The sequence below is a fragment of the Arachis hypogaea genome, chromosome 2, assembly GCF_003086295.3.
Source record: "Arachis hypogaea cultivar Tifrunner chromosome 2, arahy.Tifrunner.gnm2.J5K5, whole genome shotgun sequence".
NCBI lineage: Eukaryota > Viridiplantae > Streptophyta > Magnoliopsida > Fabales > Fabaceae > Arachis > Arachis hypogaea.
In genome coordinates this window covers 12,811,005-12,883,093 of record NC_092037.1, presented here as the reverse complement: position 1 = coordinate 12,883,093, position 72,089 = coordinate 12,811,005, and the positions used below count along the sequence as shown (strand labels likewise).

General features: G+C 31.2%; 4 protein-coding genes across 14 annotated transcripts in view; 1 reads left to right on the top strand and 3 right to left on the bottom strand.

Moving 5' to 3' along the window:
* The first annotated feature begins 19,899 nt into the window (after positions 1-19,899).
* On the top strand, positions 19,900-20,793 carry LOC112721831 (uncharacterized). Its single transcript, XM_025772860.1, has one exon. The coding sequence runs from the start codon at positions 19,900-19,902 to the stop codon at positions 20,791-20,793; it is 894 nt and encodes a 297-aa protein (XP_025628645.1).
* A 19,068-nt stretch (positions 20,794-39,861) lies between these two features.
* On the bottom strand, positions 39,862-40,991 carry LOC112721823 (uncharacterized). Its single transcript, XM_025772851.1, has 3 exons — positions 40,442-40,991; positions 40,221-40,261; positions 39,862-40,134 (listed from the first exon to the last, which is right to left on the bottom strand). The coding sequence occupies exons 1-3, from the start codon at positions 40,989-40,991 to the stop codon at positions 39,862-39,864; spliced, it is 864 nt and encodes a 287-aa protein (XP_025628636.1).
* A 9,501-nt stretch (positions 40,992-50,492) lies between these two features.
* LOC112721813 (myosin-9) lies at positions 50,493-56,929 on the bottom strand. Its single transcript, XM_029289870.2, has 22 exons — positions 56,809-56,929; positions 56,557-56,700; positions 56,331-56,476; positions 56,095-56,251; positions 55,529-55,587; positions 55,153-55,312; positions 54,905-55,054; positions 54,659-54,798; positions 54,428-54,574; positions 54,199-54,300; positions 54,024-54,081; positions 53,836-53,937; positions 53,454-53,491; positions 53,133-53,259; positions 52,879-53,049; positions 52,652-52,783; positions 52,423-52,532; positions 52,235-52,295; positions 51,768-51,945; positions 50,817-51,031; positions 50,574-50,678; positions 50,493-50,498 (listed from the first exon to the last, which is right to left on the bottom strand). Exons 2-22 carry the CDS (start codon positions 56,632-56,634, stop codon positions 50,493-50,495), a joined length of 2,442 nt encoding a protein of 813 aa, XP_029145703.1. The 5' UTR covers positions 56,635-56,700; positions 56,809-56,929.
* Positions 56,930-71,411: 14,482 nt separating this feature from the next.
* LOC112737928 (putative pentatricopeptide repeat-containing protein At5g52630) overlaps positions 71,412-72,089 on the bottom strand; it is a 6,985-nt gene continuing 6,307 nt past the window's right edge. For all 11 annotated transcript variants that reach the window (XR_011871497.1, XR_011871500.1, XR_011871498.1 and 8 more), the window contains one exon: positions 71,412-72,089. This exon is cut by the window's right edge and continues 85 nt beyond it. The gene's annotated coding sequence lies outside the window, so the exon portion shown is untranslated.

Genomic DNA, 72,089 nt, shown 5'->3' with positions numbered 1-72,089 from the left:
ATGAATCTTCACCTCTCACTATGAATCGTCACCCCTCACCTGCTAAATGTATATCTTTGAAGACATGAAAGACCAATTGCTCATTATGCACTCTAAGCACTAATTCACCTTTTTCCACATCAATCAGAGCTCTTCCAGTGGCTACGAATGGCCTTCCTAGAATTATAGAGGCGTTCTCATCCTCCCCCGTGTCAAGAATCACAAAATCTACTGGGAGGAAGAACTTACCCACTTTGACCAAGATATTCTCCACTAATTCGTATGCAGACTTTATAGATTTGTCTGCCATCTGTAATGCTATCCTTGTGAGTTGTGCCTCTTGGATTTGCAGCTTCTTCATCACAGACAAAGGCATTAAATTGATGCTTGCTCCCATATCACATAACGTTTTCTCAAAGGTTGTGCTCCCAATGGTGCATAGAATTTGAAAGCTCCCTTGATCCGGCATCTTCCTTGGCAAGTTATTCTGAATGATGGCACTACATTCCTTAGTCAGGACTACTGTCTCATCTCTCTTTAAAGGCTTCTTCTTTGACAACAACTCCTTCATAAATTTGACATAGCAAGGCATTTGCTCCAAAACCTCAGCAAAAGGAATATTGATTTGCAACTTTCTAAAGACTTCCAAGAACTTTGAAAACTACTTGTCCTTGGTCTCCTTTTGAAGTCTCTGAGGATATGGCATTTTAGGCTTGTACTCATGAGTCTTTGGCAATGTAGGATAAGTGTCAAGAGAGTCTAGGAACGGGTTGTCCGCACGCTTTGGAGGGACATGCTCTACTTCTTCCTTCTTCTCCTCTGGAGCTTCTTTTTCAACTGGCTCGTCATTAACTTGTGCTTCCGTACTTGCCACTTGTCCACTTATCAAGGTGATATTCTTGCATTCCTCTCTTGGATTTAGAGTTGTGTTACCAAGAAGGCTATTAGTGGTCCTCTGATCAATTTCATTAACTTTTGTGGCTAATTGACCCATCTAAATCTCCAAGTTCTTGATTGATGCTCTGATTTCCTATCTAAAACTTGCCAATATTACTTCCAAATTATTGTTCTGCTGGGGCTGAGAAGTTGCTTACTGAGATGACTGAAACTGGTGGTTATTAAAATTATTCTATTGAAAATCACATTGAGAATTATTATTAAAATTTTGTGGCCTCTGAGGTTGCTCTCTCCACCCAAAATTTGGGTGATTTCTCCACCCCTGATTGTAGATCTTAGAATAAGGATCATTATTGGGATTTCTAAGAGCACTCCCCATGTAATTGACCTGTTCAGAAGAAGATTAATCATAATCATAATTTTCATTTTGCATAAAATTACCTGTCATGTCATAAGGGACCTTTGATGTGCATTCTGAGTGTTGACAGCTGAAACTTGCATTCCACTCAATTATTGAGTAATTAGATTTATTTGCTGAGACAACAACTTGTTCTGAGCAAGAAGGGCATCAAGAGCTTCCACTTCCAAAACACATTTCCTCTGAGGAGCTTCAAAGTTAACAGGATTCCTGTTAGATGAATATAAATATTGATTGCTAGCAACCAATTCAATAAGCTCAATAGTCTCCTCCGGTGTCTTCTTCATGTGCAATGAACCACCTGCAAAATTATCCAAACACATCTTGGACATTTCACCCAAGCCTTCATAAAAGATATCCAACTGAGTCCATTTAGAGAACATGTCTGGAGGGCATTGCCTAGTTAGCAGTTTGTACCTCTCCCAAGCTTCATAGAGGGTCTCACCATCCTTCTATCTAAAGGTCTGAACCTCCACCCTAAGCTTAGTCAGCTTCTTTGGTGGGAAAAATTTAGTAAAAAACCTAGTAACAACCTTGTCCTAAGTATCCAAACTCTCCTTGGGTTGAGAATCTAGCCACAGCTTTGCTCTATCCCTCAGAGCAAATGGGAAGAGCATGAGTTTGTACACCTCAGAGTTCGCTCTATTTGTCTTCACAGTATCACAAATCTGTAGAAAATTAGAAATAAATTGATTTGGGTCTTCTTGGGGAAGGCTATGATACTGACAGTTTTGTTGCACTAGAGTGACCAGTTGTGGCTTCAACTCAAAGTTGTTTGCAGCTATAGGAGGCACCACAACGCTTTTTCCATAAAAATCTGCAGTAGGAGCAGTGTAAGAGCCAAGCACTCTCCTAAGTTGCTCATTCCCATTCGGATTTGCCATATTGGCATTAGCAGCATTATTATGATCCATAGTGAACTCTGCAGTCTTATAAAGTCTTGTTTGTTGCAAACGCCACCTAAAAGTCCTTTCAGGTTCAGGATCAAAATCTAACAGAGGTTCCTTGTCCCTATTTCTGCTCATAAACAGACAAAAAATAAGAAAAGATGGAACTCTCTACGTCAGAGTGCAGAGAATCCCAGTGAGGTAACCTGTGTAAAGAGATAAAATAAAAATACTAATTAAATAAAATAAAAAGAAAATTCAAAAATGATAACTGAAATTAGACAAAAAAATTTTGAAAATTAACAGGGAAAATAAACACGAAAGTTAAAATAAAATTAACTAGGTAACACCAAACTTAATTTCAGAAATTAAGGAAAAATATTAGTGCTATTATTTTTTTCGAAAATACTAAAGCAAGATTTAAAAAGAAAATTAAAACTAAAACGCCTAATCTAAGCAATCAAACAACTAATAGTTGTTAATCATTATCAAACCACGACAATGGTGCCAAAAACTTCGTGCGGAATTTAAAACCCACAAACTAACCGTCAAGTGCACCGGGTCATATCAATTAATATCTCAGGTGAGTGAGGGTCGATCCCACGAGGATTGATGCATCAAGAAACAATGATTAAGTGGTTTACTTAGTTAGACAAGCAGAAAAGAGTATTTTGAGAATCAATTGAATCAAACAATAATTTCAGATTATCAAAAAGCAAGCAATAAATTGATGTAAATAATATGAGAGAAACAGTTAAGTCTTCAAAGTTATCTATTTTTCGGATTGACTTTTCTTACTAACTATTTTAATCATGCAAGATTTAATTAATGGCAAACTATATGTGACTAAACCCTAATTCCTTAGACCTTTTTAGTCTCCTCTAAAATTCATCAACCGCCAATTCCTTGGTCACTTAATTCCAATTAGAGGGTGAAGTTCAATTCTAGTTTATATGCCACAAAAATCCTAATTACCCAAATATAAGAGGATTATATGTCACTTATCCCGTTAAGTCCAGATAATTAGAAATTTAGGAGAATATATTTTCAAGTTGTTGTTCAAGTAAAGAGCTTTTTCAAGTTATACAAGAACTCAATTAGAACCAAGGTCATACTTTCGTTCTACCCAAATTCATAAAATAAAGAACGAAAACAATTCTTGAATTATAAATCAGTACATGAAATAAAATAGAAAATTAATAGTATCAATCCATACAATAGACAGAGCTCCTAACCTTAACAGTGGAGGTTTAGTCGCTCATGGTTCAAAGAGAAAAACTAGGGTTCGTAAAAACTGTAAATTGCGGAATGAGGTCGAAGAAAGGAGAGATTCTAATCCTAATAAATATAAAATATATTTCATAAAACTAAATAATATCTTTTCCTAATTTTAATAATAAAAGTTAAATAAAAAATTAATTTAATTAATCCGTGTAGGGCTTGAGGAGTGTGGGGACCATTGGACTCATTAAGGTCCACGCTGAACTTGGAAATTCTCAAGTTCAGCGTGGATGGGGCAGTGTATTTTGTTGGAGATCCTCAAGTTCAGCATGGAGGAGGCCGAATCAAATGGAAGAAAAGGGTATACTATTATATATCGTTGGAAAGCTCTAAAAGTTAGCTTTATAATGTCGCTAGAATCACATCAATTGGACCTTTGTAGCTCAAGTTATTTTTGTTTGAGTGCAAGGAGGTCGGGGTTGACAGCATCATTCGCTTTTTCCTTTTCTGCTACAAAATTCTGTCAAATCCATCCGAATGCTATCTAAAATAAATAGAAATTGCACACAACTCAAAGTAGCATTCATAGTGGCTAAAATATATTATATCTTGATTAAACTTAGCAATTCAAGTGCAAATTTACTAGGAAAAGACAGAGAAGATGCTCATGCATCACCTACCACACAAAGCTTTACGCTTAAGTTGTAAAATAGAGGTGGTGTGGTATTATAACCTCTAAAATAAAATATCTATACGTATAGTAGTCGAAAGATTGTAGTATGCTAGGGGCCTTGAAGAATAGGTAAAATAAAATCGTAAAATTAAAAGCGCAACGCTCAGGATAAAAGGATTATTTGCACACGAAGAAAACTAAGGTTCATAAACATATTTATACAGAAACAATATTAGAGGGTCAAAAGTACAAAATAACAAGCTCCTAACTCAGGCTGCGAAGCTAAGGCTGGCCAGAAAATATTTACATACATATATATATCAAACCCATAACCCATAGTACATACATAAAACCCTAGTTCTTCGCACACCTATAAGAGGTACAAAAGTAAAATAAGTTGTTGGGAGAATCCTATCCATATAGTCATATACAAATAGTACACAAAATAAAGTCCCAAAGATCCACTTCACTGCAGAACTCTAGACGCCTAGCGAGGTGCCTCTCAACCTGCATTTGAAAAACATAAATATCCGCATGGAATGAGAACCGGGTGTTCTCGGCATGGTAATGGTACCACGTATATAAGATATAAGGTCTTAGAAAAGCCAGATGCAATCCTAGAACTCCGACACTCAAATTATAAAGCTTAAAGAACTAAAACAGAAACCATAAAGTAAGGTGGTTTTCTAAGGGTTTCTATCTCAACTAAAACTTAAACCTAACCTTCAATCCTCCTCCTCTCCTCAAATCCTCCAACACCAGAGAAACGCACAAACAACCAAGCAGGCAATAACAAACACATGTAGAATATAAGTACTACAGGTAGCATATATAACAATTAACATGGTAAGTTCACTTAGGCATTCCTAAATAATGCACAAACAAGCAATTCAAACAATATGCATATGATGCATGCCTGTCCTATGGCTGATGAGTCTCATCTTTCGGTTATCAAGCCAACCCGACAAGTCCGGCTGCTAAACCCTGGACTGTCCCTCGATGCGCATCCCTAAGAGTCTATGCATAGCTTTTTGTCATTCATATATATAAATTTTGCTCATTGGGGGATATCCTTCCCGGGAATTTATACGTGCCCGATCACCCTTACGTCGTATGGTCAACAGAGTATCGAGTCTCAACTTGGAACACGTGGTAGCAAGCCATAATACTTTACCCAGGGACACTCATATCTCAGATAACATAAGTGCATAAGCCTCATTTCATTCTTATTCATTCATAATCATTTCATAATCATTCATTATAGCCATAACATTACTTATATATCGTATATTTGCACCTTTACACATAATCCATCATAACCCATAGCAAGTGGGGCGAACCACACCCTTGCATTTATCCGAGGAGTCTCTATATACTAACCAAACTGGAGCAAGTGGTGCGAAACCACAATCCTTGCGTCCATCTAGGAGGTACATTCTCATATGCACAGGAGGAACAAAGGAGGGGATCCTAACCTCCCACCATCTCGCTAGGGGCGATTTTACAATACTGGGAGGAACAAGGAAGGGGATCCTCACCTTCCACCATCTCCTAGGGTCGCACTTTCAAGAAAGAGTGTTCAGATGCAATGTTTATTCCTTTCTTTAGCCAGTTTCATAATTTAAGTAGTATATATATATATATATATATATATATATATATATATATATATATATATATATATATATACTCCTCATACCTAATTTGTCACTTCTCAATCTTTCTTCATCTCTAAGTTATCACCTATTCTTAGCTTCATCTCATTACTAGGCATCCTCCTAAGATCTAGGGTTAAAAGAATGAAAATAGAAGTTTATAGGTTTGAAATTAAGCTTTAAAACACAAAATTTATATTTGCTGAAATAGGGGTCACGCGTATGCGTGGGAGTGCAATTTGCCCATTATGCATGTGCATTACCTCGTCCGCGTACGCATGCATTGCAGATTAGTCAAAAATGGTTAAGTCTGCAGAATTTCAATTTTACATACCTAACTTTCGACGCACATAACTTTCTCGTTTTAAAACATTTTTTGGCGTTGTAAGACCCAGAATTTTTTAGAAAAATCTTATTATGAGCTAAATTCAATTTATTTATTCATTAAATACTTTAATCTCAGAACTTATTTTATTAAAGATAATTAAAACAAATTTTGATAAATTGAGTTTAAACTATATTTTATAAAAATGTGATTTATATGCTTATTTTATAATTTAAATTAGAAATAATTAATTCAACTTAGCAATATGTTGATAAATAATGTTCTTAAATATTTTTAAAAGAGTATATTTGGTTTTAAAATTACTCTACCCTCCAATTTTATCAAAATATCTATTCATATCTATCCATATTCTTTTATAAAATTCTAATTTCTAATCCTAAATTCCAAAATCCCCAAATTCACTAGAAACCCTAATTTCCCTAATTCACAAACCCTAACCCCTTACCCCCTTTCTCCCAAAATGCATACACACCCACAGAGGAGAGGAGAGCTTCTGAAAGAGCTGAGAGGAAGAAGAGAGAGCTCAGAACTGGAGGGGAAGGAGCCACACTCTACGCCGTTCAGTTGCGCCGCCACCGCACCACCGTCGCGCCCAGGTCGCTGCCATCCTCACGTCATTGCTGCCACTGTTCGCAGAGAGGAGAGAAGTCGTGCGTTGAGAGCCATCGCGTCTTGCCGCTAGGGGTTCCATCGCAGCCAACCCATCGCGGGTGGCGTCGCCGCCGTCAGAAATAGAATCACGAAGAGGAGAGGAAGAATGATGTTAAGAGGAAACTGAGCTGCAAGCCGCTGACCGAGAAGAAGCTTTCTCTTCGTCACCGTGTTGGAGTCATCGCCGCCAATGCCGCGCACTGCCGTCAGCGCTGCCGTCGAAGGGAGCTCGCTGTCACAGTTAAATCACCATCGAGCTTGAAGGGAACCACTAATATTACCCGACATCAGCTTCTCCTGCGTTCCCAATTCCATTCTTGAAACTGTAACACTCTTGCTTGTGCTCTGCTTCCCAATTTTATTTCTCTAGATTTTTATTCTGAATAAAATAGTGTATGTTCCTGTTTAGTACTGCCATCGCTGCTGCCTAGGTTCCTGTGGTCCAAACCGCCATTGATGGAGAAGACGCCACTGGGGAGCAGAAACCTCTATTTTGCGCCAGTCACGACGAAGCCGCCACGGGTGTTGCTGTCTCGCTGCCACCGAAGGTCCATTGCCGCCGATCCATACCACTGTTGATGATGGTAAGCCAAATCGTTGTCCTTAATGCCAGAGAAGACCATCGGAGTTGCTGTTCTGGCTCTGCTCTATTATTTTATTTGATTCTATTCCATTTACAAACTTCTTTTGTCATTGCCATGCTTTTTAACGATTTAATTTAGTATGTTCCTTGTCCTGAATTTTCTAGAGTTGTGTTTGCTCTTGCTTCCTATTTGATTCGAATTCTTTGTCCTGTTGCAGCCATCATCGCTGTCTTAGGAAATTGAGACTGTTGCTATTCCGGTTAATGCTTCTGTTGCAGTTCGATTGATGTCGTTGCTGCTATCTTGAGTTCGTTATTAATGCATCATTGAGGTAGGGGTTTGTTTTAATAAGAAAATGCTTTAGGTTTTGAATACCTGACAAGTTGAGTAGATTAATGCAATTGGTTAAATTTCTGTGATAAGAATAATTTTCTATTGAGATTGATATGTTGTGTTTATTATTGAATTGGTTGATTCCTGAATTTCTGGTAAAATTGATTGAATGCGTTGATTTTGCATTTTTTATAGAAATTGATAATAAATGGTTTTGAATAACGGATTTGGAATTATTAAATTGAAAGGTTGGTTTTGGTTGTGTTGAGGATTGAAAAGAGGAGACTCGTGATGGGTGGCAAACTCCAATTTTTAGGGGAGGTGCTGCCAAAATTTTTGCAAGAATTTGGAGTTGATTTGGTTATGATTTCGAAAACGAATGCTTTAAAGGATTTCAAGGAGAATAGAATTTTTATGATTTAGTTGGTTTATGATTTTAACTTAATTGATTTTTAATAATATCGAAAAGAGATTTTTGTTAACTCGTCAAGACTTTAAAATAGTAATTTAAGTATAAATTCAAGGGTTCGGGAATAGGAAAGTGTGTTTAAGGTTTTTAATGAAATTGAATATAAGAGTTAAGAGGAAGAAGGTTATTTTAAGGAATATGATGAAAACTGTGTTGTATCGATTTAGAGATAAGTTTAGTGAATTATTTGGAGATTATATTTAAAATTGAGATATGATTTAGTGACAATTGGTTTTGGTTGAGGTCTGGTGATGATTTCGAGGTTGAGGAGGATAACAATTAAGTATGATTGAGGTATGGTGATAATTTTGGTTAACTATAGTGTTGTGGGATGATGATTGTGATTGATGACAATAGTTATGTTATTGATGACAAGATTTGTAATGAATGAGACATGATTAAGAATGATGCAGATGTCGATGAATGATGATTGAATTATTCATATGGCTTATTTATTTGAATTATCTGAGATACGAGTTTTCCTGGGTAAAGAGTTGTGGCTTGTTACCACGTGTTCTAGGTTGAGACTCAATACTCTGTTGACCCTGCGACATAAGGGTGACCGAGCACTTATAAATTATATATATATATATGAGAAAAAGCTATGCATAGACTCATGGGGATGCGCGTCGGAGGACAGTCCAATGGTTTAGCAAACCGGACTTGTCGAGTTGGCTTGATAACCGACAAATGAGACTCATCAACCATAGGACATGCATGCATCATTTGCATTTGTGTGTATTGTTTGGGTGTGAATCTTATTTGTGGGTTTGCCTAATTGAATAATTGCATATATCTGCTAATTGACCTAACTCTATTTGTACTCTCTAATTGTGTATGCCTTGCTTTGTCTTGTCTGTGTTTGGCAACTGAGAGGTCTCTCATGCTGGCGGTGGTGACGCTGAGGGTTGTACTTGATGTTGATGATGAGAAGTTTGTTGAAAGCTGAGTTTAACACTGAATCGTTGAGTTATATGCTGATAGACTGTGGTAATGGAAAGAGATAGGCTAAACGGAGTGTTAGATAAAAGCTTGAGAATGTATGTTGTAGTTATACCCGATTTCAGATTTGAATGGAGTAGGTCATCAGGTAGGAAGCCCTTTTGACGCGCTTGTGATCCTTTTCAATTTTAAACTATTCACCGTACTATTTGTGAACTAAAGAAGTTTTCTTACGGCTTTTCAAAGTAATACTTTTCATAAAGCATTTTTAAAAAGGTTATTTCAAGGATAAACTACTTTTAAAATGAAACTAATTCTATTTGCAAGTATTTCTTTATTTTGATAGTATTTCCGTCCCTACTGAGAATGTGTGGTTTGTTCTCACCCTAATATCTTCCACCCTTTCAGTGACACAGGTTCGAAGACTCAGTTTGAAGCTGCGGGCGATTATTGACTTTACTTAAGAGTTAAGTGACTTTCATAGAGTTCCCTCGCTTATTGCTTAAAATTCTTATTTTATACAGAGGGATAGGTGTTGTATCTGAGCTTTGTTTTGATTTACTTGTATAAGATTTATTATTATTAGTAATTATGTGATTATTATTACTTGGTGATGTGTGATATATGATTTTTAATGAGTTGAACCCAATTTTCTGGCATTTTATCCTAAGATCGAAATGCGATATTGAACTAAAGGCTCAATATTAAATGGTAAATAAGGAAAATAGGTTAGTAACGCCTTACTTTTGGTACGATCATGACGTACTGGAAGTTGGGTCGTTACAGCGTAAACTTCACGGACCCAATTTTTTTATGAAATAAGTTTGAAATAATTTGGGAGTTCGGAAGCCAAGTTATGGCTCACTAAAGTTTGACCAAAAATCAAATTTACACAAAAACTCTCGGCCTCTATTTTCAATAAAAAATCAAACTCAAACCTCAACATCCTATATGTATAATTAGCACTACAACACACCATAACACATCAACATAATACTACACCATTTTATCAATCTCCATACCTCACTTTCACAAAACTACCATACATAAACTTCACAATTATACCAATAACGTTCAACATACCATCATATATACACACTCATTATTACCAACTTATCAATCATCATCAAACCATCATTTATCATTCTATTTCCATCAAAATCAACAAACACCAACAAATGCTCAATGCACATCAACAAATATCATCAAAGGTACTAAACAATTAACATACTCATGCATTCATTCATATCTTATGATCATCTAGTCTAAGTTTTCACAAGACATTATATATTAAATACGAGAAACTAAAACCATACCTTATCCGATTTCCTCGTATAACCCAAGACAACCCACTTAGGCGAAATTGCAAGCCTTCAACACCAAAATTCCTCAACCAAGATCCAAACCAAGCTTCCAATTTACATATGTACACACCTATATATATATATATATATATATATATATATATATATATATATATATATATATATATATATATATATATATATATATATATATATATATATATATATACCCAAAATTCAATACCCAACATATTCAATCAAGGAATTATCTAGGGTTCTAGGCTTCTCACCTTACTCAAGTACTAATGAAGAAAGATTAAGCATTTTCCTCAAGCTAATTCGAACCTAAGCACTGAAATTTAACAATTTTCAACATCTTTACTCATAAATTTTGAAATTGAGAATGAGAAAAATGAGAAAGAAAACATAACTTTCTTACTTTACAATATACTAGCCTTTGTAGAGCTCGAAGCCGCGGTCGCGTGACCGCAAACGGTGCGGCGATCAGAGCTTAAAGCGAGAAGTTATGGAGGATTAAATCGGATTCAAGGGTTTGAGCTCTTCTCCCTTGCTCTCCCTCCCAAGAACGTGTTTCCTTGGTTTTGGGATGAAATGAGCTGAAGCTCTTTGAGTTAATGGAGTGTGGGTTGGGCCTTGGGCCCATTTTGGGGCCGGTTTGACTGGTCTGGCTTATTTGGCCTAATCTTGGACCAAATTTTTTAAAATTAATGTCAAAATTCTTGTTTTAATTAGCTCTATCTTATTAAACTATAAAATTATAATTCTTAATTTATTTTATTAAAATTTAATTTATTGACTAATTATTTGCTAATTTTACGGGGTTTACACCCATGAACTGTAGGGTCACTGTTTCCCTTTGTACCTATATTATGGTATCAAGCTTTGCGACAATTGCCAGTAGTCACGAACTGGTTTTATTCTTAACTACATCGACACATATGCACGAACAGTACACAAGAAAACCATATCTGAGATTAGTTCTTAGGTAATGTCGAGTTGTAGGGCGTATACTCACACATGAGCTCATGGCCTGCATAAAATAACTCATGTATCATACTTGTTTGTAGCATAATCTCTATGGTTTTATATTATGCTTGAATTCTCTACTATGTGCTATGTGACTTGTTTGTATTATGATTTGTGACTTGTCTATCATTTTCTGTTATTACTGATTGATTGATACGAGGCTAATCCTAAATAATAACATGAAAAAAAATTGAAAGAAAATATAAGAAACTACAAGGGCTAGAGAAAAAGAGGAATTAAGGTTGAATTAACTGAAAGAAATTAAAATGTCACAGAGTGAAAGTGTGCAACAATTACGTCTATGCTAAAGCTATACCCTAGAACTGATGAATTATTCCTTTTCTCGTTGATGATATTCTGCTGGGAATCGTAAGTTCTCACTCTCTTCCCTTCACATTTTCTACAGACGGAATGAACGACAATGCTCGTTAAAGAACTGATGGTGCTGACCTTTTTGTTACATCCCATACTTTGAAGAGTATTTTTATTTCAAGTCGCCTAATATGATACAAAGTTATGAAGAGTGTTTACATTTTTTTCTCTTTGTTAGTATTTTTATAAGGGTTAGATTTTTGTTGGTCTGGACTCCAAACAAGAAACTTTTTTAAATGGACCAAGACTCAGGGTGTCATGTGTAAATTAAATGAGTTTGTATATATATAGAGAGAGACTTTTTGTCTTATAATTTATTGTGCATGTTGATATCTTTGGTAAAGCGTCTTAAAAAAATTATCGCGATAATATATTTATGCTTTAACAATAATTCAGGCTCATATATTAATTAATAGTTATAATTTAAAGGAAATAAATTAGTAACGCTTAACTTCTAATATGATAATAATATACTGATGTGCTAGAAATGGAATCATTACACATAGCTACAGACTTATTCATTAAGATTTGAGAGCATTTGCCCCTCTTGAGTTTCTAAGGATAAAAAAATATGTATATACATAATATTTTTATTATATATTGTAATGTGTATTTGTCCTCATATTTAAGAAAATTTTATTTATGCATTAAAAATTTTTATATTATTAAATATTAATACAATAATAAAAAACAAACATACAAATAAAATAATAATAATTCTTGCCACACTAGCCAATTAATTAAGTACGCAAAACTAGGCGTAATTTTTCAAATATAAAAGATATTATTCAATAGTTCTCTTAAAATTGATATATATATATATATATATATATATATTATTTATTTATTTTTATTTTGTTTAATTTAGTTTTAGTGTTACATATAATGATTATTTTCGTTGAAAAAACCTCTACCCTTCATAAAATTTTTTATAGAGTATCAACTGCTCTACAATTAAATGACAAAAATTTATTGAAGAATTAATTTACAAAAAAAAAGACATTTGATTATTTAGACTTAAATATAAAAAAAATTGTGATTATTATTTGATTTAAATTTTTTTATTTTTTCACTATTATGTTTCTTTATCTTTCTCATAATTATATATGGAGATGAAGTTTTTTATGCATATTATATAAAAATAATCAATAAAATATAATCTGATAAACACGAAATATTTCACAAGGCACTATAGTATTAAACATATTGAACGCAACATTGTCAGAATATTGAAATAAGAAAAAATATTTTTTTAATTAATATGCTTTTTGATATGTTCATTAAATTTATTAGAATTTTATTAATATAATTAATTTTAGATACTAAATTTATTTATATTTAATTTTTTTATTATTTTTGTGTATTAATTTTGTTCCTACTAATAAAATTTTTTGGTTTTGTTACTAATTATACAGTTTACAGTATTTATTGTTGACTAGTTCTTAAAATGTGAATTTATAGTCCAATAATACAATAATGGACACCAAACCAGTGCAGGAATATAATTTGGTATGTAGTTAGTCTTTTGAATACCTAACTCTCTCCTAACTCATCAACTTTCTTAATCGAGCACTCCTTTTAATATCAAAGATTTAACAAATTCTTGTACATATTGTATTAAGGATCCCACATACAATATTTTTATGAAAGATCGAAAATATACATATACAAATAATTACGCACTATGTATAATATCAAAATATGTAAAAAAAAATGATAATAAATACTTACTTTAAATCCAGTATACCACAAGTTTTGCATTTGAACACTAACATGCTCTCATATAGGTCAACATTCTAATAAATATTTATTTTTAATGGTAGTTGTTACATAATGAACAGTAATATATAGATTAAACATATAAGTAGGTCAAATAATGAGTAATAACATGTATTTACAATAAAAGCAATAAAGACACGTAGTTAAAAACTAAAATGAGTGTTGTACTTACTCATTTTCAAAACACACTATTTTCAAGAGGAATTTGGATCCTCTAAAATTTGAATTTCATTTTAAAGAATAAAATGTGATTTTTTACCTTTGAATAGTTTCTCTTTCATATTTATTATTGGTCTCACCTATAAAATAATTTGAATTTCACCTTAGAGAGTAAAGTGTGATTTTTCATCATTTATTTCATAAGTGGGACTAAGAATAAATATGAAAGAAAAATTATTTAAGGATAAAAAATTACACTTTATTCTCTAAAATAAAATTCAAACTTTAGAAAATCCAAATCCTTTCAAGAGGCTTTCTCGAATAACAAGTTCACCTATTTCTTGATTAAGAGATTTACCTTCTTGATCATTTTTATCTAATGAATAAACATGATGTAAATTTTGTTCAAAAATAGGAACATTATCAAATGATCGAAGTTGGATAGGTAAATGCTATAGTAATTTAACTGGTGATGGTGATGAGCATGGAATAATTGCATCCTCTTGAAGTTTTGTGGTGGCCGTGAAAATGAGGCACGTAATACTAAAGGGTTTTTAGATACATGTGAAAAAACAGAAATTTGTGGTTTTGTAGGTTTGGTATGAAACAATGTTTTGTATGCACTAATTACGTTCTTTTTTTTAACAAGCACTAATCACATTTTTATGAATAGATTTTCTCACTTTAACTGACAAGTGCTTTTTAATTTTGTTAGAACCTAACAGTGCTAGGGAGCCAATGGTCTAAACGTACGATGTGTACAATGTGTACAATGGGCTAAATCTTTGGTTTATGAATAAAATGAACATCACCTATACTATCCAGAATAACCATCCAGATACAGGGATAATAAACATCTCACGTTATAAAAAGCTAATTTTGGGTTCACCAAGGTTCGAACTTTTGACCTTCTGGATTTGGAATTCTAATACCATTTTCTGAAACCACTCATCCCAAAAGCGTAACCTAACAAGATAACGCTAATGTTCATATCTCTAATACTTCCTAAACCTTCATTGTACACATTGTACGCTTAGGCCATTGGCTCCCTAGACTTTTTCTTTAAAATAACATAAGGATTCATAAGATTCGTAACATATTGCATTTAATTTCATTAACATATACATTAGGTGAAATATTTAAAATAAAAAAAAGTATGAAAAACAATGTCATGTATGAACAATGTGAATAATGGTTTAAATTTGGAGAGTAAATTATAATTAAAATTCAGATTTTTTTAATTAATTATCTAATTAAAAAATTTTAAAATTTAAAAAATTAAAATTTGAAGTTAAACCCATTTCCACAGTTACTCCTAATATCATCGTTTCTTCACAGTCTCTGGTATCTCCTCTCACCACCGCAGCCTCACTTGACCTGTGAAACGACGGCCCCGTTCGAAAGTTTCAACGCCGTCATTTTCTCCTACCAATGCCGCTGTGGTCTGCCGCACACATCTCTGCCACCTCAAATTGTCCCTCTTGATCCTCTGTATCTCGACGATCTCCGATCCCCTTCTTTCCGGCGCGTCTCCTCCGGCGCCGTTGCAACTCCCCAGTAGACCATGCACACGCCGTCCTGGGCTCCTCAACAACAACAACCTCCCTTTTTTCAGGCCTCGGCAGAACTACAGCCAGTGTCTTCAACAACAATGGAAATAATGGTAGCAATAATAGAGTTGGTTTCTCGATAGGAAATGACAATCAACTCCCTGAAGGAATGACATTGGAGAAGCTGATGTTTGGGACAATGACAATATTCGATGATGAATTAACCGAGGGGGAAGAGTTGGGATCAGGTTTAGTGGGGAAAGCACAGGGATTCTATGTGGCAAGTTCATTTGATGGTACCAGCCAGCTGGTAATGGCTTTCACTGCAAAGTTTGGGATGGTCATTTATTTGTATTCGTTCATCTCCGTCTATTTCAATTGTATAGTTATTTTATTATGTAAATGAATGATTATTTTAATTTTTATGTAAATGATTATTTTAATTGAATTGAATTTAGTTATATATAATTAAAATTTGTTGTTATTTTAATTGAATGATGTTCAACTTATTAATATGCAAATAATTATTTTTATTTTTAAATTAATGGTTATTTTTACTAGAAGTGAGTGAGTCAAACAGCAACGATGAAGTGAAATGATTATTGATGAAAGTAAAGACAACAGCCAGTTGAAAAAGAAAAAAGTATTAAAATAAAATACTTTCGTAAATTAGAGTTTGAAATAGTTATTTTTTTAAAATAATTAAATATTTTTTTTAATTTAGATAATTTATAGAGTATTTTTTATTTTTATATATATTGAGTTAAATCTGCAGCGTATTATTTACATTGTTTAAATTTTTTATTATCTCTCTAGTAGAATGGTTAAAATAATAACAATTTGAAATAGTATTTAACGGCCGAAATAATCAATTGGAATATAAAATAAACTACTACTGTGTTTTAGTACTAATATATGCACGAGCATTTTGAATCATTGATAGCAAGTTTTATAGATAGTTATGTATGGACACATATGATAAAACTACAACTCACACCTTAACTTAATTATGAGTGAGGTTTTATAAAAACTAACAGATTAACTCTTTTTTTTTAATAATATATATGTTAATATAATGATTTTTTGTTATTTATTCCAACCATGTCCTCATCCGAACCTTACATCACAATTTATGAAGTACGGATACTTTTTTGATTTATTGTGTATTCAGACATATTTTAGATACGACATACGTCTACATTCATCTAATATACGTATTTTCTGTGTCTAACCGTATCTTAATAAAAAGGTAAAAAAAAAAAATTTTCGAACACTTAAATACATCTAAATATCATTATGTGTCAGCGTGTTCAATCTTATTCTTAACCTGTATTATTAAAATAAATTTAGAAATAGTATATATTATTAATTATTAAAACAAAATATATTTTAAATACTTTATATAATTAAAAAATATTAAAAATAATTAAAAAGTTAATTTATATATTAATAAAATACTAAAATATTATTACAATTTATCTAAAAAATATTTTATATATATACCGTATCTCCGTATCTTATAAAAATTTTAAATTTGTATATCCACATATTTCGTGTCTATATAAATGTCTATACATTACAACACATACTCGAAATACATTTATACCGAAAGAAAGAAATTTTCAGAGAAATTTTGGTTCACCCATCCATGCACATCCATTTGATCCATGCGACTTATCACAAATATTTAAAAAAAAAAAGCATGTAAACACTTATTGTAGCGCATATGTTTCACTAAATAGCATGGCATACAAGTCAATCCTATGCTAATAAATTAGTCATAACACCAACAAAGTATTAATAAACCAAAAGTAAAGCTTAGATCATAAATTTGAAAAGCATCATACATAAAAATAAGTTTAGATAGGTTTATAAGTATCTCTTTTTCTCTTAACTTATAAAAAATTATAGTATTAATGTTTGGTATAATTTTTAAAATTAAATTATAACTTTTTAAAAAATTATTTAAATATTTATAAAAAAGTTTAAAAAAAATATATTTTTTTATAACAAAATTTTTTTATTATTTTTTAAAAATAAATACTTTTAAAATTAAAAAATTAAATATAAAATAATTTATTTATAAATTATTTTTAATATAAATATTTATTATTTAAATTTTATTTTCAAAAAAATAATTAAATTATTTATCCAAATTGAACCATAGTGCATATGTAAATAGCATAGCATACCCAAAAAGTTAATCATACGCTAATAATTAGTCATAACACCAACAAAGTATTAATAAATCAAAAGCAAAGTCTGGATCATAAACAGAAAAGCATCATATGTATAGTGCACATGTTTCACTAAATTGCATAGCATATCCAAAAAATAAATCTTTTGCTAATAAATTAGTCATAACACCAACAAAGTATTAAATGGGAAGCAAAATATTGACCATAAAAAAAGGTTCTGTAATAAAAAATAGCCAAAATAAAATTAGACTACTACATCATATGTAATTATACTCTGATATATATTAGTGTCTTATTTTTTAAAAGATATAACTTAGACTAAGAGCTTGTTTGGGTGAACTTTTAAAAAAAGATCTTTTCTTGAGTTATTTTTTTAAAAGATTTTATAAAAAAATAAAAGTAATTTTATGTTTGGATATCTCGTGGAAAAAGATCTTTTTATCTATCAATTATGTTTGGGTATAATAATATAAAAGTACTTTTTTGTTTATTTATTACATAAAAAACCTTTTTTTAAGGAAAAAAAATCTTTTAAAAAAAGATGTAAATTACATCTTCTCAAAAAATATCTTTTTTTTTATTTTTCTAGTGCTTTTACTTTTACTACTAGAAATTTGTCAAACACGCTAAAAAATAAAAAAAAATCTTTTTCATTTTTTTAACAAAATAATGGTACCCAAACAAACACTATCTGTAATTAATTATTATATTTAGTTGGTGCTAGGTAGTTAACAAAAATTGTCTTTGGGTGTAGTGTGATACGCACTCAGCCTCCTAATATCTTGTGATATGTACTCAGCTTTCTATATAAAAGTAGAATTTGCCTCTAGTATAACTTGAATTCTAAAATACAATGTACTATTTCTCTATTTTTTGTTACTGCTGCATAATTTTTTCATTACTTATAAGAATCCTTTAGTTTTAAGGAAGGTATTCGTTAATGTTATATTTTAAAAAGGAAATTATGACATACATCAAATATTGATAAAGAGTAATTTAAACCAAAGAAAATCAACAAAAATTGAAAATATAACTGGCCATAAAAATAAAGAACATAAATCTTGTAAATACTCATCTCATTCAGATAACTTAAAAATAGCATGACAATACAAAATTCATTATAACATTCTAAGTTTTTTTTTTTTATTAAAGATATGAGACTCGAACCCGCAACCTCTTAATTGAATATGAAGAGACTATGTCATTTGAGTTATTATTCATTGACACATTCTAAGTTTATCTTATTATGAAAGGAATATCTTTTTGTATAAAAAAAAAATAGGCAATATCTTTTTACAAATACTATATTTTTATCTATGATTATTTTTTGTTTTTGTAATCCTAAAACTATGATTGATGTATACCTGCAACCTTTAATTGACGAGCTAAAGTTACAATTTTTTTTTCCCTTCTTATTCTCTTTAACTCAATAAATTTCTCTCGTAGCAATAAAAATCCATTCCTTCTCTGTTCTGTTAATTTTCATCCTTCTATTTAATGCTTTCATTGACCATGGCAGTAACAGATAACACTCGCTTAATAGAATTAACATAGATCCTCTAGATGCTTTGCGTGATTGCTTCATACTTTTTCCCTTTATTCAAAATCCATCGTAGTTCATTTGATATCTTCACTCTTCAGAGGCAAAATATTATTTCAACGATTGAAACTACCATACCTAATTCTCATTATCAAGAATATGACTAAATTGGATGACCAATGAATATAATGAGTAACGACAAATAAAAGATTGAAATCTGAACTTATTAATTCGTAGAAGATATTTTAACAAAAAATAAGAGATTAAATATTTATTATTTTACTAATTACACAGTCATCGTTAATATATTAATTAGTAAAATATATTTATTTTTGCTTCTGAAACCATGATAAATTAGGTAACTATACTAATGAGATTTATTAGTTCTAATAATTTTTTTTCTGCTGTCTCCTTTGTATGTAAAGAGATAAAGTAAAACTAACCTAGCCTTTCTAACCATTATCTCACATAGAAGCACTTTTTTATTAGAATAATGTTTTATAAATTATAATTAATATAATTTATTATTTTTTATCAATATTTGGTGAATAAAAATTATTTTTATATTAAATTCTAAAAATGATTGTCGAATCGGCTTTTAAGAGTTTACATTAATTGTGATGTTCACGTGATTCAACTTGAATGAAGCAGTCAACCTACAGAACCGATCTTAATGGTATACTGCAACAGAATTCTTTTTTACGAAAAAGAAAGGGTAAAAAAATCTCAAGAAATCAGTTCAAAACAGAATAATACCAAGTCTTCACAACATTCTATTCTATGCGAATATTTCTTTCTTATTTAACCATAAACGGTAAACCCTCGACCAATTGACCCACACATGCATACACCGACCCAACAAGGTACATCTTGAATCAAAGCACATGATATCAAAATGAACAACACCGGGAAGGAAGGTACACCTATTGTAGATACCTACGTCACCCCTCTTGTTCTCTCCGGCATCGGCGTAATAGCCATGGTTCTTATTATTACAACCTTCTTCTTCATCTTCTGGTGGCAATACCTTAGGCTGCATCGGGATCAAACCATTAACAACACAGCTTCTGGAAGTCCTGTAAAGAATAATGGAGTCGATGAGGATATCCTCAAAAGGATCCCTCTTATTACCTACAACAAACGGTGGCAAATAGAACCTGAATGTTCTATTTGCCTCGGTGAGTTGAAGGACGGGGAGGTGCTAAGGTTGTTACCCGCTTGCAACCATGCTTTTCACGTTCCATGCATTGACGAATGGTTCAAGGAGCACACCAATTGTCCCAACTGTCGCTCGCTCATCACCTGCGAAGGTGATAAGCCAGCAGATGTATTATATTCTCAGGAGATTGACGACCACTGGATAAGGGTGGTCACGCATGGTTATGATGACGATCATAATAACAATAATAATAGAGACACCGACAATGGTGACGATGATGTTAGTAATTCTTCCAATTCAACAAACTCGAGATTAGAACGACTTAAACACCCTAGTTCCGTACCATTATGTGACATGAAGAACAAGCAATGTTCCTTTGGGAGGAAGTTGAAGAGGTCCTTCTCTATGGATCAATCATATCTATGCGTTGCTGTTACCATACAACAAAGAGATCATAGTGTTCATCATCAAGAACGAGAGGCTTCTGCCTCTTCTTCATCGAGTAATAGTAAAGGTATTATGATGATGAACCACTATAAATCAAGATCATTATCAATGAAGCATATCGATCAAATGTCTAGGGTGCTCGTAAGACCCCCCTCGCAATTTCGGAATGGTAGCTTTGGATGATTCAATAATTTCATTCTTCACTATTGAGATAAAATTAAACAAGTTCTAACAAACTTATCAATTATAACAGAGTAACGTAAACAAAACAAAAATCAAAACTCATAATATAATAATACAATAACCTGGTTAATTATAAGTACTGAGGATGAATGGACTCACTTTAGTCTTGTTTAATTTCAGTATGTTCTTTGCTTTGTTACTCTGTGGCTACATCAGTGTGATAGTTTGAGAGAACCTTAGGTTCAAATAATTATGCTGAGGACAATATTCTGTTTTGTAGGTTGTTCGTCTATGGTAAATAGACATTGCACTTTGTGGTAGTAGTAGTCTCTATCTATGAATTTGAAATCCAGCAATAATTTTCCTTTTCTTCAAAGACAAAAATTAGAATAGTGATGACATATCATCTTATTTAAAATATTAAATATGAAAAAATAGGTCTCTACAAAAAGATCTGAAATTTACCATGCTTGAAAAGAGTGCCAAAAAGTGAAAAAAATATAGTCATAGCTTCTGGCCATGCTTTTTTAGTGCTTTTGCAGGGGTAACATGTGCAACCTTGGCTGTTGCTCTATCGGCCCGTTTTATTGAGATATGATCACGCTTACTTTGTTGCCATCGTGTTACCTATTGCCATTGAAATATGTATAACTCTATAACTATGTTTCTAAGCGTGTTCTTGTGTGAATATACGGGCATAGACGTCACTCAGATAAAAACGCTTAAAACATCTTTTTTTAAAGATGTTCTCATGTTGTGTTTTAATTGGTTTATGTTTAATTTATTCGTATTTCTCATCACATATTATTAAATTCCTCAAATAATTTTCTTTCCAAAAACAATAAAAAATATTTAATTTGGACTAAAACCAAAAAAAGTAATAAATTAACTATTAAATTTTTTTAAAAGATTATTTACATAAAAAAATATATCACATTCATTAATATATATATATATATATATATATATATATATATATATATATATATATATATATAAAACAAACTCAAGCCTCTTAAAATTTTTATAAATAAAAAAATAATTAATTTATATTCGTACAATATATAAAATAATTATTATATTATTATTATATTATAGATTAAGATTCACTAATTTAAATTTTCTTTTTATTTTTAATATAAGCATTAGAAATAAATAAAATTCTTATAACTAAATATAGTGTAACAAAATATATATAATATTAATTAATTTTTAAAAAATTCTAAAACATATTTTCTTTCATTTTAATAAAATAACTATTTATTAAAATAGACAAATTAATTATTTTCTTCTCGTATATAGTTTTTTTAAGACATAAAAATAACTAATTAGGACATTGGTTAAGATAATTAAAGTTACTATTTCAATAAATTTTTAATTTAAAGAAAATTTCTAGTTAATTTTAGTATAAAAATTTTGAATTTGAAAACATTGATAAAAATTATGTTGAATTTTGATTTATTTGATTCTTATTTAAATTAATCACTGCATAAGTTAAATTTCTGTTTTGAAGTTATATTCGAGCTTTAATCTAATTTTTAAAGTTTCAATTTACTTAGTTTGATTTTTTAACCTAGGTATCCGTGACTCGTATTAGGGTTTTAAGTGTTTAGTTGAAAAAAAATAAGGTAAAAAAATTTCAATTGTCACATCAAATAGTCGCTAGAATGTATAATGTAGCAGTCGTTAGTCCATCTCAGCATGTCGTTAACGATTTTGTGAGACAGTGACAAAAATAAGATTAAGAACCAATGAGAGTCATAACTATTAAGTTGGGAGACTAAATTGAGTAAATCAAAATTTTTGAAATTAGATTGAAACATAGTTGTTAGAACTGAACCAGTGATCGAACCGGTCAAGCTACTAGTTCACTAGTTTATTGGTTCAACCGATAAATCACTGGTTAAACCAATAAAATCGGTCTCACGTAAATATAAAATATAAAATATTTAAAAACTTAAAATTAAAATTTGAAATACATATCTTCACTAACATTTTATGAAGAATCAAGTCTCAACTTCTAAAAATAACTAATATAAAAAAACCATAAAATTTTAATACTACAATAGTATTTTATTTTGACACAATAAAAAAATAATTAATTCACAAAGTCTATCATCTAACTATAATATCAGTAGATTTTAACACTAACATCAAAATAAATAACCTTAATCACAATACTAACAATAAAATAGATCAAGTAAATTAATAAATTTTTAGTGAAATTTATATTTATATTAATAATGGTATATAATTAAAATATAATTAAAAAGAAATTATAAATAAGGTTTATAATTTAAAAAATCAAAGACTCAATTAAAAAGATACGAAAAAAAGATGTTAAAATATTCTAACTCTTTAAAATAAAAATATTTGAAATTCAATTAAAAATTATTTAAAATTTAAACTCAATAAAAATTTATATTCAATGTGTTTTGTATTAAATATATTTAATAACCTATTATATCATATTGGTTGAAATTAGTTTTTATAATGTTAATTTTTTAATAACACTTTATTAGAAAAAAAAACCATCTTTTCAGAATTTTTTAAAAACTAATTAATATTATATATATTTTGTTACGTTACATCTTGTTATAAAAAATTTATTTATTTCTAATGCTTATATTAAAAATGAAAACAAAATTTAAATTAGTAAATTTTAATCTATAATATAATAATAATATAGTAATTATTTTATATATTATACGAATAAAAATTAATTATTTTTTATTTATAAAAATTTTAAGAGCTTGTTTTATATATATATATATATATATATATATATATATATATTTTGATGAATGTGATATATTTTTTCATGTAAATAATCTTTTAAAAAAATTTAATAGTTAATTTATTACCTTTTTGTTTTAGTCCAAATTAAATATTTTTTATTGTTTTTTGAAAGAAAATTTTTTGAGGAATTTAATAATATGTGATGAGGAACACCGAATAAATTATACAAAAATTAATTAAAACACAACATGAAAACATCTTTAAAAAAAGACATTTTAGACGTCTTTATCTAAATGGCCTCCTTTCTAAAATGTATCTAAATGTAAACTATGGTCATACTTTTTAAATTGTGTGCTTAGATGGGAACTTATTACCACAATTTTAAAGTTGTGACTATATCGTTATTAAATTAAAAAAAATCCTAATATATATATTTTTTCATGTACTCTAATGCGCTCAAAAAACCATAAAAATTTTGGATAATAACTGCATCAAAAATAAAAAATTATTGCATCTTTAAGACTCACTATAAAGGGTAAGGAATCACTTGTTACTTTTAAAACCATCTGAAAATTGTTCATTTAGCCGCCAATAAGATATTTGTTCAATATCTTTGGGCAATGGGTCTCCAGTGCACAGGTATACAGCTTCTTCCGTTATATGCTGAGAAACCAAATGCATTGATTGCAAATATTTAAAAGCAACAGAAACTGTCATATAGGATCCATTGACCTAATGGAAAAATAAAATAACTTCATGTTCTAATAATTGATAATACAATTCACAAGGATAAGAATTGCAATATGGTAGTTGTTCCAAGACTTATCTAGAATTAGAGAAATTTGAGTCTAAACGTGAGGTCCAAACACCTTTATGTGAAAGATCTGATGTTTTTTCTTGCAGGAATGAAGCCATCCGAGTTTCTTGTGAGGAGATGGGGGGTGATATCTGTAAGGGATTTCGATACTTAAGTTATCAAGGATTTTAGGCAGATTTTTAATATATTAGAGTGTCAGAATAATTTATAAGTGTAGACATAGTGTCAATAACCACCTTTTGAATAGTCTCACTTTTGGTAATGGATTGGTTACTCCCTTTTAATAGGAATGTTATTGAGATTTTCTTTCTATATGAATAGGAGATATTATAGGAGTTATGAAGATGGCCTAAAGAATGGGGGCTTGAATCTATGACCTCCTTTTTAAACTTCTTTTGCGTTTGCTTCTGACTAGAATAGGAACTTAGTTGCTGTTAAATCTGTCAAGTTGAGATTTCAAGAGACAATGTTATTTTGTCTCTTCATGATGCGATTAGGAACAAAGAAACTTTTAGCTTTTGGATAGCTGTGACTTCTGAGAAATAGACAGTGCAGGAGTCATTTTTATTTTGTCTCATATCGAAGTAAAATAGAAGAAGAATAGAGAAGAGAGAATCACACAGCCATGTATCTTGGTTCAACTATCATATGCAATGTGACCTACATCCAGTCTCCCCCACAACAGTGGTAAAATTTTCACTATCTTTCAAAATGATTACAAATACCAATTTTTCTAGGATTCAACCCAATCCTATCTGGGACAAACCCAACTTCTACCCAAACTAGATTTGACTAGGTTCAATCTCTAGACTTTCAACCACTAAGTGCTCACCTAATTTAGTAAGAAAATTCCCTCAGGATCATGTGTACAAAACAAAAAAAAATATACAAAAGAATTTGACATAATTTTCTGACTTTTTCTAATAACTCTCTTTGCCTTTTTCTCTCAATGGATTTTACTGATTCTTCACTTAATGCCTTTTTTCCATTGAAAAGAAACAAAGAAAGATGAACACTGAAGAATAGAAAATTTAATGTAAACTCATGAAGGAGAAGAAGGGATAGCTTGTAAGTTATGAAGATCCAAACTTGTATGCTCACTCCTTACTTCAATTCTTAGTCATTTATCCTTTTGATAGAGGAGTAAAGCTTCCAAAACTTGAACTTGGTTTGAATAATTTTGACGTTTTCTTCCTCAAATTTTGGCTCCAAATTTTATTCTTGACTCTTGATTTGTAGCAGAGTTTCATAAACTCAATTTTCTTCAAGTTTCGCATTCGTTGCATGTAGGAAGAAAGCATCTTCAACAAGCAATATAAAGCACAAAGAAGGAAATGATTTTCTAATTCACCTTCGAATTTGATCTTTGTTTTTGTGCCTAGCCTTTGACTTTCTTCTTCTTTTTCTTTTGTTTCTTGATTTTTGAAATCACTTTTTTTCTTTGATTTAAGCCCTAATCAGAGCTTTCTTTTCTTGCTCAATTTTAGAACTAATTCACATGGGTTAGAGAAGAGAGGAGAGTATGAGTTCGGTCACTTTACTTTGGTTCAGATGAGAATGAGTTGCTTATCTTCATCTTGGATAGTGATTTGCAACTTTTTCTTAGGCTATCAATGAATGGAATGAGCTAAATGCTTTTGGTCATGGGCCTGATCCATCATTGGGCCTTGCTTGTTGTTCTTTCATTTGAATTTGGCCTGCACACTAGCCAAACAAGTTATTCACACAACTTTGAGCTTTTGGTCCAATGTTATAATGTTTTATCATCATCAAATTATTGCTATTATTTCTTCAAACTCAACAAGTTATTTACTTATTTAGATAAGTAAGGCTAGGCTATTATTGCCGTTTCAACCTCTATGAGGTCGGGTAGGTGTCGATGTGGATAATATCTGTTGATTGGGATTTATTCATTTTGGACTTGGCTAAGTTATGGGACAAGGTATGAACAGTACCCCTACTTGAGACCGAGCTTCACTAGGTCAGACTCAAGCATTTCTAAGTCAATCTTTTTGAAGTGGCAGCTTCATATTGCTTTTTTGTAGGTATAATCTTTTATGTCTTGTTCAGTAGTTCTTAGCATGTCATCTAAAGTACCTTTCGACTTAACTTGGGTAGATGCTACTATTCTTTTTGTTGTTCCCATAGTTGACAACGAGTATGTAGAAAAATTTCGTTTATAGAATAGAGTTTGTAGAACCCAAGAGGATCAGGGGAAGTATATGCTACTAGTGGCTCCTGACCCTGAGGATAGAATTTGTTTTCCCCGATTTAATAACTTGGAAAGTCATTTTCTTTTCATGTATGACTGTTTGTTTACTAGGCTGGAGGTATCCCTTCCTTTTACTAATTTTGAAACATAGATTCGTCGTATCGGTAAAGTGGCTCCTTGATAGAGGCTAAATATCGGTTTAGAATTTTCACAAAAGAATCACGTTACAAGTATAGTTTTAAACCTACAAATGACCCTAATCAAATTTTAAAAGGTTGCATTGTCACAATACAAATCAAAATAACCAGGAGTAGAATCCCAGGTCTTTCTTTTTAGAAATTACAATCGAGTGCTCAATTATTGGCTATGGAAAAAATCAGGGGGTTTGGATTGCAATTAACAAGAATTTAAATGACAAAAAAAATTAGAGAATCAAGTAATAACTAAATATCAAAACAATTAAACTAAAACAATTAAGGAAATTAGCTAAGAATGATCTTGGCAAGGGTTGATGGTTAAGGATCAATATCCTTTCTACTAACCACGATATGATAATTATAAAGAGCAATCCCACTTCATCATCTCCAACATAGGAGGACAGTCAAATAGGCTTAATTAATCGTAATCCATAAATCCTAATCAACTTACTAATTGAATTAGCAAAAGATTAGCGTCAATGGAAATAAGATTAATTAAAATTTTCAAATTATCAATCAATTTGGACATTAGTGACTCAAGGTTATCCAAATTACCAACCCAAGCCAAAAATGCAAAAATTTACTCTAAAACTAAAAAAGGCATTTTATCAAACACTTAGAGGGTATATAAACAAAACATTATAAATTGCATAAATTATAAAAGCTATAACTACCAAACTCAAGAAAATAATGAAGATAACTCAAGTAGGAATCAATAACATGAAAAAACATCAAAATTGCATTAATAGAAAACCAAAATTCACAAGAATTCATGAAACTAAAATAGCATAAAACAAGAAACTAACAATAAAAGCTAAGTGAACTAAGAGAGTAGAATAAGAAAATATAAAGAAAATTAAACTAAAACAAGATTAAAATCTAAATCTAAAGAAAAATTAAACTAAGAAACCTTAAATTCTAGAGAGAAATTGGAGTTTTTATCTCTAGAATTGTCCTAAAACATAATGAAAACCTCTATTATGACTACTTGGTTCATTCTCCTTCAATCCTTGATTCAATAGAATCAGAAATGAGTTGGATTGAGTCCAAAAGGCTCTAGAAATTGCCCTTCACGTGTTTCTTTAATGAAGCACGTTTTTGGTGTCCCACGTACGCGAGATTTGGCTGCATAAGCGGACGGCTTAACTCAATCTTCACTATAGACATATATGCATATCATTTTGAAGTCTTGGATGTTAGCTTTCTAATGCCACTGAAACTGCCTCATTCGGAACTCTATAGCCTAAGTTATGATCACTTTAGTACGAAGAGGTTAGGATTGACAACTCTATAAATCCTTCACTTCTTCATGAATTCTCCACTTTTGCATGCTTTTTCTTCATCCTTCCAAGTCATCCTTGCCTTCTAAAACTTAAATCACTTAAACAAACACATCAATGCATCGAATGGAATAAAGATGAATTAAATTTGACAATTCAAAGACATAAAAAGCATGTTTTTCACAATCAAGCGCAATTAGGAGAAATTCCCAAAAGCGTACATTTTCCATGAATAAATGCAAGATAAGTTGATAAAATACACTATTTTCTAACCAAATATCATCGTAAAATATGGGTTTATCAACCTCCCCATACTTAAACAAAGGTATGTCCTCATGCTTTACATCAAGAAAGACATGAGAAAGGGGTATCGACACTTATTATATGCAATCTATCTAAATGCATTTTACCTACTCTATCCTATGTAAACTCACTTAGTTAAAAATAAATCAAAATCCAAGAGTATTGATAAGCAAGAAGGGAAAAAATAATAATGATAGTCAAATCAACTCCAAAATTGATTCAAGTTTTAAAAAGTTTGATGAACTTGCAAGATAAAGTTTCAAAAGCAAAGGGAACATAGAATTGAGCAATCGAATCCTCACCGGATGTGTATACGCTCTAGTCGCTCAACTGTATAGGGTTGATTCACTCAATTCTCTTTTAACCTTGATTTCTAAGCTTGTTTTTCTTCTAACAATCAACAATTATTCAATGCATGCATACAAATATCATGAGTACTTTTCAAGGATTGTAATGGGACTAGGGTAAAGGTCAGGATGTATAGTTTCACATAATTAGACAGTTTCACACCCAATCAAACCACCATGGCTAGTTTTCTAGCTTCTTGTGATCACAATAGGCTAATTTTTTAAGGGAGATCCATTCATGGCTTTGGAATTAAAGCTAGCCACTGTTGAGTGTTTTATACAAACTCTGCAGTTAGACATAAAACCATATGCAATTGCCTTAATTATTGTCCTTCATGGAGTAAATAACCCTTCTTATTTTGCTATTGGGTGTGCTTTCCATGGTTATACTTTGAAAAGGGAGCTGACCACTGATGCGTGAGCATCTTTCCAATCTTTTCCTAGTAAATTTGCATCTAATTTGTTGAGTTTAATAAAGAATTAATTATCTTTTAGCCAATATGGATGCTACTTTGAGTCTTTTGTAATTTTGTTTATTTTAGGTAGCATTCAGCTGGATTTGATGGAGTTTCTGCAGCACAAGAATCAAAAGAGATGGCAGTGAAGAGCGACACGTACGCGTGATTTGAAGAATCGCATAGCGACGCGTGCGCATGACCGACGCGTCCGCGTGACTTGCGAAAAAGACCATCGACGCGTATGCGTGACATGCGCCACGTGCAGAAAACGCAGAAAAACGCTGTGGGCGATTTCTGGGCTGCTTTTGACCCAGTTTTCAGCCCAGAAAGTATATATTAGAAGCTGCAGAGTGAAGAAATCAAGTGGTCCCCATCCATCAATTGAAGACTTGCTAATTGCTATAATTAATTCTGATTTAAATTCAAATTTGAATTTGAAAATAGGAAAAGATATTATCTTAATTTTAAATATTAGATTTTTAAATTAATTAGGATTAGTTATAAAAAGGAAAAACTTTTCTTCTTTAAGGGAGGCCATCAGATTGGAACTCTGTACATTTTACCAGAATCCTTATTTTCTTCTCTGAACCTTGAGCAACTAATCCTCCATTGTTAAGGTTAGGAGCTCTGTCTATTTGTATGGGTTGATTTTATTGCTTTTTCTATTTTAATTCATGTGTGGATTTATAATTTAAGAATTGTTTTCGCTCTTTATCTTATGAATTTGGGTGGAACGGAAGTATGACCCTCTTTCTATTTGAGTTCTTGTAAAACTTGGAAAAGCTCTTTACTTGAACAACAGCTTGAAAACATATTTTCCTAAATTTTAATTATTTGGATTTAACAGGATACATGACATATAATCCTCATATTTTTTGATAATTAGAATTTTTGTGGCATATAAACTGGAGTTTGAACTTCACCCTCTAATTGGAATTAATTGATCAAAGCATTGGCAGTCGATGAATTTTAGAGGAGACTAGAAAGGTCTAAAGAATTAGGGTCTAGTCACATATAGTTTGCCATAAATTAAATCCTACATGATTAACATAGTTAGTAAGATTAATCCGGAAAAATAGATAACCCTGAAGCCTTAACTGTTTCTCCAATATTTTATTTTCAATTTATTTACTTGCGTGCCTGCCTTCTGATATTTTCAAATTTAAACCTTTTGAATATCTCAAAACCCTTTTCTCCTTACCTAACTAAGCTAATCAATCAATCATTGTTGCTTGATCCATTAATCCTCATGGGATCGACCCTTACTCACGTAAGGTATTACTTGGTACGACCCGGTGTACTTGCCGATTAGTCTGTGGTTGTAAAAATACCGCACCAACCACTGGCTCTTTAGTTACAAATAGGCTGATAAGCCTGTATTCTAGATTTGATGAGATAGAAGTTGCGTTGTCATTGTTTACTGATATGAGTGAAAAATCACTGATCACTTGGATTTCTGTGATATCCGGCTGTGTGCAGGCCGAAAAATCAAGTGAGGCCATGCTGTTGTTTTGCAAAATGAACGCATGTCGACAAAAATTGGATGCAATTTTTTTTAAGTAAAAGAGCTCAACACAACAAGGTGGAGCAACAAAGTGCAAAAAACAAAGACCTCAACCCATAGTCATCTCCGGCACTATCATCAACAACCATTGGATTCAACACCATTCCACTCTGTGTAACGCATAAACAACATTTCAATAACATCCGCTACTCCTGCTTCTTGACTCCTAAAAAATCTGTTCTTCCTTTCTATCCATGTATTCCAGATAACTGAAAAAAAAAATTAGCCACCTTTTTCTTTCTTTCTTTCTTGTAGGAACTCCTAACCAACTCTCAAAATGCTATTTAATTGACCCTGAAAATTTTCATAATCTGTCATAGGCAATCAACCATGCACACCATACTTCCCAAGTAAACTCACAACCAATAAACAAGTGGTAAACAGTTTCAACGTCCTCTTTACATAACATACATATATTATCATGCAAATCAATAACGCCTAACCTACATAATCTCTCCTTAGTATTAACCCTACCAACTAATACAAACTAAGTAAATAACTCAACCCGTGGTGGTACTAAACTCCTCCAAATAGAACTAGTGAAATTGTAGCTAGTAATATCATCTGAGAGAGTCGCCCCCTTCTAAACTTGCACAAAGGAGTTAGTAGAATAAACGCATGATTTATCAAATTTTCATACAAGATGGTTGACAAACCCCATTTTGACGGTTTATCTTGTATTGATTTTTGGGGATTTTATCACCTTTTACCCACATTTATTCAATGAAATAGCATGGTTTTATAACTTCTCCCTTAATTGCGCTTAAGAGTGAAAACATGCTTTTTAGGACTTAAAATAGCTAAATCTAATTCTCTTTGATTCCATTAGATGCCTTGATATGTTTGTTAAGTGATTTAAGGTTTAGGAGGCAAAGATTGGATCAAGGGAATGAAGAAAGAAAGCATGAAAAGTTGGAGAACTCATGAAGAAATGAAAGAACCGGAAAGCTGTCAAGCCGACCTCTTCGCACTTAAACGACCATAACTTGAGCTATAGAGGTCCAAATGATGCGGTTCCAGTTGCGTTGAAAAGCTAACATCCGGGGCTTCGAAACGATATAAGATCTACCATAGTTGCTACACGTATGGTGGCGCGCACGCGCATAATACACGCACGCGCCGTTGGTGCACGTGGTTCACTTCATGCAAACTCGTGGCTAGCGAATTTACAAGCCTTGTGGGCCTAATCCAACTCATTTCTGATCCTATTTAAGCCAAGGATTGAAGAGGGATGGACAAGTTAGTTACCATTAGTCATAGTTTAGTTTTAGAACTAGTTTCTAGAGAGAGGAGTTCTCACTTCTCTCTAGAATTAGGATTAGGATTAGGTTTAGTTCTTAGATCTAGATTTAGATTCATCTTCTTCTACTTCTATCTTCTCAATTCCTTGTAGTTACATTCATTCTTCTCCTATTCTTTTGGTGTAATCTCTTTTATGTTGTTCTTATATTTTGTTGTAGATCTAGTATTGTTCCTTCTACTTTCTTTCAATTCAATTCAAGGTAATTCATAATAATTGTGTTTCTTTTGATTGTTGTTGTTAATTTCTTTCAATAATTGTTGTTAGATTCTCTTCTTGTTGTCAATTTGCTTTGCTTTTCTTTTATGCCTTCCAAGTGTTTGATGAAATGCTTGGTAGGATTTTAGTGTAGCTTTTGTTCCTCTTGACTTTAGTTGAGTAATTAGTGACTCTTGAGTTATCTAATCCTTTTGTTGATTGATAATTAGAAGTTGCTAATTGATTTGAATGCCTTTAAAGCTAGTCTTTCCTTTGGGAGTTGATTAGGACTTGAGGAATCAAATTGATTCATCCACTTGACTTTCCTCCATGGTTAGAGGTTGACTAAGTGGGAGCGATGGACAATTTGCCATCACAATTGAGGAGGATAACTAGGATAGGACTTCTAGTTCTCATATCTTGCCAAGAGCTTTGCTAGTTGTTAGTTTATTTTCTTTGTCATTTATATTTCTTGTCTAAAATCTTAAAAACCCCAAATATAACTCACAACCAATAACAAGACACTTTATTGTAAATCCTAGGGAGAACGACCCGAAGTTTAAATACTTCGGTTATTAATTTTAGGGGTTTGTACTTGTGACAAACAAATTTTTGTATGAAAGGATTATTGCTTGGTTTAGAAACTATACTTTACAACGAGATTTCATTAGTGAAATTCTAAACCGTCAAAAATCCGTTCGTCAATGGTCCTCTCTCTTAGTCGATAATTTGATTGATTCTAGAACTTCATGAAGTTGGTTAACAAGTTTTAACTCCCATTGGAATAGTTCTCTCCTCTATTGAAAATTCCATATCCACTCTAACTCATCCCAAAATCCACAATCTCTTATAACAGATCTGTTTTGGTTTGAGACTGAAAAAAGTCTTGAAAAGGAGTCTTTCAAAACACTAACTGGTAACCAATTATTCTTTCAGAACCGGATACTTCTACCATTCTCCACCTCCAAAGACAGTCCGCGAATCATTTTGTCTCTCACCTCCTGCTCCTTAATCTGTAACAGACACATATCCTTCCATGGATCTCCTCTTGTAGGTAGATTCTAATGAGAAATCAAAACACTAGGATTTAAGCTAATGCAAGAACACACAATCTTCTTCCATAATGGACAATCTTCCTTTGAGGACCGCCACCACCACTTGAATAGAAGAGTAGTATTCTGAAGCACTGCATCTCCCACTCCCAACCCTCCTAACCTTTTTGGAGCTTGCACTATATCCCACTTTACTAAGGGGATCCCATGCTTTCCATCCTCATTCCTCCACAAGAACTTTCTTTGCGGAGAGATTAACTTCTCTACCATTGCTCTTGGCATTTTGTGCAAGCTTAGATAGTATACTGGCAAACTATTAAGCACTGATTTAATAAGAACCAGCTTACTCACTTTATTGAAGGTTTTCGCTTTCCATAAACTTAGCTTCTCTTCCACTTTATCTATTATCTGCTTCCATATGTTGACAAGTCGCGAATTTACTCCCAGTGAAATTTCAAGATATTTAACCGGCAAAGATGCTTCCTTACACCCCAGCAAACTACACATCCTCTGCGTCTACTCTTGCTCACAATTAACTAAAATCAAGCTGGATTTATCAAAATTGATACTCAGTCTAGATATCACCTCAAAACAACGCAAAAATCTCTTGTAATTTCTGATAGTTTTCTCATCCTATGGAGAAAAAAGGATGGTGTCATCCTCAAACTGTAAGTAAGACAATTTAATATTGTCCCTTCCAACCAATAGTGGAGAAATCCTGTTATTCCTCACTGCCTCACCTACCATCCAATGAAGCACATCAACAACCAGAACAAAAAGAAATAGAGAAAAAGGATCACCTTGCCTTAAGCTAGTTTACTATTTAGGTGCTGCTAGCTCGGGAATCTTTGAATTGGTAAGAGATTGCATGGCTATATCTTTTGAAACGATGTGGAGTTGGAAGAGTTTGCAAGGAACTGCTTTGATAGATATATATACTAAGTGTGGAAGATTAGATTGCGTTGAAAAGGTATTTCATAGCATAAATGAACCATGTTTGGCAACATGAAACTCTATCATATCAAATTATAGTTATATGGACTCAAATATAACACAATCACTAACTTAGTTTCAACAAACCATCAAAAGTTTTTTTAAAAACACTCACTCTGCGAGATGGAAACACTACGAGAAGAAGAAGACATGGAGGTGCTAGCGAACGAGGGATGGCATGCCTGTCGCATGGAGAATGCATGTCCATCCCCAAGCATCTCGCGATCCACGAGCATCGCAGGGCACGAGTTGTTGACCGAGGACGCATGGTTGTCCATCGTCATCTCACAGTTGGCATGAATCCAGAGTTAGTTTCACGTAGAGTGTGAGAAGCACAATATCCTTACACGCGTTCATTCCATTTCTGTTCCACTCACATGCAAAGCTCCAACATTAATTCAATATAAAAATAATTTTTGGTGCTGCTAGTGGAATTCAACCTTGAAAAGTGTTTTTAACCTAAATGAGAGTAAATATGAAGAGAAATTAGGATTTAAAAAAAATTAAAGTGTTTTTGTAACTATAAAAAATATTTACTTAATTCAATCTTTTTTGTCAAGTCACTGAAAATTAAACATTCAATAATAATAATAATAATAATAATAATAATGATAATAATAATAATAATAATAAGTTTTTTTAAATAAAAATAGATTTTTTAAATTTTTTTATTATTTTTTCAATTGTAATCTTTTATTATTTAATATTTTTTTATAATTCTTTTAATCCTACTTAAAAGATATATATATATAGTTAGAGATCACATTTTACAAAATAATTATGAAAAATAAATCGAGAGAATAGGAATGAATTCACTCCCTTTCAAATACATACAACACAATTTATCATTACAAAAATAGTAGGCTCATTGTTAAAGGTATAAATATAGTATTTTAGCTCCTACATAACCTTCAAATTGCAAACATCTAATTTTGCTTCCAATAGCAACAGCTGCTCCAAAAATACGATTTGTCCCAAAAATTTTCTCCTCTTAACTTCTGCACTGACAGGCTATTAGGTTAAGCTGTTTATGTTACTATATGGTATGGTCACTGTGACTTTAATTCTTTAGCCATGACGATTTAATAGCAACAGAAAAAAACAAAACAACAAAAACAACAATAAAGTCTTGTCCCACTAGATGGGGTGGACTACATGAATCAAACGACGTCATTGGACTCTATCATGTATCATATCTATAGAGAGACCGTTTACATGTAGATCTCATTTAAGCACCTCATGGATGGTCTTTTTAGGTCTTTCTCTATCTTTCACCCCTTGTCCATCTTCCATCTCATCCACCCTCCTGACTGGGTGTTCTGTCGATCTTCTTCTCACATGTCCGAACCATATGAGCCACAATTCTACCATCTTTTCTACAATAATAGATGCTACTCCAACCGTCTCTCTTATATCTTCATTCCTTAGCCTATCTAATCGCATATGACCACTCATCCATCTCAACATCTTCATCTCTGCTATACTTAGCTTATGTTCGTGCTCCCTTTTAGCCGTCCAACACTCTGTACCATAAAGCATAATCGGTTTAATAGTAGTGCGATAGAATTTACTTTTAAATTTTAAAGGCATACATTTTGAGGAAAATTCCCTTTCCATTTTCATTTGTTGACTTCACAGAACGCATTAAGCGAAGAAAAAGAGATGCAATTATAATGAGAACATAAGAAGCGAAGCAACAAAGTAAGTAGGTACAGAACCAAACTAGCGAAGCTTTTGTCTCTAGATTCGTCTACAGGTACTTCACTATCTCTCTAAGGTACTTTTCAACCTTTTCTACATGTAAATTAAACGATTATTTGATAATATGTATCTGTATATTTTTTCATTATTTCTATCACTGATTTTACAAAGCAGAAATTGCTTAAAATATAGGTTAATTTTACGCTATCTTTCGTTTAGTATCTAATTTTTATCTAAATTATCTTTGTAATAATTTTAAAATATTTAAAAATTTTTAATTTTTATACTTTTATATTTAAAATTAACTATTTAACTTATTTTAATAATTAGATAATATCTTTTAAACACTCTAACAAACAACTAAGATATATTATATTTATGACAGTGTGAGAGTCCCAATACATCAGAATAGAAATAACCTATCACTAATGAGAGCCGTGTTATCATTCATCGTGATATAAATCCAAGTAATATTCTTTTGGATAACAATATGATGCTCAAACTTGCAAATTCTGAACTTTCCTTGCCAGAACCACTCTCTACCTCCAAGCCAAAACCAATTATAGATGTTGTTTGGGATAATTTAATTTATCTTTTTTACATTATTATTATTATTATTATTATTATTATTATTATTATTATTATTATTTTGATGATGATGTATCAAATTTTTATTCCAAATGTTTTGAAGTAAGTATTAATATAATTTTTAATGTTTCTTTTCATTTTTTTTAAGAAACTATTTTAAAGTAACTAAATATTATCGCCACTGTTAATTCGGTAAAAAATAACAAATAGAAAATATAATACAAATTAAAATAACTTAAATCTTATATAATATAAAAACATAAATGAGCGGTGGTGAGTGAAAAAAAAAACATAATATCCTCAATTTTTTTATGACTTATTTTTTTTAATTCATCAGCACAAGTCATATGAAGAAAAAGGTTTTTAAAACATTTATAACACAAATAATCAAATAGAACAAAAAAATTTTAAAAGTAATATCTATATATTTAGAGTAAATATTTTTTTTAGCTCCTGTGCTTTTTTAAATTTGACTACACGCCTCCTAACGTTTATAAAATATCAGATCGGCTCCTATCCATATACTTTGTGATATCAATAAGCCATTCCGTTGATTTTTTCGTTCATAGTCGTCGAAAAACGCTGAGGTGTAACGTGCAGTCCGTGACATGGCCTTGGCACATCATACGTGGAATGGTATGTGTTCATTGGCACCATTAAGCCCCTATACAGTCAGCAAAGCGACGTCGTTCTGGCCCGAAGCCTTTTTGCGTGTTATTGTGCAATCTCATTCTCCCTCTTTTCTGAACCCTAACACTAGGGGCTCAAGCATGAGCGATCCAGAGTTATCTTCAACCTCTCACATACGTCGTGTCTAGAGGAAGACTATGGTGGGTTCGAGTAGCAATGCAAGTGAGGGAAAGAAGGCCAAGTTCCAGCACGCTAAATGCAAGTGTGGAACATATGCAATCATGCAAGAATCTGGGACATCGAAGAACCCAGACAGAATCTTCCTCAGTTATTCCTACTATCGCGTAAGTGTGCCCCCATCTTCCATTTATGTAATCAACTTCTTCTATGGTTTAAAAAGTTGTATTCACTATAATGGCAATTGTAGACGGAGCAACGTCACTGCAACTATTTTGTTTGGCTGGACGAACTGATTTCTAAATGTTTTGGGCATGACGATGACAATGATGTTGAAGGAAGAATGATGATGCTGGAGAATAGATTGGAGCAATTAGAATATAAGATTGAGCATGAATATGAAGGAAAACAAAAAATGTAATAATCACTATGATGTATTTGTTATGCTGGCAATGTTAATTCTGTTAACAGCAATTGTATTTGTAGTGTTTTAGGGTATACTGTGTTGCTGTAAGTGATGCATTGACAAGGTTAAGAGATGGGTTAATTTGCTTTGTAATTGCATGTTCTATATGAATTGAATGTGAATTTTTTGTATAAGAATGTTAAGTCTGAAACCATGATAAGTCTGCACAATGTTGTATAAGCTAAAAATATAATATTTATATTCATACTGCTAAGCACAAAGGCTTGATTTAGTTTGTTGATATATCAGCCAAAAACATCAGCACATGTCTGAATTCACAAAACTAAAAACATGTTCCAGTAGTCTTAAGTCTATTACATATTATAACTTGACAACCAAAACATTTGACACCAAAATATTCACTATGACTACGAATATGTCATTTCTGAAGTCTTGGTGGCCTAAACCCATATGTTTGCTTGAATCTATAGGGTGCATTTAGGCCTGGTGTGGGGATAAACGTGAAGGGAGGTGTGGCAGTCCCTGAGCTAGTTGCTTCTTCAGTTGAAAGTTGCTGCTGAGTTGGTGGTTGTGTGGTTGGGGCTGTTGCCTGTTGTAGAGGGGGCTGAAGTATTGGGGCTGTGGCCTGGTGCATAGGTTGCTGAGCTGTTGGGGTTGTGGCTTGCTATTGAGGGTGGTGAAGTGTAAGTGCTGGTGGCCTAGTTATTGCTTGCTTGGGTCTGAAATTTAGCCCCTAGTTGAGTGTAGTTGGGGTAGTAGGGGTTGAGTGCTCAGTGTTGAAGTTCACACCCAAAACCACATGAAAACAACAGAATTCAGGGTCTATGCTCTTGGGCTAAAATATGTTATAGTTGCTAGACATGAATCTGTAAAATAAAATTATCTCTGTTGGTGGTGGGGTAGACTATGAAGATTGGATCTCAACTCTTGCCTCTTCTTTGACTAAAATAGGGGTGGATCTCTTTGAAACCTTTTTCTTTTGCTTTTTTGCTTTAGCTTGTGAAAGACACAAGAGAAGCAAAGTTGTTCAGCCAAATCAAAAAAAAAAAAACCTAAGTAACTATAGGATGTAAGACAGTGGGCTACCACTGGATCAAGTGGTGTGGCAATAACATTCTAGGGGATATTTGGTTGAACTCCTTCCCCGGTCTGTGCAAATGAAAAATAAAATCTCAGCTACTTTCTTGCAATCTGGTGGTATAACTATTCTACTTAATTAATGGAAATAACAATAACTACAATGTAACAAAAACATGTAGAACTCCTTTAATCTGTGCTTGCTGCTGATCTATAGGTGTCTGTGATGATTGGTTTCTATTTTGCTGTGATTTTGCCTTCATTCGCTTTGGCTGCTAATTCGGATTTGCAGGTGCGCCTTTGCAAGTCCTATACTAGTGTCCCTTTTGCCCACATTTACTGCATGTTACTTGGAATGACTTCCTCACTTTGTGACCTTGTGGCGGCATTTGAGACTCAGCCACCACATCAACAACCCCTTTTTTTGTTGGTCTCTTAGGGGGTCTCTTAATTATTGGTGCCTCTGGACGTAGCCTATTGGTTTCCTCCCAAAATTTCTCAGAGTTCACTGGCTTTATGGAGTCCCCATAAGTAGCCCTTGCGGCTTCCATTGTAATCCATTTATGTGCAAAATCCTCTATCCTCAGTTATTGTTTCCTTAACCTTGATATAGCAGCTACTGCATGTTTGCATGGAAATTCTGATAGGATAGATACATGAATCAACATTTACTGAATCAACATTTACTGAATTCACATAACTACATTGCTAGACATTGCAAGCACATGTTTGTCACAGCCACTCTTGTTTGGTATCTTTGGACTTCAAATAATACCATGGCTTCATCTCCAGCCCACTCTGTCGTCCACTTGTTGCTCTCAGGGATGATGTACTCATCCAGCCTTAATTGTTGAACTAGAGCCAATTTACCCTTGCACTTGCTTAACCTATGCTTGTGCCCTGCCATCTTTCGCATAATGTAGCTTCGAAGCTCCTCGCACATAGTTAAAATTGGTTTGTCCCTGTACTCTACGATCTTGGCATTCCAAAGTTCGCACATGTTGTTGGTTATATTGTCACACTTGGGGCTATGCTAAAGTAAGCCTTGGTCCATGCACCAGGATCAAATTTTCGTAGATACTCCCAAGCATCCTTATTCACCTTCTTCACAAGCTCCATTGAGTCCTTGAATTCTCTCATTGTTGTGCTCTTAGCAGCCTTCCAAACTAGTCCTTTTGTGTGCTTGTCCTTGAAGTGTTTGATGAAGTCTTTCCATATGTGTAGGACACAATTTCTATGATGAACTTGTGGCATTTTCTCATGCAAAGCCTTAGCCAGCCCCTATAATAACAAGTCAACCGCAAATTGAATTAACAAGTCAAAACAACACACAAACCATAACAGAAAAACAAATGAATGCATTTTACCTTCTGCTGATCGAACATAAAGTTCCACCCATTGGCAACCACTGGACCAAGATCATCGTGCAGGATTGAAAGAAACCATTTTTAGGAATCAGTGTTCTTAGCTCCAACTATAGCAAATGCTATTACAAAGAAACTGTTATTGGCATCTTACCTCACAGCCGACAAAAGATGACCACTGAAGTACCTTTTTAGGAAGCATCCATCCAATTCAATCAGAGTACAGCCAGCCTTGAAGCCCTTCTTGCAAGCATCCAAGAAAATGTACAACCTATTGAACAGTGGATGACCCTCCGGTTGAGGAGTTATGTTAGTCATCCCATTGGAACCTGGATTGCTTCTGTGAATTTCATTTAGGTAGTCATAGAGCTTTCCATATTGTTCTTGCTCCTTTCCAATTGTTTGCTCTCTAGCAGCTTTTGAAGCTCTGTAAATCATCCTGTAATGTATATGGACATTATAGTCCTGTTTCATGTGATCGAGTGCCTCTTTGGGAGTCACTAGAGGTTGAGTTAACAACCTTTTCACCAATTTACTTGTTGCCCAAGCTCTATCAGCCATGTTACTACTCAAATTTCTGCCATAGTTGTGCTCTCCAATGAATGTCTTCATTTGGAAACACAGACTCTGACTATTAGGAAAACAAAACACCAACCATGGACAACCCTCCTCAGCACACCTTGCTCTAATTCTCTTCGACTCATTCTTCAAATACATCAGCTCTTTACCCTCATAGACAAAGTAGTCCTTAAGTGCTTGTTTGAACATTGCCATGGGCTCAAATTGTTGTCCTACCTGAAACTAAACCTCACTATACTCGGCATCCTCACAAAAGTCAGGATATCTTGCCTTATACTCCTCATCTGAATTGGATATTGGAGAGTTAAATGCCTCAGACTCATATTGATATGGCTTATCCAGGTCTGAGTCCAATTCCTTACACACTAGATCTGAATTGGCCTTATCCCTAGCCTCATTAGTTGGGTCAACCTCATCTGGCCCATTACCTTGTTGTTCACTAAGCCCACTGTTTGGCACATTGTCTCCTTCTTGTTGGGATAGAACATATTTTCTTTTTCTTCCAACATACCTTTTTGCCTTCTTCTTCTTAGTCCTAGGAGACATGTCCTTATCATCACCTCTACCAGGTGGCACATTCTTCTTCTGCTTAGGTGTTTGTTGTCTAACGCAACTCTTCTTCTTAGTACACTTTTGTCCAGCATCCATTGCCTCTTTCATCCTCACACTAGGCTGCTTCTTTCTCACACTCTTCCTCTTTACATTAACTTCCTCGTCACTACTATTTTTATCATATTTGAATCTAGGTGGGCGGTTGTAAGGTTCGTCTTCAGTGGTCTCATATCCATCATCGGAAGAAGAAGAATCCACCTCAACAACATCTGTCCCATATACTGGTTGATTAACATCATGCTCAAAATAAATAACCAGCAAATCTGACTCCACATTCTCCATCTTTTTATCACACATTTCATTGATCTCCTTATCTCCCTTGAGAACATGTAACCCAGACTCTAAATCAGGGGCACTGCCATCATACCAATACATCTGTTTGTAGCTTGTATACCCTAAACCCTTGAACATTTCCTCCAAATCCTTGAAATTAACATAATCTATGTCTAATGGAGGAAATGTCTCAACACTTCCGTCGTGGTAGTATAATACACCATCTTCATCCCGTTCAAACCAACCCCATGGTCAAAAAGAGGAACTATTTCATACGACATCTATTAGAGCAACAATGTGCAATAATTAGAACTTAATTAACTACTTCCATCAGATTTCAATCGTTAACACAATAATTTTTAGAACATGCATAGGATGATCACTAAGCGAAATCATCATTAACAAAAATCACATTTAGCAAAAAAAATTTGGAGCAACACCAACTAACGAAGCTGCAAGATCAGATAGCGACACTAACTTTAGTAGCGCCGTCAGTTCCTCCGTCTGTAACACCGTCACCACCTCCCCGTTGGAAGTCTCTGTCAGCTTGCCTTGGAGGAAAACGTTTCGTTTTCTCAGGTTTTCTTCGTAATTTTGAGTAGAGAACGAGAGTGATGTATGGTTGCTGAAGTGTGCACAAGGGGGAGAATGGAATTTCACCCTAAACGTGCAAAAAGGATTCCAAGCAAAACGATGTCATTTTGCTGACTGTACAGGAGCTTAATGGTCCCAATGAACACATACCATTCCACGTATGATGTGTCAAGGCCATGTCACAGGCTGCAGGTTACACCTCAGCGTTTTTCGACGACTATGAACAAAGAAACCAACAGAAAGGCTTATTGATATCACGGAATATATGATAGGACCCGATCTGATATTTTATAAACGTTAAGAGGCATGTGGTCAAATTTTAAAAAGGACAGAGATTAAAAAGAGTATTTACTCATATATTTATATCTATTTATATATCAACTTTTTGATACATTGAATTTAAGTCATGTTTCTTTCTCTAATGATGTCATATCATTAGTTTTGATTATTTGACAAAACTTAAAAATTAACTAATCAATCTTTTAGTAAAATATTTAAAAAATAAAATAAAACTAAAGTTGTAACTCCTATAATTAATTAAATTATTATACATTATTATTCAATAAAAATATAAAATATTAATTAAATGTAATAAATATCTACATTAAAAGTGTCATAATAATAATATTATAATGATAAATTTTAAGTTATAAAATATTTAAATTCTATATTATTTAATCTACTTATATATCATATGTAAGATTCTTATCATTATTATTTTATTTCACAAATTCATAGTTCATCAATAAAAAATATTTACACCAACGAATAAAGAGGAGACTATATACTTAGAAATGATTCTATTAGATGATTATGTACAAAATAAAAATATTTATTATATTTTTAAAGCAAATTTACAGAAAAAAACACTCTTATTATTTTTATTATTTATACTTTTTTATTATTTTATAATTTTTTCATATAATTATATTTTGAAATTCTTATTATTATACTTATTTTAATATAGTATTGCTTGTTGCATCTGTAATAAATAAACAAATTAAATATTAATAATTTTGTTTACTAATTTTTAACTATGATTTATTAACATTATAAGGAATATCTCTTCATATAATTGAAAAAAAAATATGAAAAAAAATTAATGTTACCAATTTTGTTTACTAATTTTTAACTATGATTTACTAACACCACAAAGAACATCTCTTTATATAATTGTAAGAAAAAATATAATGAACAAATTCAAACATTTAATTTGTTATAAAAAGAAAAAGTCTATACTATAAAATTTTAAAAATAAAAAATGTAAATAATTTATATAGGCCAATTAAGGGTACAATAAAATTATATCTTTTACCCACAATAATTGGGAATGAAATCAAATAATTAATTTTGATCATTTTATTTTCAACATTATTTTAAATTTATATCACTTGAGACGTTACTGATAGAGTGGGTTAAAAAAGTATTACAGGTATTTTTGTTTTATGCTATTTAAATTATTCTTATTAAAAATAATTTATTTAATATATATATATATATAAAATAAATCATCTAAATTTTTTTTATTATAGATGTTATTAAAAAATTGTATGTGCTAGAAGAAGAAAAATAAGTAAATATCAAAAAAATTCACAAAAAAATAAAATTTTTATGCTATAACATAAAAAATTATTACATATTCAAATTATAACAAATTTTATCAAATTATAGTTATCATGGAAAATTTGATCAATAAATTATTAACTCAATAATTATTTTAAATTCAAAATTAAATTAAAGATTTTAGATCAAAAGGCTACCACAAACTTTTGTGCTATTTGAAAGAAAAACAAAGAAAACTATTTGGTATAATTGCCTTAAATCTAATGACACTCCAAGATAACAATGACACTGAAGTAATAATTGAAAAATTTATACAAGTTCACACTTATATTTGAAATTAAAATAATAATTTTAACTTTAAAGAAGGTTCTCAACAATATACATCTGCCCCAACAAAAAATACGAAACTCAATTCTTATTATAACAAATAAAATAATACTACAAAAATTTTAATTATTCAAAATATCATTTATATTGCTCATTTATATTCTTTACTGATTATAAGAACCAAGTTCACTAACACTAATACATACCAATCAAGAGATTAAGAAAAAATAAATAAATCCAGGATATATTTTTAGATAAAAAATATATATATAAAGATGAAATAAAAAAATAAAAAATATATACAAATCAACAGTTCAAAAAAGAACATGTATGTCTTTACAAAAACGTATAACAAGAAAAAAAAATAACTTCAACAACAATAAAAAACAAAAGAGAAAGACAAACACTAAAATAAATACAAAAATAAAAATAACATAAAAATTAATTATTTTTCAAACCGGAAGGATTTTGAACTAGATAAGTTCAAATAAAATAAGGAGTTTAAAAGTTGTATTTAAATTTTTTTATTTTTTTAATTTTAATTATTATTATATATTATCTATTTAATATATTTATTTCATTTAATTTTATTAAATATACTTATAATTTAATATGTTAAATATTATATATTCATAAAAAGTAATATTTTTATTTTAATAATTCTAATATTATATTTTATTAATATATTATAATATATATTTTATATGTACAAAAATATACCATAAAAATTTTGACGATAAATAATGATTGTACAAATTTTAAAGAACAAAATGTTTGTTATTGTTCAATTTCAATATCAAATTTTTTTATTACGAAATATTTTAAATAAAAAATACATCAAATTTAATATTAATTTATATATATTTTAATTTATTTTTAAATAATATAAAACTTATTAAAATATACTATATACTATCATTAATTTTTCACTTTGCTTATCATACAGGTCTCACTCTAGTCAGTAACAATTTTAAACTCAATGCTGGTAGGCAGTAGCCTCTGCCATGTAAGCAACATAAATTTATAGAAAATCATTATAAACCATATGTAAAGAATACAACACACATAAATCTTACATATATAATTTCACTTTATTCTTAATTGCATCCTATAATTTTTAAAAGATTTTTACCGAGATATAAACAATTTTAATCAAGTCGTTAATTTCATCGACCAATATCAAAAAACGTTAAATGAAATGAAATACTTTACGAATATTCTTTTACTGACTACTCATGTACTAACACATACTAATTGGTGTTTGGGATATGAATTATAATAATATATACAAAATTGTTACTCTAATATTCTATTTGTTTCACATTAAATAAGAGTCAAAAGGGTGAAACACTAATCAACGAGCTCTTATGCTACCTTCTTCTCTACCTGAGTGATCTACATGATGCTAATATAAACTGTGTATCTACAAATTGATGTGTGGGATATGTTACATATGGAGTAAACATGCATAACCAATGGAGTGAACATGTCTAAACAATGGTAATGGTATTCCCCCACATGCTATCTCTTCTTTTCCAGGCTTTTTCACTGTCTTAACACCTTGTTTCTACATATAAAGAGATGAGAGGAAATGAAAATTTAAGCCATATTGAAGAAATACAAGTGTTACTAGCTAGAAGTAATCATCAAATGAACCCTCCCTTTCACTTTCAGATCCTGAAAATGCAGCAATAAGGAAAAGAAAAAATATGTTACGGTTAGACACTATTATCCTTGACTTTCATTTGTAAATAACAGATGGATAATGATAAAATTTATAACAAGTACATCCAATGTAAACCGTTTATAGTAATAATCATTACCAACATGTTAGATAGTAAAGGCTTTTAGGAGTAGCTAACGTCTCTTGTATATAAAGAAAGGTATGATGATCAAATAAATAACTAGTTCATGTAACATACCTCTATGGGCCCTCTCTTATTATTCTACACTCTTAATCTAGATTCTAAGGACGATGGTGACAAATGTTTCTTAGTTTATAAGATCTGCCACCATTTCCATTCAAATTGCACTCCAGTAACTCCATTGAAAATGTCTATAACAGAATAACTGGTGAATTTTGTTGCTCAAGGAAGTCTGGTTTGGTCAATTACCTCTGATGGCCACATCATGGTTTAAAACAGTCCCTAATCCTTAAAACGCACAGTTTCAACGATTCGATATCGTAGTTTAGTAGTTTGACGTGATTCAAAGTGAGGCAGATTACTCAATGTTCTATTGTCATTCTTCACATGGTATTTATTTGGTGATATATGTTACATGTGAATGCTGTTGTCAGTAGTGGTGATGATAAATAAGCCTAAGCAGAATTTTCTATCATTTCCAAACCAAGGTCCAAGGATTTAGGATGTCTCATACTTTTGGGCAATTGAAGTAGATTAATTATATTCGTGTATTAAAGTGAATGGTTTATCATATTGATCTGTTGACACTTAGATTTGAACATCAATTTGTTAGTCGCACAGGGATAGGTAGAGGCGTAGAGCTCATAATTCGTAACCTATCATGAGAGATATCAGAGGCTGTTGGAAAATTGAACTACCTTACCATCACTTGGCCTGTCATATCCTTTGCAATTAGTGTAGTTAGCCAACTCCTACAGCCTCGTTAATTGCTAGTGTTTGGTTCCTATCCTGGGACAGAAAAGATGGAGACAATGTGACGATGAGACGTGTTTCATGTGTATCTTCTTTTTAGAAGTACATAAATTGTCTTAAATATTGTCCCTGTAACTTGCCTTTGTATCTCTCTATTTTGGAATTATAGAAATTATACTAAAAATTCTCTTAAAAATAGGACAGTTTTAAGGTCTTTATTATTTCCCATGTAAGGTTGCAATCCAAATACTGTGATACATCAAAAGAACTCCTATGTGAAGACAGGGTAACTCTCAAGAGTTGGATTTATAATAGACAGATGATAGGGGACAACTTGATATATTGGAAAAGTAACAAAAGTGATATTCTGATTAGAACAAGTGCAGAAGCATAATACATAAGGTGATATTCTAGAAAAGTGTGAACTCATGGCTTAACTGTGAACCATAGGGAGAAACTAAATCCTATTAATTAGTCCAGTGCCTTGAGATATTCAATAGTACACCCCAGGTTGAAAAGGGCACCTCTACTCTTAATTTGAAAATTCCATTTCTGATAGCCTAATGCAGCAAGTGAAATGCTAGCATAACTAGGACATTGACATTTGTGAAGAAAGTTAAGAAGTTCTAGCTCATGTAAAAGAGCAAAGATTCTATGTCGGTATGCAGATTTTGCAATGCTATAGTGATTGGAAAGGAATTTTAGGATTTTTAATAGTTTATTTTCAAATGTGAATTTCCATTTAGATTACGATTATTGTTTTGATTTCTGTTTGGTGATCAGCACATGGTCTATTTAATAGGCTTTCTTGAAGTGATATTCAAAGGGATTTCCATACCTTATAGCATAGATAAAGTTTTTATGTCAACTATATACTTTTCTTTTTGCACATGTCCTAATTATACCTTTTGTATTTGTGCAAGGATGGCTTATCCTTTTTTTATTCAGTATTATCTTCTATTCTAATAATAAATTTTATCTTTCTATAAAAACAAGGTGGAGAAAGTTAGACTGACCTGATCCATCCTCTCCAGTGACATCCTGAACAACAAGTGGATAATGGCCTGGCTTAGAGGAAGCATCTGAATTTGGACCAGAGGCAGGAAATGTGAAATCAGAGTCTGTAGATGAAGTATCGGAGTTACTGGAAGCAACATCAACTCTAGCAATAGGTCGAAAAGTTGAACTCAATCTTGATGAAGTACTTAAAATCATCTTCAAATCGGCAACTTGACTTGACATGGAAGATATCATCCTGATACACACTAAATCAGATCTAGCATTAATTAAATAGTATTCAGTTTTGAAATTCAAAACTCAAGCAATTTTAATATCCATATAAGGCAGACAATGTAAGCAATATTTACAATAGTCAATGCCATCTTCAATGGGGGTTATATTCTTCAAACCATAATGGCCCTATTGGTCTACAGTAAATTAAGAGTTTCCATTATCCTTTTTCCTTCTTTGGTTTATTGAGAATTTTCCTCTAAACATAATGAAATATGCAAGTTTTAGTGGAAGGTAGCCCCATTTTTATGGAAGCAAATCTTTTAAAAGTAAAATGATATCATTTCCTCATAATGTAAGACTAACTGAAAATCTTCCTTCAAACGACATGTCGTTAGAAATAAAGTTGCTCACATATTTATTGATCGATTGATATGGTGAAGGACTACAACAGCAGCCTCTGGAGATGATAAAGGATTAACGGCATTTTCATCTCTCAAGCTTCAGTTTGCCCCATGTTTGCTTATGAAGATACTTTTGAGTATATCAATTTGGACAATAACTATTAGTAATTAATTCAAGAGCATCAAAACTCTAATTAATTATTCCTTAGTTCAACCTAAAAACTCTGATCCTGGTATCACAGCTTTGCATATCTTATTCAAGATGACAGAACTGTTTGATCGTAAATATTTCAAAGATCACAACAAGCCATCAGTGAATTACTGGATTAAATAAAATCAGTGATGGAAAAAAGTATCATGAATCAATATTGAACTCTAAACAACCAAGTCATCATAAAGCTGGGTTGTTCCCTTTCGGAACTCATGTTTGGTTTTCTATGACTGCTTACACAAGTTCTATACACAGTTGAAAGATACCACCACAGTCAAGTAAAAGTACGTAAAATATAGAGAAGAGATGGGGAAGGGGGAAGAGGAAGGGGGGAGGGAGGGAGAAAATATAATAGCAGGACTCATGAATCCTCCAGGTAATAATATTAATATTACCTGTTCAATGACTCTTGAAGTTGATAAACTCTTTTTTCAGTTTCTGCTAACTTTTTCCGTAACTCTTCACTTGATCCTTGAGCTTCTACATATTTCCTTTCGCATTCGTCTGCTCTTACTTTTTCTGCCTGCAACATGACCTGTGAAAAGTGATATCACATAAAAAATTGTGAATTTTAAAATCATAATAATATGCCTAGAAAGGTTATGTGCACAGAAATTGTTCAACATGCAAAACAAAGGCACTAATTTTTTAAATAAATACCATATGATTCTTTAAATAATGCATTGATGAACACAATTCATCCTTGTCTTATATCACATATTCTGTTAATATATACTGCAGACATACAAATTACCTTGCCAATGGGTTATCAGTCATGCTTCTATCTGCATTTCTAGGTTGTTTGCACACATTTCATCCTTGACTTACCATAATCTTTATTTAACATCAAACTAACTAATTATCAATATCATCTTGCCTCTAAAAAGAAAGTAATAGAAAAAAGAATACTTTTGCTCGCTTATTTCTTTATAGTTTATACAGTTAATTTGTGATATAATTCAACAAAAATAAACTGGAACTCTATTATATATCTATTTAACACATATTTTAGAAAATGTGAAGATAAAACGGTATAGAACCAAAGTTTCTTTATGTTTCAAGGCTTAGAAAATAACAGTTATACTACTCATTTTACCTTTAACTTTTTTATTTCTTCAGTAAGAACTTCAACCGTTTCACTTCCTTGTAAAGGACAAGGACTATGGGATTCCCTAATAGCTTCAGTTCTTTCAACATGTTCGGAAGTAATTGTGAGTTCTTCTTGGACAGCATTTAACATTTCTTCTTCGATAGTACATGAGGGTTCTTCTTGGCTAGCATTTGAGGGTTCCTCTTGGAAAGTACTTGAGGGTTCTTCTTGGACAACATTTGAAACTGCTTCAACTGAAATAGTTTTGTTATCCACTAAATTCCCCAAACCCTGGCATTCCATGATAGCAAACCATTTGTTAAGTCAACAACAAGGACTTCAATAGAATCATGCAGACAGAGGGTTCTTCAGTTTTTTGCTATTGTCATTATCATTAGTGCCTTTTCCTATAATCACTATACAAATAGTAGATGAAAAATGATGAAGAGGCACATATGTAGATCTAAGGTGTAATAGTAAATTGTGACACATCAACATATTGTGTCTTGTTTCAACAGTGGGAGCAAATTGAAATAACTTGACATAAATAAACTGAATTGATTAAAAGAAAAAGCCAAGGGACCAAATAAAAAAAATAGGTAAGACAAAAATTGTATTTTGAAGTTTTCCTTACCCAGTGTAAGACTTGGTAGTACATCTAAAAGCTTTAAGCTATTAGGACTAGGCTCCGAAATAGTTTTGAACAGAACAACTATATATTCCCATACTGTAAAGATTCTATATATTATTACGTTTGCTAATTGCTACTAATATCTATAACTACAACGATATTACAAAGAAAAAGGAAACATTTGAGAATTTTAACAACACAACAAAAAATTTATATATACAAACCTTGTCTTCGTCTTTCTCCACGGAATCATTGACACTTTGTGAAATGATTGCTGATTTCTTAAGGGTTTTATATTCCAAGAGAGCTCTATGCCGGCGATAATATGACTGCATTTTTTACATTCCTCAAGTATCAGGCAATAGAAAAGGTATTTAAAAAGAATGTGTGTGTGTGTGTGTGTGTGTGTGTGTGTGTGTGTGTGTGTGTGTGTATATGGGTGTTAACATTACTACAATAACTCTAACCTGAATAGTGATTGATGCAGAATTTTTCTTCGTATTTCTTAATTTATTTAATTTATCCTTAGCATCCATTGCTCGAAAGGCTGCCTGCAAATATATAGCTGCAACCTTTATCTTGCTGTATTTTTTTCTGGAAAGTTTTCCACGTGTGTGCTTTTGAATTTTGACTGCAGCCTTGCTCCTCCTCAGGTGATAAAATTTTCTCCGAGCCAGTTCACCTAAGAGTCACAACAGTTTAGCACCTAACAAAAATTCATTGCATAAATGATTGTAGAAGTTTGCATAATAGAACATGTTGTTCTTGACGGTAACAAAGAAACTACACATAAAAAATTTATAAGGACCAAACTCTATAAAAATGTTTCAAAATATGTGTATTCATCTAGTGGCAGATAGTATAAGTACCATGCAGATATTTGTGAGATTAAGTGTAATGCTAAATGCTGATTGTTCACTCTGAATTATGTTATGTTCAGATAGCTCTATGTAGGACATGCTGGGTGGGGAAAGAAAGGTGATCATAGAAAAATAGTATGATAGTCTCAGGGATGAAACATTTCTGTTTTTCAGCAATAAGAAACATTAGGACATTGAAAAGGATATAGGATTTCATTGCCAGTGTTTCTCCCACAATTTTAAGGGTTAGACCACAAGACAATGCATTGTTATTCTCTTGCGTTTTGGCGACGTTTGTCATGAACGATGTCCTTTAAACCTTAAATAAAGATATATGAATGATTTTTATATCCTAATTCACTCCAATATTCAAGAACTCCTTTAAGCTTGAAGTGTGAATAACTCATAGACACATCTTAGCATGGGGCAACAAGGATCAAAATCTTGCCTTTTGGTTATAAAAGTTCTAATACCATGTGAGAAATCATTTCTCCTAAAAGCTAAAGTGGTTAGATAGATAATCACAAATGGTTTTTATAGATGCTATATTTGACAGACCTCTACAAATAGATTGCATAAAGATAGAGGACTTGAACAATGCAACATATTCTTTCCGTCTAGGATAACGTCTAGTGTGCTTCTGGATAACTGTTGCAGAACCATAAAGTAAACGTGCTCTCAGAGCATCTAACTCAGCCATCTGACCAGCTCTCAAGAATATTTGTGTTTGCCCTATCTACAAAATTAGCAAGATCACATGAAGTTCAGTTGAGTGTAAAAGAGCATCTTGAAATGAAGAATTTCAGGGTTGACATGCGTATCAATATATGCACCTGTCAACAACAGTACACATGTTTCATTCCATGCCTCAAATCAAATGGACATTTATATGATAAAGATTCTAGAAATAATACTGTAAAGGGGATCCTCTAAATGTCTGAGATTTGATATGAAATGATATTTAATTTAATGATTTTTTTAAGGATAGCGCACAAAAATAAGACTTAATAGAGTTATAGTTTTACCTGATATCCTGTCAGACCAGCCTTCTCCAATATCGTTTTACATGCTTCCTTTTCATCGATGCTGCATAATGCAGGCAGACTCACTAAGTAACTATCAAAGTAAAATAATAAATAATAAAAAAATATTTGACACCACCACTATTGAGTAAAAAGAACATAACCAAAAATTGATGTTAAGTTTGACTCACTTTCCACGAAGAACCTCTGGAGCAAGAATGCCTAATCGAGTTAGAAATTCCTGAAAAGTCCTGTGGGTTGGGAATCCAGCAATCTTAATTCTTACTGCTTCAAGAACACCCTACAATATCAGCGATGGTGCAAAGTCTACAAATGTTAGTTGAGTAGGAATATTAAAACTTGTTCTAAGTAGCACCCTTGAAGCAAATATTGTACAATTTAATTCCTTAACCTACTTACGCCAGAGCGCAATTGTTGGATGACGTTCATATTATCAAATATGGCAGGTTGTAAAACAGTGTTTGGCTTCACACATCTAATATAGTGAGGCTCTGTGAGATTGAGTGTGTCCATCAATTGTTGTAATTGTAGCTGCACAAATCGGTAAAAACAACATTGATCATTCAATTATGTCACTGCTTATGAGATATCACGTTGAGAGAAGGCAAAAGTCATATTAGACATACCTTAAAACGAGAACCAATAGAAGAAAACTTAGCAGATTTTGATGTCTCCTCAGTAAGTGGAGGAAAAAGTCGTGTTACAAATGAACATCTCGAAGTACTTAGCATGTCTTGATGTTCAGGAACAACGTAGTCCTTGTTTTTGTCAAGAAACTGCTCAGACTGATATTGGACCTGAAAAGAAGTGCACAAATAAATAAGAACCATTAGTAGAAAAGTAGAAACCAAGAAGGCAATAATGAGAAACTCAAACCCACCTCGCCTGCATAATGTACAACAGTGAAGTCTGACCGTGCCAGTTTTGGCTTTATAAAGCGTTTGTGATCTTTGAATGTCTGATAAAGCTTTGTTGCAAATGTCTCATGGGTCGACTTGGGAAACATACTGCAAGTAAACAATTATTGAAGGATATAATGCATCGCACAGTCATGTAACTTAATCTAGTACTTTGTAAGCTCTAAATAAAATGGCTATTTCTTGCAATTGCAACCATGAAACTCCGGAACATCAAACAATTATGAATAATAAATAATTAACAGAGAGAGAGAGAGAGAGAGAGTGAAGAAACTTTTTCATACCAAGCTTCATCAAGAAGAGCAATGATTCCACCTGGTTTCTGCATCAAAAGGATTGCTTTAGATAATGAGGGCATAACATTTTGAAGGCAAATTCAGAGGAGACATCTTGGAAATTCTTTGTAGTCATTGCAAAGATGTCTACATATTGTAAACAAATTAGTATCTAAGTTGCATTTTTTAATATTACAAAGTAAATCAAATACAAACTACATAAGTTTGCAAACATACATGTTATATATATATATATATATATATATATATATATATATATATATATATATATATATATATATATATATATAACATTAGATGTTGCTCTATCAGATTGAAATCTAGCTATAAATATTGCAAAATGAAGCATAGCCATAAAGTATGTATAAACCTTTTCAATTAGATCAAGTACATCTTGATTATCCACAAATTCTAAGTAGCTCCAGTCAATTCCTTCTTTTGTATATCTCTCTTGTTCCATCTTAAACACATGCTGCAGGACATTATCCATGTTGGAATGCATGTTATGAGAAAAAGTGATAGTTGAAGTTGTCAAATATCTAAAAACTAACCTCATACCTGGTTGAAATGTTGCTGCAGCTTTTCATTTGTGAAATTAATACAAAACTGCTCAAAACTGTAAAGAGGTAATTAGATATCAACTCAGATTTATCCTACTCTCAAGAGGAACAATGATGTGTGTATGTGTGTGCGCACGCGCATGTGTTTGAGTGAATAATATGATTATGTTCACCTGTTATTCTTAAAGCTTTCAAAGCCATATATGTCAAGAACACCAATGAGACATTTTGACTCTGGGTCTTGCCCAATTGAGACATTGATTTTTTGGACTAACCTGCACATAACAATAGAACAGATAAAAAATTATTCAGATTCAAATAACATAAGTGCAATAAACATAGGATAGGACACATTTTTTATATTTTGAATTCACAATTTTACACTTGACATTAACATAGTACCAGTCAAATAAACGAGAATATAGTGTTTTGGCTAAACCATCCCTGCTAACCGTTGCACCAAGAGGATCAAGACTTCTTTTAATAACTTCCTCTGGGGTAATCATCACACGCTTACAAAGTGCATCTTCCAAAGCACTAGGATCACACCTGAATAAGAAATAATTTAATAGATATGTAATATTAACAAAAAGAAAGCTATTGCAAATGATAACAACAGAAATTTGGTCACACATGAGAAGTTCTGCTGTTATTTGGAGATGCAACTTGGACTCTTCATTTTCTAGAACCGATGAATCAGTTTCTTCCTCTGATTTTGCGAAGTTAATGTTTCCAAGATGAAGAATAGCAGCTATAACTCTGAAGATTGCTTCCTAAGAGGAAGGAGAAAATTATTCATTACCATTTTACTTGAAAGATTTGCTACCATGGGCAGATAACAGAAATATTAGCATAACTAAAGGAAGGTCATAATCATACCTGCTCTTCTTGATTTATTCCCACAACTTCCATGGCTCTCTTGGTGCTAAGATACTCTTGAGCTGCATTAATACCAACTAATTCATAGCAATTGGATTGATTAAGGTAGTGAAATGATTTAGGGTCTCCCAACTTATATTTCTCTTTGTCCTAAAAACCAAAAAGCATTAACAATTAAGAATGCCAACAAGAAAATTATATAAGACATGACAAATAATAAATAGAAAACTAAGCTTTGATATGCCTACCTCAGGAGGTGAAGCACAAAGCAGGTAAAAACAGTGATAATTACGCTCAGGATCCGAGATTTGGCATACACGTGATCTCTCTAGTAGATAAGTTCTAATGGCTGCACCGGATATTCGTCCATGCTTATCAAATTGAATCTCAACAAATTTTCCAAAACGGCTGCAGGAAAATAAAGCAAACAAAAGTAGGTATGCAATAGCTGCTTGCTATTGAAATCATTGATTCAAAAACGAGAAAGAAGTAGCTAGCATCATGTAAGCAGCATGGAAATGCGAGTACTCAAGAAAACACTGTACATATAGGATACATTTAGCACATACACTATGGAATGTATTAAAAGCCAAACATAATAGAACATAACCAGGAAGTTCTTACCTAGAATTGGAATTTTTTACTGTCTTTGCATTACCAAATGCCTCAAGAACTGGGTTTGACTGCATTATTACAATTTAAAAACATTAGTGGAGCGGTGAGTTTTCACATTCACAACTACACATCACTTAAAAGAGAAACTAATTAAAGTATCAAACGAGGAGTGATCAAAACCAGAACTAATTCAAAAAAGAAACAAAATTGCTACATCAATAACTTCATAGTAAGTACATTGCAAAAACAACCAGTACCTTATCTTATGCGGTAACTAAAATAAATACATTGCAAAATGGTTTGAAATAGGCCAGATCTATTACAGAGTGCACTAGTAGCTATTCTCGTTAATTCTAAGTACCTCCACACTGGAATCCATTTCAGTCAATAATGCAAGAAATATATTTAATCTTCATTTTGCATTTCTTGAACAATACAAAGTAACTTAAGTTTTAGAAATCTCAAAGTTCTTATTTGGCCAAGTGAAAGAACTTGCAACATAATGATTCTTAGTATGTGCGGTAACCAAACACGTAGAAGCAGTAACTACCACAATCCAAGTTTGATCTTCTTACTTCTAGAACTTGTTTTTCAACAGTTCGCCCTTCAGAAGCATTATGACCACCCAAAAATGCCAGGTACTGCATAATCATTTTGGTCGTTTCTGTCTTACCAGCACCACTCTCACCACTAACCAGAATAGAGTTGTTCTTCTCCTCATTAATCATTGCTCTGTTTAGGCAAATGATGAGTATGAATACCGGATATGGAAGAAAACATGACTGTAAAATCAGTGCAAATTACAACTCACCTATATGCTGCTTCAGCAATAGCAAAAACATGTGGGCTTAAATCTCCAACTGCTGCTCCCTTGTAACGTTTCATGACGTTGACATCATACAGGTCTTCAATATTTTTGAAGGGATTGATGGCAATAAGAATATTTCCGGTATAAGTCTGCCATGATGTCAAACTATTAAAAGAGATCTCATAGCTGCAATACTAAGTCCATATCTTGCACAAAATTGAAATCATACATATATTTCATTGATGTCATATCTATTTTTCAGATTATACAACACTCCCGGCTCATGCAAATATGCAAGCTTGGTCATGTCATCAACACCATTAGCTGGAGCATCTTCATCCTTGGGGTGTAACTTTGACAAACTAGAACCAACCTAAGGAACATGAAAATAAAACAAAGATGAAATATTCAAATTACATTACCATACATGTCTGAAGCAACCATCGTATTAATGTCTTCCGTGAAATAATATAAAATTTACCTTATTCCCATCGCTAAGTTGAATCTCAGCTTCCTTTCCCTTGATACTTAGTACTTGTCCATCAATCCAAACTAATTCCGGATCTGGAACCCAAACATGAGAACCCACAACAATGTTTTCTGCAACCCCCTGTAAGAAAGTTCAATCTTCATGAAACTAAGGGCACATTGGCTATATCAAACCGTTCATGCTTAGAAGGGTAAATGAATTTTGTGATTTTGTTTCATTTCCCTCCTTTTTCCCTCAAAGACCATTTTTTTAATTTCATTCAACGAACTAAAGATTATAATATCTTGTAATTAATATAAAATATAAAATTTCAAACTACCACTAATTTACTTTGTAACCTGTAAACAATATCAATAAGTTTCTACACAGGATCAACGTTTGTTTGTTCCTATATTTCATCTACAAGAAAATTTTGTTCGAATTATTTTGTTCAGAGTAAATCCACAATGTAGTATTCCCAACCATGAGGAATTTGTCATTTTTCGTTATTTTCTCACTTAGTGAGTTGTATTGAACTCTTTCAGCAAGAAAACTAAACACTGAAAGTGAGGAAATAAAAATAAAAATGAAAATGAAAATAAATGAATGAATGAATGTATAGATAAGATTACCATATTGTGAGAGCGGGAACAGGGAGGATCCGGCAAGAATAAGAATAGTTCATAAGAAATCGAAACATGTTACGTGAATAATCGGCATGGAATGGAGGCGAGAGAAGATTGACGCCGCGATGAAATTGAAACGGCGGTAACGAACGGTGATTGGAGAGAGAGAGAGAGAGAGAGAGAGAGTTGTGGTGTAGTGTGTGATGAGGTGTGTGAGGGAAATGAGAAGGAAGTGCCATTGTTGTCCTGCAAAATCGCCATTTTTGTGGTTCTTAATTTCTTGTTCTCAAATCGCTCTTTCTTTTTCATACTCACGCATCGTCTTCGCGGGTTCTCTTTGAATATTAATAAATAAATAATAAATATTTTGATACATAATTTTGATTTATTGAATTATTGTCTTTACTTTTTTAATTAGTGATTTAAATATTAATTATTTACTATGAAGCACGGATACTTCCCTAAATTGTCATATTCGCGTGTCGGACACATTTTGAACACGACACTCATCGACACTCATCTGACACGCTGTCTGTTATGTCCAAAACGTGTCTTAATATAAAATAAAAAAAATTTTATCGACACGTTTGGACACACCTAAATATCATCACGTGTCCAATCTTATTCTTAGCATATATTCTTGAAATAAATTTAGATATAGTATATATTATTATTTATTAAAACAAAAAAATATTTTAAATACTTGATATAATTAAAATAAGATATTAAAAATAATTAAAAATTTATTTATATTTTAATATCAATAAAATATCAAAATATCATTACGCTTTATCCAAAAAATATTTTATATTTTATATGTGTATCCCCGTGTCTTATAAGATTTTAAGATTCGCGTGTCGGCGTGTCCCGTGTCCATACCAGTGTCCGTGCATCATAGGTTATTTACTTATTTTAATTAATGACTATATCACGTATACACCAAAATCGTCCATCAAAATTAGTAATCAGTATAAAATATCTGTTCTATTACCCATCTAAGTGTTTTTGCCAACCAAATCTAACTAAGTTAGGCCAAACTCAACAAAATCACTTTCATTACAGGCAACATGTACACATGTGCTTCACAAACACAAACATATCCTTCTTCGTTTTGGCGTTCCTTTTTCTTCGCATCCTTCCTTCCTCTTCTTCAAATTTCACCTTCTTTTTTCAACGCGTTCCTTTTTATTCTTCGCGTATTTTTTCTCCATCGTCATTCTTTTATTGTTACTATATATTGTTGCTGTGTTTTTTCTTTTCTTCCTTTTCTTTCTAGTAATTTTGCAGCATTGATTTTTTTTATTCCTCTTAAGAGAATGAAACAAAAAGAATTATGAAAAAATGAAATAAGAACAATAAGAAGAAGAAAATGAACAAAAAGCAGCAGAATAATAAGAGAAGGAAGAGGAAGAGTTTTGAATTATGCAGAACTTATTAGAATAAAAATATAACGAATTTTTTAATAAATACACATAAATTTCTTAGTTTTTACACCGAAATTTTGTCACAAAAACACAAAAATATCTTCTTTAATACTATACTTTTTCTTCTTCTTTTTTTTCTTATTTATTTCTTTCTTTTGGTTGATTGAATGTAGGTTCATCATCTTCCTAATAATTTTGCAGCATTATGTATTTTTTCTTTTTCTTTGTTTGATTTTTTTGTTTTATTCTTGTATGTTAAGAGAGTAAAATAAGAAAAAACTTAAAAAGGTAAAATAAGAAGAAAAAAATGAATAAGAAAAAAAGGAAATAAAAAAAAAAGAAGAAGATCAGAAGGAGGAAGAATTTTGAATTATGGAGAACTTATCTGAATAAAAATATACCGAAATTTCTTAACAAATACACATAAATTTCTTAGTTTTTACACTGAAACTTTGCTACAAAAGTACAAAAATGTCTTCTTTAATGCTGTATTTTTTCTTCTTTTTTTATTTCTTTCTTTCTTTTAGTTGAATGAATGTAGGTTCATCTTCTTCCTAGTAATTTTGCAGCATTATGTGTTTCTTTTTCTTCTTTGTTTGATTTTTTTTATTCTTGTTAATAGAATAAAATAAGAAGAAACTTGAGAAGGTAAAATAAAAAAGAAAAGATAAATAAGAAAAAAAAGATTGTGAAGAAGAAGCGGAAAATAAGGAGGAGAAAGAGTTTCGAATTATGCAAAACTTATCAGAATAAAAATATATTAAAATTGTAAGACTCCAAATTTTTATAAATTAAATAATTGACTATTTATAAATTATTGTATTATATTGAAATGTAATTTTTAAGAAAATTATTTTGATTAGACAAAATTTATTATTACTATTATTATTATTATTATTATTACTATTATTATTATATTATTATTATTATAATATTATCCTAGCTATCATTTAGTTTCCCTGAAAGCCATTAAGGGAAAAACGAAAAGAAAGAAAGCCAAGTGGCTTATATGAATACATATATATGAATAAACATGACACATGCCCCATTTTATTCTTTAATCACAATAATCATCATCTTGCTTCATTTGGATATTTTCATCACCGAACTAATATGAAGAAAAGAGAGAAGGAAGTGACCGAGAGAAAGAGAGAGAACCGTGATTTCTATTGATCTTTCGGTTTCGATTTTTTGTGATCTGTAATTCTAATAAAAAATCTAATCCGGTAAAAGTGTTCGTATCTTCCTCTTCTACGCGTTGACGTTATTTTTGTTCGGTGGAAGCTGACGGTAATATAGCTCCCCTTCCTCTTGAGTTCGGCCAATTGAAGTTCTAGGAGACACAGACGATTCTTGACGTTTTTCTCTTCAACAGCTCGGTCAGAAAGTTTTTCCGAAACTTTTGTTGATTTTGATTTCATACGGAGGTAGGAAATTTTATTTTGAAATTAACTGTTTTTAAACTATGAATGTTATGGAAGTCTAGTGGGTATTTGTAAATAATTTATGATTGTTTGAAATGACTGAATGATGAGTTTGAGTTGTATTTGTGACTGAATTTGATGAATATGTATTTGATTTCTCGATTGAAAAGAGGTTGAAAATGGTTCAGTTGGGACCCGAAAAAGGGTGGCTAACCCCGAGTTTTAGGAAAAGTGCTGCCAAAATTTTATAAAAATCTGAAGTTTTATTTAAAAAATTATTTTAAAAGATTTGGTTTTGGAAAATTAAATTATTTGAGATTTATTTAGTTGAGAAAATGTGTATTCTATTTTTAAACTAGATTTATTAAGAAAAACATAACGTTTTAAATCCAATTTTGTAAGGAGAGATTTTGTTCTAAGTGTTGTTTTGAGTTTGATTTTTTAAGAAATGGAATCTCTGCCATAGGAGAGCAGAGAACAAAGATTAAAGGAATATATTAATTAATGAAGCGTCTGCACAGGAGAGCAGATGTGACATTGTTTGGGCCTTAGTGCCAAATGTAAAGTGGGGACGCCCACACACTGAGAACTGTTTTTCAGATGTACGCTTATTGATTTGGAAAGTCACACTGATGCGGCCTAGCCGTACGACTTATAAGCACACTGATGCATCTGGAAAGCCATATCTGGGACTTGTGTCCGGGTAATGTCGGGAGCGGGTAGGCAACTGACACATGAGCTCATGGCCTACGTTAGGGATAGACATGCATCATGTTGTTTGCACATTTGCATTTGATTGCGCTTGCTTATTTTATTACTTTGTGATTGTATTGTTTGTCTTGTTGTGACTTGCTTGTACATTGAATTGAATCTCTTGCTTGCACTATTTGTTTGTGAGTGTATTAAAGTGATTACGAGTTGACATTTGACTGAGGATTAACAATGTGGCTGAGAGACAGAAAATGTGACTAGTTTTATATTTAAAATTTGTTTTGAGTTTAGAAATTTAAAGAAAAGTAATTATTTATCTAAAGTAGAAATAAAAGTATTTTCAAAGGGTTAACAAAATAGTTTTACTAAGTAAGTTAATTATTTGCATTAAATTCATTACTTTTACGGCATTCCCATTCCCTACTGAGAACGTGTGGTTTGTTCTCACCCCAAAATCTTCCACCCTTTCAGTGACACAAGTTCGAAGATTCAGTTAGAAGATGCAGACGACTAGTAGATTTACTTGTGATTCCTGTTATTTTTATAGAGTTCCCTCGCCCTTGTTGCTTTAAGTTTTATTTTATTCAGAGGGATAGGTATTGTATTTGAGTTTTATATTGAATTCATTTGTATAGCATTTATTATTATTAATAATTGTGTGGTTTGAATTACTACAAATAATTTTCTGGTATTTTCTTATAAACTGAAACGCGATATCGACCTAAAGGCTCAATATTAAATAGTAAATAAGGAGAACAGGTTAGTAACTCCTTACTTTTGGTACGATCATGACGTGCTAAAAGTTAAGGTGTTACAAAAATTTCTTAACAAACACACATAAATTTCTTAGTTTTACATTGAAACTTTGTTGCAAAAGTACAAAAATGTCTTCTTTAATGCTATATTTTTTTCTTTATTTCTTTTAGTTGAATGAATATAGGTTCATTATTTTTATTCTTGTTAAAAAAGTAAAAGAAGAAAAAACTTAAGAATGTAAAACAAAAAGGAAAAGAATAATAAAAAATGAAGATGATGATGAAAAGAAGAAGAAGAAACAGCAGAAGATAAGAATGAGAAAGAGAAAGAGGAAGAGGAAGAATTTTGAATTATATATTACTTATCATAATAAAAATACACCAAAATTTATTAACAAATACACATAAATTTCTTAGATTTTACACCAAAATTTTGCTACAAAAGCACAAAAATATTTTTTTTTCAATGCTGCATTTTTTGCAAGACCTAGAATCATTTATCATGGCCTAACGCAAGTAGTTATTGGAATAATTAACACTTTAGTACTACGATATCTCATCAATAGCAAGTTAATGTGCAAGAATAATCAGTTAAATTGTGTGCTTTTTGGTCATGTTTATAGATAATATTTTTCTTCACCTTGAAAAAGGAAGGGTTGGACCCCTCATCGTTGGGTTGAGTTTTGAATTATACAGAATGTATCAGAATAAAAATACACCAAAATTTTTTAATAAATACACATAAATTTCTTAGTTTTTACACCGAAATTACTTAATGAATGTGATACACAAACTCAATTCGAAAACAAGCATACAAACAAGACTGAATCATGAAAAAAACACATCCAAATTAATTTTGGATTAAACAACGTCATTAATATAACAAAATTCAATGATAACGATAATAATAATGATGATAATGACAAAGAAGATGACGATGGCGATAATGATGATGACGATGACGATATAATGATGATGATGATGATGAGGATGATGATGATGATGATGAAGGAGGAGGAGAAATGAATGAAGAAAGGGAAGAGGAAGAGAAAGAGGAGAAGGTAGTGACGATGGTGGTGACGATGATAATGAAAGAAAAAAAGAAAAAAAAGAGAAGAAAAAATAGAAAATAAGATGTTAGTAAGAAGAAGAGAAAGAGAAAGAGGAGGAGGAGGAAGAGAAGGAGGAGAAGGAGGAGGAGAAGGAGAAGGAAATAGAGAACATTACAAGAAATTACCAAAATAGCGACCGATTTTAGCGACCGAAAAAAGTGGTTGCTAATAGCGACTGATTTAGCTACCGATATAGGATTTCTAGGATTAGAAAAAAATCGGTCGCTAAAATTATATTCAGCGACCGATTTTAGTGACCAAAGAAATCGGTCACTAATAGCGACCGATTTAGCGACCGCTAAATTTGTTATATGAATAACACAAAGTTAGTCACTAAAATAGTCACTATTTTTTAACTTAGCGACTGAATTAATAACCGAGTTGAGGAAGTAACTCTTGGGATTGTTAGTCACAAAATCGGTCGCTATTTTTTTATTTAGCGACCGATTTTACAACCAATGATAAGGAATAGGATTACCCCATTGATCACAATGGAAACTGTTTTCATGGTTTGTTATTTCTGTTTCAATCTTAATTATAATTTATCTTTAATATGTGATTTGCTTTTATTCATTGTTTGCTCTTATTATTTCAAAAGATTTATGGTGAGGAATAAAAGAAGTATACAGTAACAAAATAGACCTGACATTGAAGTAGCTGTCACCTTGTGGTGATGAGAAAGAAGAAGAAAGGAGGAGAAAGCTGAAGAGGTGAGCATCAGTGATCAAAGATAAGCAGCATCGCATATATATAGTATACATAAATATAAATTTGTTGTATTTGTGTGAATTTGTTTCTGTCTTCATTTTTTTCAATAAATATATATATATATATATATATATATATATATATATATATATATATATATATGTAGTATACATAAATATAAATTTATTTGTATTAGAATCCATTTTTCAATTATTTTTATACGATTTCACTTTTGTCTTCATTTTGATTTTCAATAATTGTTGGCATTTGATCCTAATAAACAGTTATCTATTTTTTATTATTTATATATTTTGTTGAATTAGAATTATATTAATTAAAAATTAAGTTTCAATAGTGATATATGCAAAATTTAGTTAAAATTTGTAATTAGAAAGCAACAGTAGTGATCGATATAGCGACCTATTTTGAAATTTTGAAATTAGCTATTAGTAACTAATTTAACGACCGAAAAATTAGCGACCGATTTAGCAACTAAAATATTGGTCTCCATTTAGCGACTGAATAACTCAACGACCGATTTAGCGACCGAAATATTGGTTACTATTTAACGGCTGATCTTGTTAACGACCGAAATTATTTAGTATTGCTCAGGTGGTATTGGTGAAAATCGGTCGCTAAAATCGTCGCGACCAACATTAGTCACTATTTTGAATTTAGCAACTAAGGTTTTAGTGACTACCAGATTGGTTGCTAAGCTAATAGCAACTGATTTTTAAAAAATATCTGTTACTAAATCAGTTGCTATTCTGATAATTTTTTGTAGTGGAAGAAAAATGTGCGTAATTTGAAAAGCGGTTATAACAATTTGGTTAGACTTGGTTAAATATTTTGCTTAGATAATATAGAATTTTATTCATAAAACATATGCTGTAAAAAAAAATACATATACATTGAAATAAATTAAATCACATATGTATTTATATATAAATATATTGGTGGCTAATTTTAATGATTAATTTTAACGTACAAATAAAAAATAACATTTTTATTTAACTACTGTAGCAACAAATTCTAAAACTCATTTATACTGATATTATATAAAAATTAAATTCATTAACATATTATATCATAATTTTATTAGGAAACACATGTACCAATTTAAATAAATGTGTTTAATTTTCCCTTTTTTCGTAATTTTTTAAGAGAAGTCAAAGCTGGATTAAAAGTTTATATATTATCTGTGAAGTATGAATTTTTTGTTGCCATTTTCGCGTATTAGACATATTTTTTATGCGACATTCAAGGTATTTTTTGTGTTTAATTAATTATATTTTAATAAAAAATAAAAAATATCTTTTTAAACACACTTAAATACACACAAATATCATCCTATGTCGATAAATAGTCTAACCTTATTTTGGGGAATTCCTGGATTTATAAGTATTGCACTCTCAATCCACATCACATATTATATTATTCATAATTATGTCTGAATAATCAAAGGAACAAAGAAGAGCAACAAACAATACATAAGTATACATATATATATATATATATATATATATATATATATATATATATATTAAAGATTCCATTCAGTTTTATTTTAAAAATTTGTACATATTTTTCTGATGTTTTTATAAATATACTTTCTAGAATTGTTAAATAACAAAGAATCTTAAGTGAAGAAATGTTGACAAAAAGAATACAAAGAGTTATTATAGCCATACTCTTGCTAGCTAACTAGTTCAATAATTTGGCAGATGAAAAATTAAAGAACTCCGATCCATATGCAACCACTTGCTTGAGGTTAAGGATGAATCGGGTCGGGTCCCGACCGCCTGGACGGCCCCCGAGGAAGCATCTGTAAAAGAATCCCATTGAATTCCCTTCTTGATCCTCCATCTTGTAATAATGGTCTGCATTCTGCTCCAAATTGAGAAGAAGAAGCAGCTACCATTATGATGAAGATGATCACTAGAATCATCAAAATGAACCTCCTACTAGGATTATAAGATAATAAACCCATTAATAATATGTTGTATCTAATTAATTTAGTTTAATTGTATGAGATAATAATGCTTTTCAAGTTCCCTTAGCTATGTTAATTAGCTAGAAACTAGAAATGATAAAAATGGTGAGATTAATAATAATGTTGTATGTGTATTTATATATAGAGTGTGATAATGATATATAAGTCTTTGCTGATGGGATTTTGACTTTGACCATATTTCAGTGGTTTTAAAGAAAACTCGTTTAGCTTGACTGAGTAACATGGTTTGAGTTTTGAAGAAATAAAGTGATGGTTATTGTCAATGACAATTACAAGTTGGAAGTTAGAACGAATCAAAATTCAAATACTGCTGCAAACTTGGTTTACACACATGAAAACGACTTGTTTAATTATGTTGTTACTTAGATGTTAGTCAACCACCAAATAATATGGATTTGTATTAATATATAGGTAGTAAAAATATTATGTATATTATATTTTTTCTTAAATTAAGAGTGGGGTTCGAACTTGCAACTTTTAGAGGAGTATGAGAAGACTATGTCATTTGAGGTTATGTTGAACACATAAAAATTAGTGATTAAATATATATATTTATATGTGTTTTTATATAAATTATTTATTTTTAATTTTGTATATATATAGCATGGTTGATATATTGTTTAATTAGTCCTAAAACAAAAAATTTAATAAATTATTAATTATATTGATATGAAAATAAATATGGAGGGATAATAATATAAACCGTTTGTTAATTTCTTTTAATATACGGTTTTTTAATTTTGGATGTGAAAATTTTTTTATTAATTAATTTTTTATTAAGTTAATTATATTAAAAAAATTATATTTATATATAATTCGATTTAATCAGTAAAATGATCTCATCGAATCGAATATAAATAAATAAATTGTTCAAGTCAACTTTTTCATTACCTATTATTTTAACAATTATTTAAATATTTTATTTTAATTGATTTTTAATAAAAATAATTTTATTCTGTCTGTGCATATTAATTAAACACTAAATATATGTAGCTTTATATTTTAAGTGTCACTTAGCTATATCTTGCGGGTCGTCATTTTAACGAAGAACATGTTATATAATTCTTTTTGGTTGAAAACCTTTTTCTTCCCTTTGAACGAGTAAACATTAACGAGTCTACATTTAATTTTTTAAGGAATAAAAAAAAAGTCAAAACATGATCAATATCATGCTCCCGTATCTTAATCCCCCCGATATTGAACTACGTATACTTCTTGTATGCATTATCGTATAGCATGGCACCTGATACAGTGGGGTATATATATATTACACAAAGTTGTCCCTTTGTTTTTTTTTTTTTTATAGTTATCATATTTAATGGAGAGCGCTAAAAATGAAGAATTAGCTAGTGTATGTTAGCTCAATCGTAAGAAAAAAAATGGTCGATTACCTGACATTTTCTTTCAGTTTAATTTTGATGTAACAGTGTTCAATCATCTTTTTTATGATTATTTATGTAATCAACATAAAAAATAATTATTAAAAAAAGATTAAAATTTATTTTATTTAATATTTATTAATTATCGTAATAATTAATAAATATTAAATAAGATAAATTTTGACTATTTTTAGTTAATTTATTTTAATTATTAAATATTTTTGTTATTTTTAATGATGTGACATTATGTAATTATTAGATATATGCATGCATGTAAAAATATTTTGTAATAACAGTACATTATTAGAATTAAATTATTTTTCTTTATGTGAATAATAACCTTGCTCTAGAGTATGAATTTGATGAAACTATATAAATATATCTTCACTCTAGTAGTAGCTATGCAATTTACTTTTTAATTATTTTATTAAATTTGTATTATGAGTATTTTTAATCGTAATTAATTCTTTATTAAATTATCTTTTATCTACTATAAAAATATATATTATTTTAATTTGTTATTTATTATTTTAGTTTTTATTAATTATTATCTCACTATAATAAAATAAACCAATAAAGGTTTAAAATATCATATATAGTACTTCGAAAGCTAATCAACTAATAATAATCAAGCATATAACATATACAATGGATAAATTTAAAGTACAGCAAGTAATAGACAAAAACATGACTCTAGGAACAAGCACATACACCAATATATAGTCATTGAGATTAAGCTTAATATATATATCTGTAGTATAACTTTTTATTTCAAAAATAAAATGTAAATAATAATAATAATAATAATAATAATAATAATAATAATAATAATAATAATAATAATAATAATAATAATAATAAATAACGGCATTAATTATTCAATAAAATAATGTATGTATTCAATAATGAAAGAATGTTAAATACAAATTTTGTGTTGTGGTATCCTTACAATTGAATATATGTATCTATTTGCAATTTTTCATGGGAATGAAATATATATATATATATATATATATATATATATATATATATATATATATATATATATATATATATATATATATATCCCAACAAGCTAAGAAAAATTAAAGTTAAAAAAAATTCTAATTCTAAGAACATTAGAAGAATTACTCAGCTCCATATAGAGAGATAGACATCAATTAAATTTGGAGCAGAACTAATTAACAAATCCCAATAGTTAATTAATTAGCTTCACATGCTCATTATTATGATTTAGTTGGATCCCCCTTTGATGGGTTTGGAGATGCTTTTGGAAGCATTTGCATAAAAATCCCATAATCTTCTTCTTTCAATGGCCTCCATGCTTCTCCAAATTTAGGAGTTGCAACCAAAATTACCAACATAATCACAATGGCTATTAATAGTATCCTCCTATAAGAGAAAATCATATCTCCAAAAAAAAGAATGTAACAAAATATTAATAACTAGTGCACTTTAATTTGTATGTGGTATTATATGCTGAATTTGGAAGGCAACGAAATTGGAAAATACTTTCAAATAATATATATGAAAGTTAGTTTGAGTTTGTGAAATATAATGGATGTGATGAAGAAGAAAATGCAGTATCTATAACATATATATAGGGTTTGGAGGAGGAAACGTTTTGCTTGACTTTTCATGCAGTTTGAATTGAATAATAAAAGCTATAATAATAATAATAATAACAAAATGAGAAGATTATTATTATTGAATAGATCAAAATGAAGTGACTTGAAACCCAATCGCCCCTCACCTACCTAGAAACTGCTTCTTGATCCCTTTATATGTATATAATAAGTCTTCGTTTCAAGATATGAATCCAGATTATTAGGAAGAATAAAATAATTAATTAATTTAATCTAAGTTCGTTTTCAATAGTGAATAATTAAGTACGTACGTACTTCAATTTGAGTTGAGTTTGTTTTGCTTAATGGTCTCTAAAGTAGCATTAAAGCAAAAATATAGAGAATTGAAATTTTTTAAAATCAAATCTGAAATTTTAATAATATTTTATACATAAAATATATATTTTAATTTTAATTAATTAATTATAATTTTATTTTTTGTGTAAATTAAATTAGAACTTTATTTTTATTTTAGTTTTCATCTCTTACTTTATACCAAACACAATACTAAAATTTATTTTAGTCTTTGTCTCTCAATCTTAGTCTCTTAGGTAGCATTTGTTTTCAGGTACTGAGACAGAGACTGAGAGACTGAGATTCAGTATTGTGTTTGTTAGTTCAGAGACTGGTACTAAAATTTCTGTCTCTGTCTCTAAAATTTCAGTATTTCAGTACCTCCAAAAAGTAGGGACACAAGGGACTGAAATTTTTAGAGATGGAAACTGAAACTTTAATAACATTTTATACCTTAAATACTTTCATTTCAATTAATTAATTTCAATTTTACCCTTTGTGCAAATTAAATTAGAGTTTCATTCTTGTTTCAATTCCTGTCTCCCATTTTGCACCAAACAGAATACTGAGATTTGTTTCAATCCCTGTCTCTCAGTCTCTGTCTCTTAGTCTCAGTCTTTCTGTCTCTGTCTCTCCACCAAACGCTATCTTAGGTAGCATTTGGTGGAGAGACAGAGATGTTGAGAGACAGAGACTACGAGACAGATATTGAAATAAATCTCAATATTCTGTTTGGTGCAAAGTAAAAAACAAAAATTGAAATAAGAATGAAACTCTAATTTAATTTGTACAAAAAATAAAATTGGAATTAATTAATTGTAATGAGGATATTTTAGGTATAAAATGTTATTAAAGTTTCAGTTCTCATCTCTAAAATTTTTAGTCCCCTGTGTTTCTATTTTTTAGAAATACTGAAATAGAAATACTAAAATTTTAAGAATAAAGACAGAAATATTAATATCAGCCTCTAAACTAATAAACATGATATTGAGTCTTAGTCTCTTAATCTTTGTCTCAATGCCTCAAAACAAACGCTACCTTATTTCTTTTTCTCTTCCAAACGTACCCAAACTCCCATTAATCTTGTTATATTGTGGCAGATCAACAATAACAATGCACTAAATGCGTGTTTAATTTTCATTTTGTAACTCCTAATAATATTATTAATTAATTTTTCTATTTATATAACCCATAAATGTCGTACAAAGTGTTCAAGGGATTGGATCCACTATTTATTAAAGAAAACTGACTAGTTCCTTCAAAGTAAACAATTTTCTAACAAGATAAAATCTTTGACCATAATATCACCAAAAAATTCAAATTATTTCTCATCACCCGATTTCCACCGTAACCCACAGTTAAGGGAAATATCTTTTAACAAGTCTACTAACAATTTATATATTCCTTTTTATAAAAAATTGACCTAATAAGATTATTATGTATCTATTTATTTACAATACAAATTTGATTTACAAATAGTATTATCTGACAAGTACGGACCTACTCAAGTAAGTGGGGAGCATTTGCCCCATTAAACTTTAAATTCACACTTAAAGATAATAATAATGTTTCTATTGTAATAATGTGTTTAAATTCACACTTAAAGAAACTTTATTTATGTGAGAAAAACTATGTTATTAAAAATCAATATAATATAATAATAAAAATTATTGTAGTATCTAAAGTTAATCTAATATTGAAAATGAAAAAAAAATCAAATTTACTCAAATAAAATAATAATAATAATAATAATAATAATAATAATAATAATAATAATAATAATAATAATAAGTTTTGTAAAACTCGTCAATTGATTAATTACCCAAAGCCAAATCTAGCTGGTCAAACAAAAATTAAATTATTTGTAATTTTTCTTAGAAATTGATTGAGATAAAAAAATTATCATTTATTTATTTGTATTTTTTATTTAATTAGTTTTGGTCTTACATAAAATAATTGTTTAAGTTGGAAAAACTTCTACTATAGATATTATAGAATATCATCAACTATGCAAATTAAATGGAAAAAAAATTGTTGAATAATCACTTAATAAGAAAATAAATATTTGATTGTCTATACCTAAAAAGGCATTAATAATAATAATAATAATAATAATAATAATAATAATAATAATAATAATAATAATAAAATGAGAAAAAATACTTTTAAATTAATATATTTTTTGATGGGTTATTTAAATTATTAGAAATTTGATTAATATATTTTAAATTTTAAATAGGTAAATATATTCATGTTGATTTTTTAAAATCATTTTTGCATATTATTTTGTTCTTGTTAGTAAAATTTTCTTATTGTCATTGATGTACAAGAATCTTACATGTGAGTATGTGACGCATATAGAGCATTTGACATATTTTAAGTATTTTATCACATATGCACCTGTTAATATACTCTAGAGAAAATAAAAAGTACATCGTTTTTTTAAAATTAACTTACTATTAAAGGTAACAAGAAAGAGAAACAAAACATAAAACATTTCAAAACCTAAAAATATAAATCTGAACCATTAATATAAAATATCATAAACTGAAAATTAACATTTATTATTTTATTTAATTAATAAGAAGTGAAACACTCTTTACTTAGTAAGTAACATACTAACATTTAATAATAAACTGTTTACAAACCAAAAAACTATTGTAAAGTAGGCTTATCAAAACTCAACTAAACATCCATATATGAAAAATAATGGAGTAACACTACAAGGCTATCACTTTTTACCAATGGCCAAGGCGTCAAGGTGGTGGTGGTGGTAGTGGATCGTCAGCTTGCAGCAACTGTGAGGCACCGGTGGGCATGAAAGAAGGTGGAAGGGGCATAGGAACATTGCTGGAAGAGCCGCTCTGCCTCTGCAATTCTGCATCGATTGCATTAAGTTGTAGATCTGACATTTGGCGCTCTTCAAACCAGTGAACTCTTCATATTGTGTGTCAACCATGTCTGGAGGCGAGTGATCTCCTCTAGCTGTCTCCAATGAGTCTGCCTCCACTCGTCCTGCTCTTAATGGTAGCGTGCCTCCATCTCTTCATACCTCGTCCTGTGCTGCTCCAATTCCGGTTCATTGGCGATGCATAGGTCATCTGGTGTCCCAGCTGCATCATAGAATCGTAGTGTAGTAGTGGTGTTGAGTGTTGACACATCCAACTTCATACACCCTCCCACGCTTGCGTCTACCAACCGTCTGTGTCCCCACCTCCTCT

Bases quoted from the DNA above. Each gene is read 5' to 3' on its own strand.
- LOC112721831 (XM_025772860.1), top strand. From the start codon at position 19,900: ATGAACAACACCGGGAAGGAAGGTACACCTATTGTAGATACCTACGTC.
- LOC112721823 (XM_025772851.1), bottom strand. From the start codon at position 40,991: ATGGCAATGTTCAAACAAGCACTTAAGGACTACTTTGTCTATGAGGGT. The intron at 40,262-40,441 runs GTACTCTGATTG...ATCTTGGTCCAG, and splicing joins GAAGGGCTTCAAGGCTGGCT to TGGTTGCCAATGGGTGGAAC. The intron at 40,135-40,220 runs GTAAAATGCATT...TTGTTATTATAG, and splicing joins TTATGTTCGATCAGCAGAAG to GGGCTGGCTAAGGCTTTGCA.
- LOC112721813 (XM_029289870.2), bottom strand. From the start codon at position 56,634: ATGACCAAGCTTGCATATTTGCATGAGCCGGGAGTGTTGTATAATCTG. The intron at 52,784-52,878 runs GTATGTCTAATA...CGATTTGTGCAG, and splicing joins CTATTGGTTCTCGTTTTAAG to CTACAATTACAACAATTGAT. The intron at 50,679-50,816 runs GTTAGAGTTATT...TAAAAAATGCAG, and splicing joins CTGCATCAATCACTATTCAG to TCATATTATCGCCGGCATAG.